The 72,089-nt window shown below is 38.8% G+C and overlaps 2 protein-coding genes across 2 annotated transcripts in view; both read right to left on the reverse strand.

Annotated features, from left to right (window-relative positions):
* Positions 1-230: 230 nt before the first annotated feature.
* On the reverse strand, positions 231-32,494 carry prr12a (proline rich 12a). Its single transcript, XM_056469644.1, is given in 16 exon segments — positions 231-1,495; positions 3,384-3,479; positions 4,331-4,462; positions 7,569-7,666; positions 7,752-7,874; positions 11,352-11,405; positions 11,408-11,856; positions 12,567-12,700; positions 13,462-13,578; positions 16,223-16,707; positions 18,913-19,600; positions 19,689-19,874; positions 20,135-24,630; positions 24,969-25,130; positions 27,225-27,382; positions 31,640-32,494. Coding segments are annotated over 16 exon segments (7,596 nt in total). The 5' UTR covers positions 31,723-32,494; the 3' UTR covers positions 231-1,360.
* Positions 32,495-47,512: 15,018 nt separating this feature from the next.
* Positions 47,513-72,089, reverse strand: part of brsk1a (BR serine/threonine kinase 1a) — a 38,319-nt gene continuing 13,742 nt past the window's right edge. Inside the window, exons 9-19 of the mRNA XM_056470151.1 lie at positions 69,628-69,659; positions 67,400-67,564; positions 66,722-66,819; positions 63,439-63,589; positions 63,295-63,355; positions 61,305-61,584; positions 59,033-59,081; positions 55,524-55,647; positions 51,637-51,844; positions 49,052-49,141; positions 47,513-48,997 (exon numbers count right to left, since the gene is read on the reverse strand). Coding sequence (XP_056326126.1) covers positions 48,795-48,997; positions 49,052-49,141; positions 51,637-51,844; positions 55,524-55,647; positions 59,033-59,081; positions 61,305-61,584; positions 63,295-63,355; positions 63,439-63,589; positions 66,722-66,819; positions 67,400-67,564; positions 69,628-69,659 — 1,461 coding nt within the window. The 3' untranslated portion in view covers positions 47,513-48,794. The remainder of the gene's footprint in view (positions 48,998-49,051; positions 49,142-51,636; positions 51,845-55,523; positions 55,648-59,032; positions 59,082-61,304; positions 61,585-63,294; positions 63,356-63,438; positions 63,590-66,721; positions 66,820-67,399; positions 67,565-69,627; positions 69,660-72,089) is intronic.

Below are 72,089 nucleotides of genomic sequence, written 5' to 3' on the forward strand. Positions count from 1 at the left end.
AAATTTTAAAACTGCTTTTATTCTAGCCAAAATAAAACAAATACGACTTTCTCCAGAAGAAAAAATATTATCAGACATACTGTGAAAATTTCCTTGCTCTGTTAATCATCATTTGGGAAACATTTAAATGAGGGCTAATAATTCTGACTTCAACTGTAAGTGTGCGTAATGGATAATTGAGCTAAATCAATAGGCCTTTGGAGAAAAGCAGCGCTTTATCTGAGACAAAGTAGTTGTTGACGGTTTTATTTGTTTGTCAAATACAGGGATAGTCCATGTACAGAAGAACCGGGAGATTTTTGTTGTCAAGAGCTGTACAATATTTACACAAAGGCTTTACTTTTGAAAGAAGCACAGTATTAGATTGTTCCAAAATAATACTCAGAATACAGACAAAAGACAAACAAATAAAAACAAATTTCCTTTTTAAATAGTACTAATACATAATCCCTCCCTAATGGGAACCAGACGCTTTGCTCTCACTTTCACTTCCACGTAATTTTTTTTTCTCCTGTAGAATGCACTGCAATAATAGTAATACCGCTTGCGTAGCTTGAAATAGTTTGTTCTACTCTGCCTTTCTTTTCTCTTTTCCGTAACAGATAAAAACAGATAATACATTTCTCATCGTGTCTCCAACCACCTCACCTTTAAAGAGCAAAAAGGAAGACAGCTCAGAATGTGGCATCCATTTATAGCATTATTTGAACCGTTACGAAGCATTACTGGGTTTGTATTGTGTGCGAACTCCTGTTAAAAACGTCTTTATAAATAATAAAAATGTATTACTTTAGCTCACACTTGTTTCACGCGTGTAGGCTTAAGCGTTGAATGTCATCACACATGTCTTTGCACGCATCTTCCCACGTCAGCATTTCCGGTCCGCACTCAATTATAAAACAGAACCTTCACTCGCTCTCGCTCTCGATTCAGAAAAAAAGCCAGAATAAAACTGCTTAAAAAATTACTGGTGTAAAATTCAGTAACAGACTTCTCCTCTGCTAGTGTCGACTCCTCCTGTCAGTAATTTCCCACAATGAATCCGTCAGTCCGTTCAGAAGTATAAAGACTCCACACAGTATAATCCTCCATGGCTCTGTGTACCATTTGCTTCGGGCCCATTTCAGGCCATCTCAGTTTTGGTCACGTCCGTGTGCAGGGATGAACAGCCTCGGAGACGTTCGTAAGAAGTTAATAATCTCATCATCGCCGGTGCTGTATGAGAGCCGTTTAAAAGAAAACGTTTCTGTAAATCCCAGGAGGAGGACAGGGGAGCTAGGCCACAATAAATCCAAGCGCTTCGCAGATTGAGGCCGTCTCCGTTCCTCAACGCTCCCGTTCCCTTGTTTTTGGGTCTGTCCTACACTTTGGTGCTGAGGGCCATCAGCTCCAGGAAGGAGTTGAAGAGCGTCTCCAGCCAGTTCTGATTGGCCATGCACTGCTGAACCACTTCCTCCTGTCCTGGATCTTCTGATGCCTGCTCTATAGTGTTCGTCTGAAAGAAAACAGAGGCTTTCGTTAGCTGTTTTCATCCAAAGATGCCAATTAAACGTACGCCAGGGTTTCTGCAGGTTTCACAAAGTCAAATTTAAGACTTTTAAAGACTATTATAAATTAAATTTCAGACTTATACAGGACATTTTTTAAATATCATACACTAACCGGCCACTTTATTAGGTACACTTAAAATTTCTAATCAGCCGATCACATGGCAGCAACTCAATGCATTTAGGCATGGTCAAGATGATCTGCTGCAGTTCAAACCGAGCATCAGAATGGGGAAGAAAGGTGATTTAAGTGACTTTGAATGCGCCATGGTTGTTGGTACCAGACGGGCTGGTCTGAGTATTTCAGAAACTGCTGATCTACTAGGATTTTCACACACAACCATCTATAGGGTTTACAGAAAATAGTCCTAAAAAGAGAAAATACCCAGTGAGCGGCAGTTCTGTGGGCGCAAATGCCTTTTTGCCAGAGGTCAGAAGAGAATGGCCAGACTGGTTCAAGCTGATAGAAAGGCAACAGTAACTCAAATAAGCACTCGTTACAACCGACGTCTGCAGAAGAGCATCTCTGAATGCACAACACATCTAACCTTAAGGCGGATGGACTACAGCAGCAGAAGACCACACCGGGTGCCACTCAAGAGCAAGAAACTGAGGCTACAATTGGCACAGGCTCACCAAAATTGAAAACCGTTGCCTGGTCTGATGAGTCTCGATTTCTGCTGCCACATTCGGATGGTCGAGTCAGAATTTGGCATCAACAACATGAAAGCATGGATCCATCCTGCCTTGTATTAACGGTTCAGGCTGGTGGTGGTGTAATGGTGTGAGGGATATTTTCTTGGCACACTTTGGGCCCATTAGTACCAATTGAGCATCGTGTCAACGCCACAGCCTAACTGAGTATTGTTGCTGACCATGTCCATCCCTTTATGACCACAGTGTACCCATCTTCTGATGGCTACTTCCAGCAGGATAATACACCATATCATAAATTGCGAATCATCTCAAGACTGGTTTCTTGAACATGACAATGAGTTCACTGTACTCAAACGGCCTCCACAGTTACCAGATCTCAATCCAATAGAGCACCTTTGGGATAGATAAGGACCAAAATCTCTGAGGTATATTTTCTTGTTGAATCTTTGCCATGAAGGATTAAGGAAGTTCTGAAGGCAAAAGGGGGTCTAATCCAGTACTAGTAAGGTGTACCTAATAAAGTGGCCGGTGAGTGTATTTTTTTTTTTCAGTATATTTATTATCTGTTTTTTGTCCTGTCTCTGTAATCCTGTTGCACTGTAGAAGCTTTGTCACGAAAACAAATTCCTCGTATGTGTGAACATACATGGCAATAAAGCTCTTTCTGATTCTGATTATGTTATTAACAAAGTGTCAAAACAAGCAACCCTAGTTGTATGCATACACATTTTCAACATAATTTATCTTAATCTATGATAAGCTAAATGTACGCACAACAGTCTGTCCAGGTCAGTGTCCTCATCATATATAAACTATAAATAAACAAAGAACCTTTTAACAAACATTATTGTAAAGACAATAATAAAACCACATTGGTAAATAGAGTTATAAATAGAGTTTTGTTAAAAGTTCTATTGAAATGGATTGCTGGTGACCGGATTAGGTAGCTTTAAATGGATATAGGAAAATTGAGACCTGTTTACAATTATTTAAGACCTACAATACAAAATTTTTGTGAATTTAAGACTTTTAAGGCCTTTAGTTTTCTGAAATGCAAGACATTTTGAGAGAAAACAGATTCTTTAAATTTATGTGCATCATGGTGTTCCCATTAAGCATGCAGGGATCATGCAGGTTGTTGAAGTATGTGTTTGTCTACAGCTGTAGTTCAGTTCTTACCTCTTTCTTACAGTGTAAGAAGGTGTGATATTTATAGTGATGCAGTGAATGGTAGAGACTGTAGATTCGACATGTTTCTGTTGACAGCTTGAGGTCCTGGAGGAGACAGAGGTGGAAAAGTGTTAGCATTTGAAAAAGTCTCAGTGTTGTTCCTATTAAATATTAGAGCTGTCATGGTTATCGATATCATATTCAATGAATTTTCAGTTTGCAGTTTCACATGATTCTTCAAAAATCACTCTAAAGGCTGGTTTATACTTCTGCATTGAGCGATTGCCATGACCCAGTGCATTTATAGTTCTGTGTGCTGTTTGTGTTGCTCTGCGATAACACTTCCGAAATGCTAGCTGGCTGTATGTTTTTTATGTTCCCCTGTGACGAGTTTTTTCGCAGGTGGTTAGTTTTTTTCTGAAAGTAGCTACAACTCGCTCATTCAGAGGCGGGAGCTGGTGGACGTGCAACAACTTTAATCATAAGGTAAACACAAAACAACAGTTTCCATCAGGAGCTCCTTCTCTGGACTTGACACTTGTGGCCCATTTCCACTGAGTGGTACGGTATGGTTCGGTGCGCTTCTATTGCCGTTTCCACTGTCAAAAGGTACCACACCACTTTTTGGGCACCCTTTGTACGACAAATGGGTACCAAAAGGTGGAGCTAGATGCGCAGCTGAACGCTATTGGTTTACAGAGAAGCGTCACTCGCTCCACCAGGCTCATAGCTCTTAGCACCGCCCACTCTCGGCACAGCTTCCAAGCCGACCAATCATAGAGCTTGCTCTAAGCGTTGTTACATTTTCTGAGAGGTATGCGTCAGTGTCAGTGCCTGGACCATAAGCGTGCGCTTGACGCAGAAGCATAAATCAGCCTTAATATGCTGATATTCAAGAAATTAGCAGACAGCTTCAAATAATTTATTAGCAATACAGTGTTAGGTTTCGTGTTGACCTGTGGTTTGGGAACACTCTTTTTAATGCGGTTCAGAGTTTTGCGGTTGTAGCATTCTCCTCCCAGCCTGACCCTCACCATCCCCGAGTCCAGAGGTTCCGCTGCTATCTGAGGGAACGTGTGAAGAGTCTCCTGTGGAGCAGAAGCAGGAGCAGACATTCAGAAACAGAGCTTTCTACAGGCTTCATACAATGTCTTTTAAGTGACAAAATAGTAAATAACACCAGCTGTAAAAGTGTTTTCTCCGCTGTTGTACAGTATACCTTACTGAAATGGCTTAATAAATAAAAAGGCAAGATTTACATACAGTCAAGGTCAGAATTATGAGCCCCCTGTATATTTTCCCCAATTTCTGTAATAGTTTCAAAACTAATTTCTAAATGCTGAATTCTTTTGTCTTTGCCATGATGACAGTAAATAATATTTTACTAGATATTTTTCAAGATACTAGTATTCAGCTTAAAGTGACATTTAAAGGCTTATCTAGGTTAATTACGTCATTGTAAGTCATTGTATAATGGGTTTGTTCTGCAGGCAATCATAAAAAATACTGCTCAAGGAGGCTAATAATATTGACCTTAAAATGGTTTTAAAAAATAAAAATAAAAATTAAATTCTAGCCAAAATAAAACAAATAAGACTTTCTCCAGAAGAAAAAATATTATAGGAAATACTGCGAAAATGTCCTTGCTCTGTTAAACATCATTTGGGAAATATTTGAAAGAGAGAAATATAAATAATTATTCTCTTTATTCTCCATTTCCACCTGGGGATACTCTTCCCGAGGCCCTCAGACTATGCAGAGTCACTGATTCGATCCAAGACCAACGACGAGACGATCCCAAGGTTTCCATATCCTGGACCAGGCCGTATCCTGAGCAGCTACTGTGGTGGTCATGGAAGAGTGGAGAACATGAGACTGATTCCTGTGACGCTCCAGAGACAGACAAGTCTTCGCTGAGGCCAGAGACTGCAGCTCTGCACAAGACCTTTGGCCAGCGGAGAAATTAAAATGGTCGTGCCCAACTGAGTCTGGTTTCTCTCAAGGTTTTTTTCTTCACTTTCGCCAATTAGTGAAGTTTTTTTTCCCTCTCTGCTGTCACCGCTGTCGCCACTGGCTTGCATGGTTTGGGATCTGTAGAGCTGTGCATCGATAGATTTGCTCTTCAGTGTTTGGACTCTCAGTAGTGATTATTAAACCACACTGAACTGAGCTAAACTGAACTGAACTTAAACACTACAAACTGAACTACACTGTTCCTATTTACTGTGACCTTTTATGTGAAGCTGCTTTGACACAATCTACATTGTAAAAGCGCTATACAAATAAAGGTCAATTGAATTGAGTAATTCTGACTTCAACTGTAGGCATAGATAAATGTATAACAAAAATAAAATAAAATTAATAAATAGATGAATAAAAAAAAAGAAGCATGCTTAAGAGGTTTACATTATAAGTGAATTAAAATTCTGTCATCAAAAGTGACCAGACTACAATCAGAAAACATTCTGTCAATCAATTTGGTGGCCGGGGAAAACCACACTTCTACAGAATTTCCGTTTACAGCGTTTACAACCGGTAATTTGTGCTCCGAAAATGGGTTTCAATAGCGTTTTGAGTGGATTGCGGAGTATTTTTGTGGCACACGACTTTCAAAGGTGTCTGTTAAAGCCGTTATAATCTGTCAGATGTTGTTCAAGCGCGAGAGAAAAACGTTCTCATAGTTCACGTGTCTGCCGTCAGGAATGCAGTGTGTGTTCCCGGCCTGTCAGCTGTTAGCTCAGCGGCTCTTCAAAACACACACACACGCAAAACTTCACTGCGATTCCTGGCAGATTGCGATTAACCAGATTACTGGCATGAAATTTAACAGGTATGTAAGTCACGCAATTTACAAAAATGACCAATAAAAGTCTGTGACTGATACTCGGCTGGCTGATTTGCATGTTCATTCTAATCGCGAGCCGTTTATGTTTCATTTAGCGTGTTGTATTTACCACGGTTTGTATTTAACTGTTATTTTATTTTCACTTTGTCACAGTAATTAAATCAGTGTGTTAGTGGGACAGCACAGGCTACGTGTTGTGTCAAACATTGTGGTGAACAACATTTGTTTGGGCTGGTTATATATTTTGAAAGAAAGAGAAAATGTTGACTTAGCGATGACGAAGCTTCATTTAACGTTAAACAGCAGAAGATGCCGTCTGACAACGAGGGGAAATGCCTCACAGCAGTTGTTTTCCATCCTATTAGATCACATTTTTTAAATAATCAGTCCAGGAGGTGGCGCTGATCGACAACAGTCTTAGTTCAAAGATGATAAAAGCAGGTAAAATAGATTAAAACTATCATTTCAACGCTGTCCAAATGTGACTGTTTATACGCAAAAGCTGCCGACCGGAAGTTCTTAGCATTCTCTTCGCGTGTACACGCAAAGCATAATGGGTAATTTTGCATTCTAAAAAAAAGGTCTATATCATGTTGCGGTGGGCCTCAAAATCACTGGGATTTGGGTCCTATTTTAACATCAGGAAATTTTTAAAAAGAGACTTGTTGTGTTTATGACTCCAGAATGACTGTGGTCACACTATACCTACACACAGCTCTGTCCAAACAGCTTACAAAAGATGATTTTCATCATAGGTGCCCTTTATTCATTCATTCATTTTCTTTTCAGCTTAGTCCCTTTATTTATAATATATGTTTTATATATTTATAACATATGTTTTACGCAGCGGATGCCCTTCCAGCTGCGACCCATCTCTGGGAAACATCCATACACACTCACACTCATACACTACGGACAATTTAGTCTACCCAATTCACCTGTACCACATGTCTTTGGACTGTGGGGGAAACCGGAGAACCTGGAGGAAACCCACGCGAACGCAGGGAGAACATGCAAACTCCACACAGAAACGCCAACTGACCCAGCTGAGGCTCGAACCAGCAACCTTCTTGCCGTGAGGCGACAGCACTACCTACTGCGCCACTGCGATATGAAATTCTAGTACTTTCAAGCATGGCAACCCTGTCTGGGTGAGTAAATTAAGGGGAAATGTTTGTTTTCTGGTGAACTATCCCTTTAAGCAACACATTATATGAATTCCTTAAACACTGGTGCTTGTGAACATCCTTGATATTTATAAAGTGGTGATTGTTGCTAAGGCACAAGCAGAGAGTAAAGCAGCAGCTGAAGAAAAGAATCAAGCGGGCACTTATAAAAGTCTGCATTACCTGGTGCTGGGAGTTCATGTTGACTCTTTTCAACAGCTTCCTCTTCTGCTCGCTCAGAAGGCTGTCGATCTTGCGCATTGGAGGAAGATATAACTCATCTGAAACGGGCGATAAAAGAAGGAGAAGGGTGAAGTTTGGCTCATGTTCGATGATGGCAGCAGCAAGCGATGATATTGGCATTACCTTCTGTGTCCTCCAGAGCCTGAATCATGTCCGGGTCGAGTGCCGTACTGACCAACATCTCCACGTAGCTGCGGTACATCTCGCGCATCGCTCGCGTGTTCAGGCCAGCCTTTACTGACACTGCTGGACACACACACACAGGAAAAAACACATTCACATCAGCACTGCACACTGCATGCTTTTATATGTAACAGGGTAGGGGTGTCAAAATGAATTGTTTTTTGGTGCACCGCAATGCAGACACGGACGATTCAGTATCGGTTCAGAAATAGATCATAACTGGTTATTACTTACTGACGTCATGATCTCATATGCGCTGTGTCGTGGTAGCTTACTTTGGCAAGGGAGGTCAATAAAACATTCCAACAACTTCAAAAACAGACAACTTGTGCTTGAATGCTTTAAGGCTGGTTTATACCTGACCCGTTCGCTTGAGTGTGAGCGGCGGCTGTGACGCCATCGCTGTAATTGCGGTGGTTTGCTTTGGGTGCGTGCGACATGATTTCGGCTGGTGGAGCGACATGATTTCTTTTGAGACTCGAGTGAACAGTTCGCCTGGACAGACATCTTTAAAATCCGTCCATTCGTGATCATAGAGAGAACAGATGGCCAATAATTCTTGGCTTGAAATTGAACGTTTTGGTTAAAAAGTTTAGAAAAACATGAAGGATAAGTTTGTTAAAACCAAATGGAGAGGCCATGGCAAAAGTGCAGACCCAGGTGGTTTTAATACTACAAAATATGTTTTTCCACCATTCATATGTTTATCACTGATATATGATATATATTCATTCATTTTCTTTTTCGGCTTAGTCCCTTTATTAATCTGGGGTCACCACAGCGGAATGAACCGCCAACTTATCCAGCATATGTTTTACACAGCGGATGCCCTTCCAGCTGTAACCTCTGGGAAATATATATATATATATATATATATATATATATATATATATATATATATATATATATATATATATATATATATATATATATATATATAACAATTATGAATTTCTAAACTAATTTCGAGAGGATCATGTGCTGATGATTGCTTGCGACTGGTCCCACATTATTAAATTTATGATTCACCAATCAGATGATTCCTAAGCCACTATAAATACCCAGTTATAGTTCCATATAACAGCCATCTTTGTTTTGAAGAATCCCCCTTCCACCACTACTTCTCCTCCTTTCCTAGATGGGTGGCATGGTGGCTCAGTGATTAGAACTGTTGCCTCACAGCAAGAACATCACCAGTTCTAGTTCTAGTTCTCCCCGTGCTCATGTGGGTCTCCAACAGTCCAAAAACATGCAGCTCAAGTTAACTGACTAATCCAAATCAGCACCATAGACGTGCACCTAGTAAGTAGTTATCTTTTAAGTTCAATCACTATCTGTTCATTAGCTACTTCAGCAGGGGAGTTCTCGAGATCTACCTGAGCTCAAACTCCCCTCTCGCCTTGCAAACAGGAGGGAGCCCCGGGCTTGAGGATCTTATGAGCTCAGGGCTCTCTCCCTGGACAGTATGCCAAACACGCTTTATAATCAACCATCAGCTAAGTGTGAACTCTTGAAAACAAAACTAAAATGAAGTAACTTATTTCTTTGGTAACTGGAAAAGAATATTTGAAACCTATCGGTTTACAATATACTGATGCCCTGTTTTTAGGCTTTATTGGTGATAAAAGCATATAAGTAGAGGACACAAATTTGCCAGACAGTAATGTGTGAACTGTGGAGTGGGCTGAATAAAAAAGTCAGTATTTTTTAGTAAGTGTACTTTTTTGCTTTTATTCTTTCCATAATAAAATATATTTGTAGAGTAACCCATGTTCTGTTGTCATTAATATTTAATAAACTTTAATAGGCAGAACTGTCCGAGATATGAACAAAAGCAAGTGATGCATCAAAGTTTGATTTAAAGGGCACCTATGGTAAAAAATCTACTTTTCAAGCTGTTTGGACAGACATGCATGTATGGTGTATAGACCGTCATATTGGGGTGATATAAGCACACTCAGTGCTTTTTTTCAATTTAACAACATAAAAAACGGTGGACCAATTGGAGCTGTTTTCAAATCGACCGCTACCTGATGTAGGAGAGCGGTCCCCCCGCCCACCAATATTGATCGACAGGCGCGTCATCATATCCTCAGTTTGTTAAATCACGTCCACCATTTTCAGCGTGAGTCGAATCGATATCACTTAAGGAACACGCTAGCTCTATTTTTAGATGCAAGGCTCATTGGGCTCAACACAAGATCAATATTCTCCACATTATGGCTCTAATCGAAATTATTGGTTGTATCTTTAGGTAGGTTTGCAAACATGTGTACTTCTCATTGAGTCTACCTTATACTTCAGCCGTTTGCATTTCTCGCGATCCCAGAAGCTCCCTGTGATCTTAACTAGCATGCGTTTTAGAATACTAAACATCGGTTTTTATCAGGGTACACTCAAGTCGACGGCTGGGCGCTGCGGACCGCTGCAGAAACCTATGTTTAGAATTCAAAAATGCGTGGCGGGACGATTCGGGACACTTCATGTCTCTGTCGCGCCACAGAAAGTGTCTGGTGTGCCGTGTCGCGGCTTCAAGCGGCGCATCCGGTGCCTCAGCAAAAGTTAATTCAGTGTGCGTGGTTATTAGTTTCTGTGTACAAGCTCGGCACTTGAAACTAGCACACAGTTGGCTGTAAAACTGTACAAAGACACAAATGATTTTGTACTCTCTGCTTGGTCTGTGTCAGAGTCGTACATGTACGACTGAATGGTGATCCTCTCTCCTCTCCGTCTGCCTGTCAGACTCTGTTGCAAACGCAGAGCGGGTGAGCTCATAGCCCCACCCCCTTGTTACGTTGGGCGGGAAGCCGAAACTAATTTACATGTGAAGCAAGACACCCATAAATCAGCGAACTGTGGACACGCCCCCAACATGACACTTTTTAACACATTATAATAAAAAAATCTGAATTGTGTTTTAAACTGAACCTAAACTGGCACACTCAGAAGAACCATAATATTAATATTAAATCATAAAAAAGAGGTAAAATATGTGCCCTTTAAAAAAATCTTGAATGGTTATAAAAATCTTTAAAATATTATTTATAAATAATAAAAATTATTCGTTTAAAAATATTAAATGATAATAATGATATGACGTAGTTCCAGAAACTTCCTACTGTTTATCTGTCTGACTTTACAATGGGTTTCTTTTGACCGCTCCTTGTCATCATAACGGCGAACGTGTCAAGTGAAAAAGCCTCGTCCATTTCATGAGGTGCATGCGCACTCAGCGGAGGTCCGCGACACAGCGCCAGGCGAAAGTATACATCAGCCTTTAGACTCTCCTGTGCCTGAATGCTTACAGTCACAGGCCTTGAAAACACAGAGATAATAAACTTTCACTCTATTTTGGTTAAACTCTTCAGTGAATCCACAAACCTGATGTGTTCTGAACGGCGGCTCCTGCTCAACTATAATCCCAACATATAAAATCAACATTGCACACCCTGTGATGTGACAATTGCAGACGTGCACATTGTGATATTGATGCAGAAAACAGCCCTACATGCTGCATGCCATGCTGACTCATCTACTCACTTTCATCCTCACTTGCTGAAGAGTCTGACTCTGATGATGAGGGCACTTCCTTAACCACTTCCTGCGCTTCTTGGGCGGAGGTTCTGCCTTCACTTTTGCTGGCTGAGGTTTAGCAGAGCGCTCGCTCTTCTTCTCCTGTGCGCTGCTCTTCTTCTCCTCCTTCAACTTCCCTCGTTCGCTCACCACTGCCCGTTTCTCAGGCTTCTGAGGCGGCGGAGGAAGAGGAGGAGCCAGAGCTTTCTTCTCCTTCTTTTCTTCCTTCTCCTTCTTTTCTTCCTTCTCCTTCTTTTCCTCCTTCTCCTTTTTGTCCTCCTTCTCCTTCTTGTCCTCCTTCTCCCTGGTCCTGAGCACCTTCTCTTTGTCCCGCTGCTCTCTCAGCCGAATGTTGTTCCTCTCTCTGGTTTCCCGCGGCTCTCTAATCTTCTCTCTGTCTTTCTCAGCCTTCTCTAAGGGAATCTGGTTGTTGGGAGGTGGAGTTAATTTCGGGACCGGTTGAGACTGTCTTCTGTAAATCAAAGAACAAACAACAAGACTAAGCTGTCATTCAAGATCTATAAAATAAAGCAATCAAAAAGAAGAGAAATCAGTTTATGGGTTTTTGTTGTTTCTAAGATATGAGCTGTGTCCGAAATCGCATATTTCCATACTATATAGTACGCTAAAAACAGTGTGCGAGCCGAGTAGCATGTTTGAACTCATAGAATTATGAGAAATGGCTGGAAATTAGCCTGGAAGTGGCCAAAACCCCTCAAAAACCAGCCTGGTTGACCAGCTAAAACCAGCCAACCAGCCTAGGCTGGTTTAAGCTGTTTTTTTTCAGTAGGGTGGTCATGCATAAAATATAATACACAAATTAAAAGTAGTAGGCAAGCAAGCAAGCAAGCACACAAGTCATGGTTATGATTAAAAGCAATAAGGCCAAAATAAAAGCGAATATCAGTGCTTTATGCTTTTCTGCAGAGGTCAGATACAAAATAATAATTAAAAGTGAAACAATAGTGTACAGTTTTCATTGCATAAATAATCCAATAAAGTAAATCTTTATCAATTTCTTGTGCTTGAATGCTTTAGACTTTCCTGTGCCTGAATGCTTACAGTCACAGGCCTTGAAAACAGAGCTAGTAAACCTTCACTCTATATGGTTAAACTCTTCAGTGAATCCACTATAGTCATTGATGTGACAGAACAGAAAGGTAGGTAAAGGGGTCTTAGTACCTCAGGTTGAGACTAGGTCTGTGCCAGGGCTTTCGGGAACACACCCTCACATAGTCTTTTTTGTTTATGTTTTCCAGAAACTTCACATAGAGCCGCTGGTAGCGCTTTTTAGCATCTCCAAAGTAACCCAGATACTAGGAGGGAGAAAATTGTAGAAGAAGAGAACAAAGGAGGAAACATAAAGGGACATAAGTTAAATCACAGAATTATCCAACCAATCATCATCCATTCACTCTCCTTCATGTCATTCCAAACCTTTAGGAAATTTGTCTTCAAACCACAATTGAAAGATATTTTTAATAAAAAAATGTGAGATATTTTCGGTGTATATATTTAAAGTCAACTCACAAAAAACAAAACGAGATAAAAGTATTTAATCTGTTTATTGTGTAAAGCAATTTTGTCCTTTAGAGGGCTTGGATTAACCAGCCTAATTTATATTAATATGTTTTTATCCTAAACAAACATCCTAAACAAAGTTCTGGGTAAAGAGACTTTCATTAAAAAGATTTATGTGCATGTCACGAGGATTAACAAATTTCTTATGGGTTCAGAACTTCAGAATTTGAGTAAATTATTTTAATTTTATGGTTAAAAGATCCTTTTATGCACTGATAAACATATAATTCAATATGCATAGTTCACTTTTACATTTTTGAATGATTCTCACTGTTACAATTAATAGTGCTCTGAATATTTGCATGATGATAACACAAACTAACAGTAACCTAAACAGAGTTATTTTAAAACCAAGTACTAATCAATAAAAACACTGATGTTTCCCATTGTAAACTGCATTATTGAATGACCACATAACCACATAGTCAAAATTAGTCAAAATTACTGATACATGGTTTACTGCTTTTGTAAAAATTATAAACGGATCATGACTCACATTGCTAGTTGCACAAAACTGTCTTTGGCCATCCTTAATCTCAGGGGAAAACTTCTGCAGCAGAGCTTTCTGTACACGCCAAATGGGAGGGGGTTCTCGTCCGGTCCGAAGGGCCATCTAGAGAGAAAGGACATGAACTTAACACTTGGTACCCAACCAAGCAATTTTGTGTTTAAGGGTGCTTTCACATCTGTGGTTCATTTCATTTGGTCCGTACCAAGGGCAATAAATGATACTAATTGTAGCATTTCTCTGCCGGTTTTGGGTCTTTTTCACACCACACTGATTGCTTTGGTCCGAACCAGTTGAAAAGAACCAAAATGAGGTCACGTGACAAAATCCACATCACTCCTAGGCCAGATGTTATTAAACATATTTCCTAAACTGCTTTTCGATTGGTCAGAATTCACGTGAAAATGACAATGGAACTCCTGCAAGTAAACAAACCGGCAGACACAAAATGTCACTTTTGACTATGGAGCGACGACTGCATTTACTGATTGTATCCCTGCTCATAGTCTACTATATAGTTTGTGTACATCACTTTAGACAAACTATACATTTCAAGAATGAAGTGTGGCTGCAGCTGGAAAACAATGTTTTAATGCATTGCAAACGGCGAAGGTGCATCGCACGTCACTTCAGGAGGAGGCGTTAATTAATTTAGCTAAACTTCGACATGGTCATCTTCCTCTCTTTTTCCCCTCTCTCTCTCTCTGTTTAAAATTGTTGGTAAAGCGCTGTCAACAAATTATTTTGCTCCACATTCCATAATGCACAGCGCATCAGCCTACGGCAGCTGGATTAGTCAAAAAAGGCGCAGTACTTTTTGCGGTCTGTTTTAGTTCCGATAATATTCTCACCACAAACGAACCGCTCCAGGGTTCAGTTGAAAGCATACCGAGACCACTTCTTCAAGGTCTTTTTTGGTACGCTTTTTTGGTCCGCTTTCTGTTGCGCACTCTAGTACGATTGCTACATTCACACTTGCCCAAACGAACCACAGCAATTGAGCTAAATAAGGCAGGTGTGAAAGAACCCTCATAGACATCTAGGGTGCTTTTACACATGTGGATCTATTCTTTTGCTCCGAAACTGGTATTAAAATTGTTACAATGTTGCTCTTTGTTCTTGGTGCGGTTCGCTTTCACATGGCAAAGTTTCTAAATGGACCAAAATAGCTAAAGCAAGTCACGTGCGAGTAAACTCTCCTCACATTGGTCAGAGTTCCATGGTTCATTTTTCAGAGTCTCGTTCAGCCGTCATGCGTCCATATTTTAATTTATGACGATGAGCAATAAGACATAAGCGAAAAGCTGCACTTTCATTTTGAATGGTGACACCCACAGACATCGTCAGTTCATCACCAAGTATAAATTAGAGGTAAGACTTTCCCATACATAGCCTTGGCTGGAATTCTTCATTAAACGCTTTACATTATAGAGAGAAATAACAGATAAACCAAGACTGCAGTTTGGTCAATTTTCCTAACAGATAAACAACTCCCGTTAATAGTTGGCATGCTTTCACTTTCGTATTTGACATGAAACGCACATTTACCGGTAGGAATGATGACATCCCACCCTGCTCATAATTCTCTCTTCACATAGCCAAATATGCCTATTACATATCCATAATACACTGTGGTGAAGCCTGGTACGTTAGTTCGTTGGATCGTATTGCTTTCTCACTACAATTAATCTGCTCCAGAGTTCGTTTCAATCAAGCCGAGACCACCTCATTCCGGCGATCTCGGACTGATTGTTTAGGCATGGGTCCGAGCACAATTGCTGGTTTCACATATGCCAAATTAACTGTCTCTGTTTCTCTGATGCAGTGGTGTTGCTTTATTAAATACATGGTCATATTTGGTGATGCTGATATTTGGTCAAAAGGTGATGCTAATAGTTAAACATGGCAGTTCGTTCATGCTTTAGGTTGCTAAAAGAATCATTTGCTCATTTGTTTTTCTGGCTTAACCTTTGTTTTATTTCGCGTTTTACTCTAGCGTATGTCTGTTTCTGAAAGTATCGTCAGAAGCACTTCAATACTCATGCGCACGTTATAATCATCAGCTCAAGCAATTCATTATTTCCAAAATAGACGCGCGGCGAGCTATCTGGAGAAAGTGAAACAGCTCACGCTTTTAGACGGGCTCGTAAAACAGGACACAGCAAATTTTGTTCTTCTTGGCTTTGTGGCTGTACATCAAGACGACGACAAAGTTTGTTTGAGCTCGGGTTGACCATGGCTTGTTAGTATGGATATATTATTAAGGTGTAATGTCTCGGCTGTGTTTTTAAAAATAGCGGATCCTTTGTTTTCATTCTTCTGCTTGTGTATGCATTGGTGACATATCTCTGTAAACCAATAGCATTCAGTTGCGCATCTAGCTCCGCCTTTTGATACACTTTTGTCTTGCTAGGTACCTTTTCAAAAGGGTACCTAAAAAGTGGTACGGTACGGTTCGCTTTTTGGTACCCTTTGACAGTGGAAACGGCCATAAAAGCAAACCGAACCGTACCACTCAGTGGAAATGGGGCATTAATTGTATTAATATCAGAGTATTGGTGTCCATGTAAATGTACTCACTGCCATCCCAAACTTAGCCTTGTTTTAAACCAAGTTGTTTGTTCAGACATCTATTAGACGTCTTTTAAACACAAACAAACGCTCGCAAGGACTACACCATATAATGTATCACCACATATGAACTTTACACTTACTAACAAATATCTAATAAAAAGTTGAACTGATGTACCTTCAAACCCTTTATGTCCTCAATCCGTACCACAAACTCGTCCCTCTCTCTGAAAATGCCTTCGCCTCCACTCTCGCTCTCATCCTCAGTCTCTGCAACAATAGCAGCACCACTTTGTTTCTGTGCCAAGTGCAATGGTAGAATTTGCGGTGCAGGGCGCTCTTCCGGGGATTCAGGTTCTGGAACTGACTCCTGAACCGGAGGTGGACTAGGTGAAGGTGGGTTGGAAGAAAGGTGGGGTTCTGCGGGAGGAGGAGGTAGAGGAGAGGGGACAGGCACAGATGGAGCCACAGGACTAGGTGGAGGTGAAGACTGTTGTGGTGGTGATTTCTGAAAAGGAGAAGGATTGTCCTCCTGTGGCGGGACGGGAGATGGAAGGGGGAGTGGAGGAAGCGGTGATGCCGAAGAGGCGGAAGAGGGAGCAGGAGATGAAGCTGGCGGGAGTGAAGATGGAGCTTGGGCTTCAATGGCTTCTTTAGGGGAGTCTGCAAGAGAGGAGAGTACTTTTACATTTTCAGGGTTCATATACATTTTTACCTCAAAAATTCCAGGACTTTTCCAGGACTTTCAAGTCAATTTTTATGACCTAATGTTTCATGTAATGTCTACATATATGTGGTAAATCATAAGAAATGTTTACATTTATAACAGCATATCACAAAACACGCAATAGTTTCAGTTTATTTTTATATCTATGTAAAATAGATGCTTATACAGCACTAATATTGTGAGAGCATGTTTTTGGCCAAGAAAAGAAAAGAAGTAAAAACAACTAACCTCCATTCCAATATACAGATATTTGTCAAACTAATTTTAGATAATCTTAATAGTTTGTTAAAGTAGTAATAGTAAGTAAAACTACTTCTATTATAAAGGCGCGATCACATTGCACTTTTCGCACCATAGACTTCCATTCATGGGCATGCGAATGCGGCATCCCAGAAACATAAACACGTGCAACAAGTTTCGCATTTCAATGCATTCGAAAGGTCAAGCTTGGTGAATTCTTACCTGCAATATCACATCAGGTGATTGCGTGAGACCAATAGAAGACAATTTAAAATAAGAAATTTAAAATATGGAGCAATCGCTCACTTTTATTAACGTCTAATCGTATTGTTTAACCCCGCCCCTTTTCGCAGCACCGTACAACTGAATTTTGCAAGCACAAGCTCTAGTGTGACCACAGCTTAAGTAACTTTGGACCAAAACGACTAAAAGACTAAATGTAAATGTAATTTCCATGACTTCCAAAACCTTGTGGGTTTTTCTGTTTTTTCCAAACTTTTCCAGGCCTGGACAATGCCATGTCAAAATTCCATGACTTTTCCAGGTTTTCCATGACTGTATGAACCCGCAATTTTAAACCCAATAAAAAGCAAAATATGAAATGTAAATTGCATTAAATTTTCAACAAATCAACAGCAGTGTCAATGTCTGATTAGGCATGTGATGATAACCAGCTTCAAGGTTTACCATGGTTTGGAAAAGTCAAGGTTTTAAAACTACAATTTTCTGTTATACAGTGCCTAGGGTATATTTAGCCTTTTTATGCGTTTTTTAAGATTATTTTATTTAGTTTTTTTAGGGCCACATGAGAAAAGAACCTTCCACATCATAAGCTACTAGTCAGCCACCGATTCAGCAAACATTTGAAAAACAAATCACTTATAAACCAACATCCAAGCAAGCTATAGTACTGACCAGTGGTGTTACTTGTTACCCAAAGAAAAGAAAGGTATCCAAAAATTACTTTTCAAGTTGTAAAGAAATCTGTGTTTTTTAACTAATGAAGATTGCAATAGTCGATCATTTATTTGAATTATTTAGCTTGACAGGTTTCAAAATATTTTAAATGTATCTTAAATTGAAATATATTGTGTTCAATTTTCCCAGACATAAAAAACACATTTTAGAGCAGTAATCAGAATACAGTGATACTGTGATATTTTTATACTTTTCTTACCATCAAAATCACAGACACATGCCTATGCTTGATTTTGACAAAGTAGGGATGTAACAATTCACAGTGAGCCGGATAAAAATATATTAAAATATGTGACAATTCAAATAAGTTTGGATGTTGAATGATATGCGTTTTGAACTGCAGGGACCATTGTGTTTCCTGCATACATGTGCAATATCGCTGATCAAACTAATAGTCGCAAGCGATTGCGAGTGTGGGTGTTGATATAAAGGAAGCTCCTTCCTCATTCAAATCAGAAGAGTGCCAGTCCACGGAAGCCAAATGTCTGACCGTTTTATCAAACAGGAATGTACTTTGTTTAATGTCATCCGCATAATATGATTTATTTTACTTGCAAGTTGACAACAAGCAATTCTGAACAATTAGAAAAAAAATGTTTTTTCTCTTTTTCCCTCTCCACCTCTTAAATTAGTTTAGGACTTATGCATAGAACTATAAACAAAGAATGCCTTTCTTTCAGAAAATGTGAATATGCTGAATTTTCTTTAAAAATCCAAGCTAAGAAAAGCACAGTTCTAGTTTAAATTAAAGCTACTTACATTTCTGTATTTTTTTTTTATTGATTCGATTCTTTTAAATTGCAACTTACTATTTGTCTTACTATTTGACACGAATTGAGTAAATCGTTGCATCCCTATGACAAAGCATAAGTGTGTGATGGTGTTTCTGAAGTCATCCTAGTTTCAAAACAAGTGACCCTTACCTCCAACTTTGGAGACACTCAGAAGCTCCATATCTGGCACTTTCTCCTCCTTGTCTTCATTCTCTACCTCATCAACATCATCCTTTTCTTTGTCTTCCATTTCTTCTTCCTCCTCTTCCCTTTGTATTCTTGCAGGCTCAATAGAGTGGCTATGAGAATGTAAGGGCTGGTGTTGATGCATTGGTGGTTGAGGGCTGAGGGCTGATGGCTGCTGTGTTGGTGTCATTGGTTCAGGAGCAGGTGGAGGAGGGGGTGGTGGAAGTGATGTAGGCTGCATTGTGGAGGTAATTTGAGGAGTATCATAAAGGGCAGAGATTGCTGAGGAGATGCTCTTTTGCAGGTCCTGGTTTTTCCCAACAGAGTCCTCTTCGTCGGATGAGAATGAGGGCAAAGTCTCAAGGTTTCTTTTGAGCTCTTCGTCCAATCGCTTGCATGGGCTAGGACAGCCACCCAAAGACAGTCCTCCATCACTTTCTCCATCTCCGTATCCAGATACAACTGCCGCAGCAGGTGGGGGTGGTGGTTGAGGAGATAATGGGCGAATGCCTCCACTTTTCCCAGGAGATGTATCTTCATTTCCAGCACTGTCCGCTGAGCCCGTTGACATTCCTGATGGCCTCTTTCCAGACTTAAGAAAATCTAGAAACGAAGCAACAAAGCCAGTCTTCTCTGACTCTTTCTCTTCCATCTAAATATAAAGAAACAAAGTTTAAAATCAGATAGAAATGTACAAATATGCTCACAAACCCCCATGTATATTCTGCAAGGCATCATACCTCTTGGGATTTTGACTTCTTATCTTGAGATCTGTTCATGTCAGGCATTCCAGGTGTCCCAGGGCTCAATCCCAAAGATGGTGCAGAACCAAGGGAACCATCTGAGAGAGCCGGGTCAGTGCCTGACAAGGAGTCTGTCCGTAACAAGGCATCAGATGATGACAAGGTACCCACAGGAAGTTTAATCTGACAGAGAGAGAGAGAGACAATATATTTTTAGAAAAATCCCCTGTAAAGTGATTCAAATAGATGCAATTTCATGTCATTGTACAAAGGGTTAAATAATTATTGAGTTAAATTCAAATGGAATTATTTAAACTTTTTTATTGTAATAATGAGTGATAACATGGCACCAATATGCTGCATATCTCTAATGCATGTCAAAAGTAAGAAATTACAAAACTACATACATAAATAACAGTATACTAAATGATTTAACAATTTACCTTGATGGGTTTGATTGGCTCCTGGTGCTGTGGCTGCTGCTGTGATTGGTGATGCATTTGCTGCTGCATGTGCTGCTGATACATCTGATTTGGATCTTTATTGGCTATCTCCATATCCATCATAGATTCATCCCGTCTACCTCTGCCTCTGCCTCTTCCTCTGCCTCTACCTCTTTCAGGAACATATCCTGTTCCATAATCTCCCATCATAGCCCTAGGTTCTGGCAATGGGCGTATACGTGGTCGTCCACGTGGCCTTGGAGGTCCTTCTCGTTTAGGCTTTGTGGGCTTCCTGCCTCGTTTCTTCGGTCCATCCTGTGGCAACAGCTGAGGAGGGGGACCAAGGGATGGGTATCCAAAATCTAGATCACCCATTAAAGGGCTTAAAGTTCCCCCTCCCACTCCACTTGATTTGCGACAACTGGACACAAGATCTGGTATCAGATCAGGAAGTCGGCTTCGGCTGTTGAGGCGAATATCAGCCGGGACATCAGCCTTATCCTCATCATCCTCAAATTCATACTCCTGTGCATAGCTTTTCTTGGGCAAGGAGTTAGGATCAGGCCTTTCCTTCAGCAGATGAAAGGAACTAGACTTCAGGAGCTTCTTTGGGCGAGAGGAACAAAAGATTGGAGAGGTAAGACCCCCGGATCCAGACCCAGATCCCCCAGTACCTCCTATTTTGGCACCAGATCCTTCCCCAACAGTGCCAGTTGTACCCATTGCAAGACTGGCTGGTTGAGATTGGATCAATCCAAGCTGCTCTGTGTTGACTGTAGATGGGAGCTCATGAGTCTTCAAGGAGTCAAGATCCAAATGCATTGTTCCATTGTCAGGTTCTGAAAGATCATGGCAATACTGCCCATAGCCCTGGTCAGTATGATGACCAAGCATATCATAACTTGGACCTGTATTGTCTCCTCCTCCGGGCGTTGTTTTAATTCCTTCCATACCCTCCTGCACTGTTTGACCAGGTGCAACTCCATCTTGACCCTGCCCTGGACCTCCTGAGCAAGTGGATTTGTAGTCCTCTGGGCAAAACATATCCTCCATTCCAGGAAAGAATGAACGGTCCTCATCTGGGAGAAGAGAATCGGGAAAGCAGATGGATGTTAAAGGAACAAACCTCTGGCTCTGTTGGCTTTGATTTTGGTTCGATTTCACTGCTGAATTTCTGGTGTCAAAGTGGGGCTCTCCTTGATGCTGGTCAAGTGGAGCTTGAGAAATCTGGGAGTCATGAGAGGGATGAGATTGCTCTTGTTGCTGAGAAGCTGCAGAGGAGGCTTGTGGAGGAAGATGATGATGACTCTGCTGATTAGGGTGTGAGGGGAGAGGATGTTGATGGTGGGAGTTAGGATGTTGAGGACCTTGTGAAGTTTGCTGCTGTTGGTGGTGATGGTGTGATAGGTGGTGTCCATGAGAAGTTGTTGATAAACTCATGTCTGGCTCAGGAAGATACGGGTGTAACTCCGAGGCATGGTGCTGTGATTGGTGGTGAGATGAAAGTCTTTGTTGTTCCTGTGACTGGCGCCTTTCTACACTTCCTGCTGCTGCTGCTCCAGAATTCCCCCGGTTTCCTTCACCTCCTGTCCTCTCATCAACCATTGCTCCTTCTTGGCTTGATGTTCGAGAGAGAGAATGCTCCAGCATGTCAAGTGAAGACACTGTGTTAGACTTAGGGCGGCTCTGGTCTTGCTGCTGGGAACTATGACCATAGTGACCAGCTGCTTCCAAAGCTTGGGACTGAAGCTGAAGTTGGAGTTGTGATGTCTGGGGCTGGGAATGGGTCTCTGCAGACACAACTCCCCCAGTAGCTTCCATAAGAGACTGTTGGCTTACAGAATGCTGCTGTTGCTGAGGGTCTATTTTGCTCCGAGTATGGGACAGCACAGACTGCAGCAAATGGGAAGATTGGCGAGACTGGTCAGTGGGAGAGTCCATAAGTGACTGCGACTGAGAGTGGTGCTGTTGTTGCTGCGGTTGTTGGGGATGAGTCTGATGATGCTGAGTTTGCTGTTGATGTGTTTGTTGATGCTGATGGTGATGTTGCTGCACATCAGGTGTCTTACGCATGTAAGCCATATCTCCTGAATCTTGAGTCTTTTTCTGAAGATCCATGTGTGGGTGAGAGTGTAGATGTGAGTGTGTGGGTGTATGTGGAGTGTGTTGATGGTGGGAGGTGGAGTGTTGAGGAATGGAGTGTTGGGAATATGGGTCATTACGCCCATAATGCACTACTGATCCCAGAGAATCGTGATGATGATGAGGATGGGAATGTGTTTGCTCTGAACTTCCTCGTCCTCCATCACCTACAGTTCTGTTGCTCTTCTGCTGTGATTGTTGTTGATGTTGCTGTTTATGCTGCTGCTGTTGCTGCTGCTGATGTTGCTGCTGCTGTTGTTGTTGGTGTTGCTGCTGCTGTTTTTTTAGGGACATCTCCAATTGACTGTCCAGTCCAGCTCCACTCCCTGTGCCAGAGACGGCAGCATTAGAAGTTGCACTATGTGTTCGAATCACACTCTGAAGGTGGTATCTCTCTTCTGAGCTTTTGCTCATCTCATAAGCAAGCCCCTTATTTCCATCCTGAGCTGGTAGGCCTGGAGGCTGCTGGGTGGGCTGGGAAGAATGATGGGTTTGAGTAGGATGGTGATGGGATACTTGAGGAGCAGGACTCTGGGCTTGAAGAAGGTGTTGAATGAGGAAATCATCATCAACATCATCATCCTGTTGTGGCCTAGACTCTGTTACACCAAGTATGCTGTTATCAGACTTTGTTTTTGGAGGAGCAGAGGAGTGGTAAGGTTGTGATCTAGGTCCTCTTGTGTCTGGGTACCCTTGTGGAGAAGGCAGAAATGAAGGTGAGAGAACAGAGGACAGATATTTGTTGGATCCTGTTCCAACAGGTGACTGAGCAGGTCGTGAAGGTGCTGGAGAATGTAGACCGGGGCGGATGATTCCTGAATTGCCAGATGGAGAAGGACTGGAATCAGGCATGTGGTAAGATCCACCACCTCCCACACTACTGTTGCCTCCAGTTCCTGTACTGCCTCCGCTACTACTACCACCAGTTGTTCCACCACTTGCACCTGACCTAAGAAGGGCAGGAGAGTGTCCTGATGCACCATAACCCATTGATGGACTTCCAGCACCTCCTAAGGATGGTGGCAGAGACCCATAACCTGAATCTGATCCATATACGGAATCTGTTGAAAATGACTGACTTCCCAAATTCCCATACCCTTTAGCAACTCCAGAGGTCCTAGCTGAAGGCAGGTCATGAGCCTGTGGAGAACTGAATCCCCCATATGACTGGGAAAGGTGTGATGGAGGCTGACTTGGAGAGAAAGATTGCGGTTGTGGTTGAGGAGGCGTCTGGCCTGTTAGAGCACCTGATGACTTGACTGGAGCCACTGGGGATCCATAACCAGAGAGGCATGACTTGGGAAGGGTTTGCTGAGAGGAATTAGAGGAGCTTTGTGGGGGCTGGGAATGTGACTGTGGTGGTGGGGGTACAGACTGTGTTGGTGGCTGTTGGCGAGAAGATGCAGAGGCAGAAGTGGAGGTTGGAATGGAATTAGACTGACGAGCACTTGCAGACGCAGAGGAGGATGAAGAAGATGAAGATGATGATGAAGCAGAGGAGGCAGAGGGTGGTGTGTGAGGGGTTCTGGAGGAGGATGCAGATCCAGAGGAAGAGTAACCACTACTGGAACTGCTCTTTGTCCCCTTTCCTGCCCCAGCAGTGGATGAGGATGAGGAGGACCCATAGGATGGCTGTGTTATCGGTCTGTACTGCTCAGTCCTAGGTGAGGGTTTATGGTCTGAGGAGGGACTGTGTTCACCTAGTGGACTGCAAGAGAGACCAGCATGGCGAGTGTGAGTGGGTTGCTGATATCCCGACACCCCACAGCTAAGGTAGTGCTGGAGAGGGTGAGGTGTGGATGAGGGGGCTTGTGCTGGAGAGGGACGCTGGTAGTGTTTTATTACACTGTCCTGTCTTGGTACTGTCCGCTCTTGGGATGTTGGCTGAGGTGGTGCAGGGGTGGAGGAAAATACAGAGGCACTGTACAGCTGGGATGACTGATCTTGAAGCTGGGAGGACAACAAATTAAACTGATGAGATGGTATATGGCGGGCAGAAACTGATGCTGCAGACGAAGCTTGAGCAGATGTGACTCCACCCCCAGTTGGATCATGACTTCCACGGTAAGCCGCAGCTGCACCTTGTGATGACAACAGGCGATCAAAACCCAGGCTTGACTGAGAAGGCGTCTTGATGTGGAGTAAGGGATCATGGGGTGACAGGAGGCCATTGGAGGTGGGGCTGAAAGTGGGTGTGTCCTGTAAGGACAATGAGGAGGTCACACCAGGAAAAGACCTCCCTGAGAACGATGCTGGGTGCTGATAGGCAGACAAAGCAGAAGAGGATGGAAAGGATCCAGATCCAGGAAGGGCACCAGAGATGAACAGCTCTGCAGGGGCAGGTGTGTGCATGGCTGAATGTAGAGAAAGACACAAAGATAAAAGCTTAGGCCGAGAAAATACAATAAATACAAAAGTAATACTTAAAAATCCATAAGTACAAAGACAAGGCTGGCTCTTAACAGCTGTGCCCAATGAGTTATTAAAGAGCCAATTAATATATTTTGCTAAGTGGCTTGCAAGTTGTTACTATGGCAACAGTGCTGATGGTGCTAGTTGTCTGCACTTTCAGTTTACCAGCATTTATACCATGAACCAAACGGTGACTGCATTATGCATCACATTTATCAAATGTTTTTTTGTCATTTATTATTCAAATACAACAGGCTTAATCAAAGCTCATACAACTTACCTGTCTGCCATGATGGAGTGCGAAACTGAGATAGGAGTGATGAGGCAGAAGGAGGTGGCTGTGGACCCCGAGATTCTAGGGCAGATATAAGGTTCATGACCGATGGATCTGGGCCTGACGGACTTGCGTGGTGCAGCCCAGCATCAAAAAGTCCAGACAGACCTGAGAAACACACATTGAATAACACATAAATGATAAGCTCATTTCAGTAAACTCTGCCTTAATTCCACACAAAAGACACTTTGGCAAGCACCAAGTCAATATTACCTATATTTATATATATATATATATATATATATATATATATATATATATATATATATATATATATATATATATATATATATATATATATATATATATATATATATATATATATATATATATTAATAAAAATGAAAATGTAATTCAAGTCACTCTACAATATTAGTATGATGCAGAGTACAAACTAAATTTGCTACCTGTGTGTATTGATAAATGGTTACTTTCAAATGCTCATGTTTCTTGTGTGCATGCTCTAATTCAATTGCAAACAATATTAGTCAAATGCATGTCTTGGTCAAAATACCTGTCTTGGCAGGTATTGATGTAGACAGTCAATTAGGTTTACGAATAGATAAACAGACCAACTTATCAGTCAAACAGAATTTATTACCTATTTATGTATTAGGCATGGGCCAGTATAAGATTCTGATGGTACGATAACCTTGGATAAAAATATCAGGATTTCATGGTATTGTAATTACTGCTCTAAAATATGTTTTTTTTAATGTCTGGCTAAAAAACAACTAATATTTTTCCCCTTTAAACACAATATATTTTATTTTGAGACATTTGTTTAATAATTTGGATCAGTAAACATGTCAGACTTCTGCTGTCTTCATTAGTTTCAAAAACACAGATATTTTTCAACTTGCAAAGGTGTGTTTGGAGATCTTTTCTGCTGGAGATACTGTTGTCCTAAAAAAACTTACAACAAAACGAAAAAAAAAAGTAATATATACCTTAGGAACGGGATAGAAGAAAATTTTGGCGGTTTTAAAACCTTTAAACCCCCCCGCCCCCCCCCCCCCCCCCCCCCCCCCCCCCCCCCCCCCCCCCCCCCCCCCCCTCTGTTTATTTATTTTTTACCCAATTTCTGTTTAACGGAGAGCAGATTTATTCAGCTCATTTCTAAACATAATAGTTTTAATAACTCATTTCTAATTGATTTATTTTATCTTTGCCATGATGACAGTAAATAATATTTGACTAGATATTTTTCAAGACACTTTTATACAGCTTAAAGTGACATTTAAAGCCTTAACTGGGTTAATTAGGCAGGTTAGGGTAATTAGGCAAGTTATTGTATATCGATGGTTTGTTCTGTAGACTATCGAAAAAAATATATAGCTTAAAGGGGCTAATAATATTGACCTTAAAATGTTTTTAAAAAAATTAAAAGCTGCTTTCATTCTAGCCGAAATAAAACAAATAAGACTTTCTCCAGAAGAAAAAATATTATCAGACATACTGTGAAAATTTCCTTGCTCTGTTAAACTTTATTTGGGGTATATTTAAAAAAGAAACAAAAATTCAAAGGGGGGCTAATTATTCTGACTTCATCTGTATGTACTTTTAATAATAACAACAACACAGACTGCCAAATATTAAGTAGTTTTCTGATAATAATCATCTGATAATTCCAATTGTAGACCACTTAACGGAAAAACTCATATTCATATTCAATACTTATCAACTCTATTCTTTGTAATGTTTCATTTTAAATACTGTCTTTCACATGATTTAATTAACCTCTTAAATACATTAATATTAATTTTCTAAATTATTCCCTGGAATATTTGGTTTGTATTGGCTACTAAACTGATATTGTGTATTACAAGCCTGGTCTTGTCGTTTTACGTCCTGAGCTGCAAATCAATCACGGTAGTCAAGGAAGAGATCATGTGATAAGCTCTATAATAAAGGCTACTATTGGGAACACTGAGCTTCAAAACCTCAGGAATGCAGTGCACCCATTTAAGCAAGAGTGTACACATCACAATCTTGGAAAATTAACTACAAAACAAACACACACGCAAAATGTCCCTCTGGTCAATATTTCTAACTATACATCAACCACTATTTCAGTAAAGGATCAGTATATATCATAAATAAAAATGAGAAATTCCACAAGTGCTTTGATGCTATACATCAACATGATACAATTAACCCAAACCAGATGTTTGAATGTAAAGTCAAAGTGGTGTCACTCACCCAAGCTCCTTCCAGCTGCACCCCAAGCCCCACCCTGGCCAGATCCTCCAGGATGGTGATTGGTAGCATAACCCTGCAGGGGATGGGGAGTGGCATAGGCTTGGCGATGAAGAAGTTCAGACTCCGGATGTGATGATCTAGAGCTGCCGTACACCAAGCTGACAAGAACAGATATCACCATTGACTTTAGCATTAATAATCAATGACGCTTGAAGCAAGTGTAAAAAGACAATCATTAAACAGCAACAGTTTGCCTAAGGCAATCTCTCTGTACTGTATGTGAAAAGGTTTTGTATTGAGCAATATTATCCTTTTTCCTGGGCACGTAGTCACTATGAATCAAAGCAGACCATTCTTATAAAGTTTTGCATAATGATTGTTTGTCATGTGTTCTTGCAGTGATATTTATTTCTGTAATGTGTTGTGAAGGGAGTGGGACAACCTGTCACTCACATGACATCCACCAATAGCAAATCACAATCAAGAAATCAATTCCCTAAGGACAGAAGCTCTACATTTCTAATGTTTAAGATTTACTTAGACACATGCCAAAATCAGGAACGAAACTATCATAAGTTTTCATAAAGTTTAATGATGGCTTTAAGTTTCATAGCTCCTCGTTAGCAATGACTAAGCAATTATTAAAATTGTTTAAACTAATATTATTGAATAACTAATAAGGGTTAATGCATGAAAAAATGATAAATGTAACATTAAAAAACTGACTGTCCGTGTCAAAAGCAATTCAACTAAATATATTATGCCATTAGGTATAAGTGAACTGCTAAAAAATGACATTTATTAAGATTTATTTGTTGTTTCGAGTTAAAATGTTCAGATTTAAAAAACAATTATTTAGCTTTCAATGCAATGTTAAGAATATACGTGTGGAAATTTGTTTATAAGTAGCTTTTAAAGTAGATACTAATATATTATGTAGGGATTAAGTACAGTTTTGACCCAAAGAACGACCAGTCTGTGAGATGAAGAAGAGCCGGAGTCAGAGATTCAAATAAATAAATAAAGTTTACTGAAGATAGTTTGCAGTTTCATCCGCAGAAGCCAACATTCTTATATTAAGCTATGTGTTAACTTTATTTATTATTCAATGATCATCTTTAATAAAAATAATGAGAAACAGGATGATGAGAAAAGGATAAACGTTGATCCATGTTGAGACGGATTGGAAGGTAGAAATCCGAATCCTTCAATTAATATATAGCTTTAATATTTAATATTAAAGGAACGACATAATTGATCCTTATCGATCAAAAGTGACAATTCGCTAATAAATGTATACCCTTTAACTTCTCAGATATTATTCTGTAGACACACTTTTCTAAATATTAAATTTTAAATATTACAAATTAATGCTGAACATTTACCTCTAGTGGTAATACTGTATGATGTATTTATAGAGGTAAATTTGGTTTTATATTCGGATATTCAGACTTTCTCCTTAATAACATGATTTCAGGAAAGTATTCTTTGCAAATTCTAATAGGGAAATCATTTAAGCAACCAATGAATACCAAAGTACAACATTGTTTACAGTCAATTAGATAGTGTTAATGTTGTTTTGAAGTCATACTTGCATGCTTGTTCTGATCGAATATTCAGAGTAGCATGGTAAACAATATAGAGACTTCTAAATGAAAGATTGTGCGAATATAAAACCAACTTTACTTCTATTCACTCACATGACATCCACCAATAGAAAATCCCAATCATGAAATCAATTCCCAAAGGACACAAGTTTTTTTTTTTATGTTTAACAATGATTTACTAAGATACATGCCACAATCAGGAACGAAACTATCGTAAGTTTTCATAAAGTTTAATGATGGCTTTAAGTTTCATAGCTTCTCATTAGCAATTACTAAGCAATTATTAAAACTGTTTAAACTAATATTATTGAATAACTAATAGGGGTTAATGCATAAAAAAAACTGATTGTCTGTGTCAAAAGCAATTCAACTAAATATATTATGCCATTACATATAAGTGAACCGCTAAAAATGACCTTTTGAGATTTGAAAAACAACAGTTATTTAACTTTTAATGTAATTTTAAGAACTGACGTCTAAATTCAGTGGAGAAATGTTTTTATAAGTAGCTTTTAAAATAGTAGTAAATTAATATATAGCTTTAGTATTTAATATTAAAGGAACAACATAACTGATCCTTATCAATCAAAAGTGACAATTCGCTAACAAATGTATTCCCTTTATCTTCTCAGATAATAACACAGATTTCTTTAAACACACTTGGAAAGCATATTAAATTTATACTTTAAAACAGTAATGCTCAAACTAGGGCCGGCAGGCCAAAGTTGGCCCAGGGTAACCTTTGATTTGCCCCCATCCCACCTGAGAAGTGAGGGAGAACGATGGGGATGATTGTAGATTGTCATTTCAAATTTAATGTTTTATTGTTAAGCTACTAAAAATCTAACTGAAATTAAAAGTTTCAATGTAAATGGTGTAAATTAATCAGATTTAAAATGTGCATACTGTCACCCAATAGATGGAAGTCGATGCAGAGAATTTCGAGAGCAAATCAAAGCAAAGGCAGATTCTGCTTGACTAGTTTATAAAGCATTTAAATGCCACTTGTGTGATAAATGTGATTATGTTTTTATTGCAATGAGTTACAATTAGGCCAATTACAATTACAATTAGGAATCTGTGCGCACAGAATTCAGCAGATTTTCAGCCCATCATTGATTGTTTATTTACTTGTGTAAATGTGTGTAAATTTATATTTATTCAGTTTTTAAATTAATTACAGTAATATTATTGACTAATGGTTTATTTACAATCCAGTTTGTAAGGTAATATTTTCTGTCTTTTAGTAGATCTATATGACAGACTTGCTTTGTTTACCAAAAAAAGTGGATCTAATTGGATTTGCATTGTATACATTAAATAAAAGTTACAAAGGTATTACTTTTTATTTCATATATTAAGGTTTTAGTTATGATACTCCCAAAATAATTGAGCATAAATCTGCAGCTTTTTAACACAGTTCTGCACAGAAATAGCAAAAAATGTCTGCAGATTCCGTCTGGCCCTAGTTATAATTTAAAAAGTTACTAATTAATATGATTCAAAGTAATGTTTTCCATTTATTTATAACTATTAGGAAATTAACCATGTCAACTTTAATGTAAAATAGTTTGGTATATTTGGTATAATAATATTGGTATATGGCTTTTGGCCATTCATACTACAAAGTTTGGGTACCTCTGCTTTAAATTAGTTAAGTAATAATTTTATAATAACTAATTAATGCTATATAATTAAATTGTTGTTTTTATTTATATTGACTTATTATTAATATTAATTATTAATACTACTATTAGTATTGTTATTCATCTTATTATTAATATTTCTTGCTGTTTGTGTTGATTGACTTGACTGTTTTATTGAAAACAATCATACAAATCAAGTACTCTAAAACGTAAAATATTCGCATACAATTAAGCGAAAAATAAATTGTGCATTTATTAATGAAAAACTATTATTCTTATAAGTTTACAATGAGCGGTTAACTGAAATCCACGTCCTAATCTGTATCAGTAAGCATAGCATTGTAGGCTAACTCGTTAGCAAAGCAGCGCAGGTCGCTCCCATCTTCAGAAGAACATGCGCGAGAGCTAGCTTAGGCAAATCTTCAACTGAAACGATTAAAATTGATTTATTTTCTCTAGCCTAGAGTAACAAAAACATACACTTTACATCATTTCCAGCTGAAACAAGTAGCAGGCCCACATGCGACAATAGCATGATGGGGTTAGCTAACGTCAGCTGAATGGGAGGTTTAACTGTAGCCCCTCATCATCAGAGGCCGCGTAGCATTGTTTGCACGATTTATAGAAGAACTGGGCTTTATTCAACGCTATTTTATAGCAGTATATACGAACTTACACGTGCATTTCTAATGGAAGTGTTACTTTTAATTCTGATACGACGATATATGCGTAATTAATGTAAAATGTTGCGATTAAAAGTAAGCTGTAGCATCTTCTTATTAGCGATCTCGATTTCTCTGCGTTTTCTCAACAGGCTTGACCAGAGCCCCTCATTCATTGGGGATGCTAAATGGATCTACGTGGGGATCTGTAATAAAATCGTGCGAGCAGACTTCACCCCGCCCCCCACCTTTTTCTTCCCTCTCCTCCCCAAACCGCACATTAGTCCATCAATCACACTTGAATTTCCAAAGCTGCAATCCCTCGCTTATTTGAATAACAATAGCTACACTAATACCTTATGACATCCTACGCAAATGCATCGTCAGAGTCAGATGCAAATGCGCGAGTTTTTCACACGAGTCTGTTTTGTCCCGAGCAGCGGACACCACCATCATCATCATCACCATTCTGTGTGTTTTCAGCATGGCTGCATGCTTACCTTGCTTTGGCTGATCTCTCGTAGCTCCATCCGGCTCCTGCGCCCAAATCACCGAAGCCAGCTCCCGGGTAATTTCTATCCATCGCTTCGCAGTACGCGCGGCTGGGACGCGAGCAAACGGTTTCGGTGCAAAACTATTCTTTTGCACAGCAAGATCGCGGTCCTGTTGTCAGTTTTTAATCATGGTGAGAGACGACTAAGTCCATAAGAGTGAAAAAATAGCATATTGAAAAGGGAGAGGGAAATGGAGGGGAGGAGATGAGTGCGTGATAGAGGGGGTGTTCACCGACCACCTCCAAAGAAATAACTCACCTCCTTTTCAGCCTTTTCTCATTTAAAATCTCATCAAGTAATGCCATGCTCCTGCGAATAATTCGGTTTGACCTGGTTACCGTCAAATTTTCTGATGGACGCGTATGACCGTATACGTCCTTTCCCTTGTTTCTCCTCCCCTTTCTCCACTTACTTTACTTGTATGAAATATGCATCGACCGAGCAAGGGCCGTCGGCCGTTAAACAACTTCTACATTACGCATGCACTGATATCGCGAACGAATATCAAACGCAATGTTGAAAATCCACCCACAATCAATGTTGTGGCGAGCTAGCAGCGCTAGCCCTGTCGACGCATCAAAATAAGATGGTGTTTCTGCTGTATTTTCAGTCGATCTCGTTTGTTTCCTCTCACGCGGTTAAGCTCTCGTAAGACCGAACGATTTCCAAAACGTACGCTATATGCAAACACCGCTTGAGCGTCGAGCTCGAGGCCTGCTTTTTCATAATATTAGTCATTTTCCCTCGAAGACGCCATTTTTGAAGGCGGCTGTTTCTCTCCCTTCTCCCTCCCCTCTGTCTCTCTCATATTGGAGGAGCTCACGCGTAGTCTAGTCCACCTCACCTCCGCCTCCCCCGGCCTGCACGGCAGCCACTAGCAGAAGCTATTCCAGGAACACACACACACGCACACTGCTCCTCTTATTCAACCAAAATGGTCAGAGCCCAGAAAAGGGGGAGACACTGGCCTTCAGCGTTCAGGATTCGTTGTGTTTCTGTGGTAAACGCGACCCCACGCACCTATGACAATGACCGTGAACTGTGATAAAACAGTTAGCATGTTTACATATCTGCCCGCTTCTAGACGTGGAATAAACAGATTGCTCTGTAATAATACAGTTATACCAACAGCATGAGCAGTGCTAAATCTGCCAATTAACTGTTTGAGGATTTTATTTGCCACTGCAGTTATGTTTAGTCATAGTAACAGTTCATGTTAAGTGGGTGTAGCTATATATTAAATGGAAAGTTCACCCAAAACTGAATATCATCCAGCTTCTCTCATTTAACTTGTTACTGTTTGACTTTATTCTGTTGAACACTAAAGAAGATGTTTTAAAAATGAAACCTGTAACCATTGAATCAGTGGTGACAGGTTTTCAGATTTCTTTAAACATTTAGCATGTTAACATCTGCCTGCCACTATATGTGGAATAAACACATTGCATTGTAATAATACAGTTATACCAACACCATGAGCAGCAAACAGTGCTCAATCTGCAAATTAACTGTTTGAGGTTTCTTTAACCCTGTGCAGTTATGTTTGTACAAGACACATTGTACACATTGTTCTCTTATGTTAAGTGGGTGCATGGGTGGATTTTTAGTGATTTGGGGGCCCTAAGCAATTCCAGGTAGGGGGCCCTAGCACTGAAACTCAAAACATTCTCTTTCTCTATAGATATTTTTTCTCTGTAGATTAGTTTTTTTAATAAACTGCAATATATATATATATATATATATATATATATATATATATATATATATATATATATATATATATATATGTATATATATGTATATATATATATATATATATATATATATATATATATATATATATATATATATATGTAAGGTATATTTTAATATTTAAAGGAACCTTTTTCTTCTTAATGTAAAAGTGAATGCAATATATTCACACAAAAAAAAATCTATACACATTTAATTAGCTATTTTTTGTAATTAGATTTTAATATTAATAAACAAAATGTAAACAAATTTAATTCACAATCAATTAAACTAATCTGGTCACCATTTTTCATATAAATTGAATAATTGCTGTTTGTGAATTGGTGGCCGTTACTTTTCTTTGGGATATGTTATTTTATTTGAACAGATCCTCTCTTAACAAGCTCACAGCACTCATCATCTGACAGGTGTTTCGGCCAGAAAGCAGGATCACGGATTAAACTGCGTTTCATTGTTTGTCTTATTTCTACTTTCCCCCCAAATGTTCTCATAGTCACTCTCAGATCACTTGCAGGCTGGCAGTGTCTTTAAACCTATCAAATCTCGCCTATGTGCAGTACGTTCCACTATTCATGGGGGCCCCCGGTTTTGAAAAGAAGTCATAACTTTAAAATATTAACAGTTATTGACAAATTTTTACAACATATGATAGAAAATTAACAAGAGAGCTATCTCCAAGCTATATTAGCATAATTCCCCGGGCCCTAAAAGCGGCTGCTTACTTTGCTTATTGGTTAAGTCCACCCCTGAGTGGGTGTAGCTATATATTTAAGGGACTGTTCACCCAAAACCGAATATTATGTCATTCAGCTACTCTTATTTCCAAACCTTGACTTTCTTCTGTTGAACACTAAAGAAGATATTTTGAAAAATGTTGAAAACTTGTAACCATTCAATCAGTGGTTACAGGCTTTCAGATTTCTTCAAAACATTTATCATGTTTACATATCTGCCCGCCACTAGATGTGGAATAAACGCCGGCCTTGTAATAATACAGTTATTCCAACACTATAAGTGGTGAACCGTCATAAATCTGCTAATAGCTGTTTGGAGCTTTAATAACCTAATGCAGTTATCTTTAGTCAGTCTCTGAAGTGTGTTTTGGTAATAAGATGAAAGTATTTTACATTTAAATTTATGATTGTATATATTCTGGTGTGATTTTAACTTTCAGATGAAACAAATAAGGATGGTACATTTTGTTTTGAGAACTGTTGATTTATAGAAATCATTATATTATGAATTTACTCATTATTTATGGAAAATTCTTCATTCATGAGTGTAAATGGGATGTAAAAACAAACATTTTTACTCATTTTAAGGTACATTTCCACACAACATGATTTTACAGCCTTAAACTTATTTGTTTAATAATGTGTTATAATGTGCACAAAAAAGGGGGGACATGGTGGCTCAGTGGTTAGAACTGTTACCTCACAGCAAAAAGGTTGCTGGTTCCAGTCCCGGCTGGGTCAGTTGGCATTTCTGTTCGGAGTTTGCATGTTCTCCCTGTGTTGGCGTGGGTTTCCTCCGGGTGCTCCGGTTTTCCCCACAGTCCAAACGCATGCGCTATAGGTGAATTGAATAAGCTAAATTGGCCGTAGTGTATGAGTGTGTGTGAATGAGTGTGTATAGATGTTTCCCAATACTGGGTTACGGCTGGAAGGGCATCCACTGTGTAAAACATATGCTGGATAAGTTGGCGGTTCATTCCACTGTGGTGACCCCTGATGAATAAAGGGAATAATTACTTTTACTATTTTTTCTTTCATTGAATTATTGTATTTTCTGTTATTACCCTTGTTAAGTACACTGTTAAAAAAATATCGTAAAAAAAGGTCAAATGACTGGCAGCTATGGCTGCCAAACAAAAACCATAAAATTACAGTAAAATTTCTTTGTTGAAATAAAGTGCATAAAATAATAAATTTATTTATTTTACAGACTTTTCCTAGATTATTTCCAGCCGTAGCTGCCAGTCATTTGACCTTTTTTTTTAATTTTTAATTTTTTTACAGAGCAAGTAATTACAATTTATAACTTTCATTTTACGTAATTTTAAATGTACTTCAAAAAAACTGGAAAAAAACCCTGTGTAAATAATACGACAATTGTATTGTATAAAACAGGAAAATTGCTGTAATTTGTCATTAATTATATAGTACATAAAATAACAGTCAAGCTGTTAATTTACAAATATTGTTTGTAATTTTTATGAACTTTTGAATATAATTTAAAATAACAGAAAAAATACTGTATAAATAATACTGTAATTTCCCTGTATAAAAAACAAAAATGTCAGTAATTTGTTTTTAATGATAAAGTACCTAAAATGAAAGTCAAACTGTTAATTTAGAAAGAATGTTTGTCATTTTACTAAGTTTTAAATTTAATTTGAAATGACCAAAAATACTGTAAAAAATTTAGAGATATTTTCTGTAAAATTAGGGGTTTTTTTTCAGTGTATGTTTTGTATTTAAGTCTCTATTAAGTGATAATATTACACTAAAGCAGAGCTTTGCGTAACAGGAATAAAGGATATTTTAATAAATATAAATGAACCGACCTTTCTATCTTAATTTACAATTATTTTTGTGATCATACTGTATGAAATTGTACATGCAACTGGATCAACTCGAGCTGACGTTTCAGGTGGCTTAAAATCTTGGAAACTGAAATTTTTGGGCATCATGCACTTTCCCTGTCAGCATCATTATTGGGCATCATGAGGCCTAAAATAGGCATAGCACACGCCTACGATTAGCAGCACGGCTGTCTAGGTAGGCAGCTCATTAGGTTTTGACATTCATAGTGCTTGAATTACAGCATTTATGCTATTATTTCATAAAATATTTCCTGTTTTTCTGGATTTAATATATAGTAAGAATAGTTATAACAAGTTATGGTTGTGTTTGTGTAAATAATACATTTACATTAAAACTTTTAGCAGATGTCTTTATACCAGGGGTGCCCAAAATTTTTCGTATGAAGGGCCAAAAACCAAATATCATTGATATCCGGGGGCCAAAGATAAATACCAAACTATTTTATGTTAAAACTGCCATGGTTAATTTCTGAATTCATTTCAACATATATAAAGTAAAATAAATAGAAAACATTACTTTGAATTGTATTAACTAGTGCTGTATAACTTTTTAAATTAGAACTTATCGCAATAAAAACATAATCACATTTATATCATAGTGGAGTTCAATGCTAATTACACTAGTCAAGCAGAAGCTGCCTTTGCCTTGATTCGCTCACCAAAGCCTCTGTATTGTGCTCTATCCATCGTATGTACATGTTAAACTAAATCTGATTAAATTACACCATTTACATTGAAACATTTAATCTCAGATATAGCATTGTTGTGGCTTAACAATAAAATAAACAAATATAAGGTTACATTAAATTTGAAATGACAATCTAAACCATTCTGATGGCATGGTGAGCCAAATCAAAGGTTACCATGGGCCAACCCGTGGGCCCTAGTTTGGGCATCTCAGCTTTATACAGAGCGATGTTAAAAAGTTTAAAGAAAAACTCATTAGAAGGGCTATAAATATACAATATTTTAGACACTGTTAGACAAATACAAGCCATAAGATTATAGTAAATGTGTTATACAACATGCTAAAACGTGATGAAACATGATTTCTAATTAATTAAATGGACATTATTTTAAGCCCTAAATGAACCCCTAGTTCTTAAATTGTAGAATGAATATTAGCCTATGTGTTATGCTGCTTATAACAACACAGAATCATGCTAGCATGTTAATAAGTTATAAATGTGTTACAGCATGTTAAACATATTGGCCACCTGCTAAATCATGCTAGTAATGCTTTACCATTTCATGTTTGCTAAGTCTTAAACATGCTAGCAATATGTTAAAAAATTTGCCGCAGCTAAAATAGTTTAGAATTGTGTTATCAAAGTTTAAATCCTCTCAGGAAATGTTTTAAGATATGCTAAATCTCTGACAAACAATTTGTTACAATGTTAAACATGCTAGCAATATGTTAAAATATTAGCCATCAGGTAAAACATGTCACAGGAACATGTAGGGAAAATATCTGGAATCCACTTTCAAAACACTTGAGTGCTTGGACTGTAGCCGAGTCAGAATTATGAAATTGTGTCCTGAGCTGCCCAACAGACTTCTGTTTTTTTCTGAAACCAAAACACACACATTACACAAATTTAGCTGCTAGTGGTTTATCCAGGATGCAAGTCTCACCATGGCCGCTGGAAGGCGCTCTTGTGATTTCTGAATCCTTCAAACCGCTTCACTGCCATCCAGCGGTACAGCAGCGTCTGACTGCTGAAAGGAGGATCAATGAAAGCCCTCTAATCCTCTCCTAGGCTTTTAAGTTTATCTAGTTAAGATGCATATGAACACATACACAAGTAAATCTCCCATGGGTGAAATCTCCATTAAGGCTTGAATTAATTAAAACAGCTGATTTGCTTTTCTTGGATATAGCACGGTAAAATGTCTGCATGAAATGCCTAATCAGAACCAGCAAAGATAGGCTAATAGTCTAAATGCTTAATTATTACTCTTTGTTAGTTTAAACAAAGTTTATTTTTTATTTATTTATGTTTTCAAATAATTAAACAGCACTAAATCTTGTTTAGACATTATAAAATAAATCTGTCATCATTTATTCTATTTGGTCCAAACCTGTACACTCTCAGAAAAAAATGGTCCAATGTTGTACCATAGAAGGTAAAAACCTTTGTCACTGGGGCAGTATCTTTTTGTGAAAAGGAACAAATTTGTACCCTTGCAGTTTGTATACCTTTAAGGGCATGATTTGTACCATGGGAAACCAAAATGTACCTTTGGTTTATAAAACCTGCAGATACACTGTACCCTCATCAAAGGTACAAATCTGTTCCATGAAGGTACCACTACAGTGACAAGACACTTTGTACCTTAACAGTGTCAAATGTGTTCCTTCATATTTAAAGGCATTTTTCTATATCCAAATCAATTTTATTTTCAGTAAATGAAAAACATCAAAATACATTTATTAAACAATGTTTTTAAAAAGTTTCTGTTTGTGTAAATGCACCTTTTCCATTTACAATAAAAAATACTTTCAGATAAATCAAAAGATCTATTTTTTGCTAAATATTTCCCAACATTTTTCACAAATATGTTACAGAAACACATTCTCCCATCTACAATATAAAATTCACACAATACCTTTGTAATCACTTAAAAGTTCATTTAATTTACTTAAATTTAAAATAGAAATAGAATTATGTAAAAGCATTGTAAGGAGATATGAACAAGGTTTGATTAGTTTTACAATAGTAAAATGTCTGCATGGACACTTTGCATATGCAGGACTTTTGCCACCTCACATTTGTAGTGGAAAACAAATGGCAAAAGGTGCAGATATCAATAATGAAAATGTATTTATCAGGAAATGCTTACCAAATGTTTATTTAAAATGCCTTAAATGTTTAGTTTACAATACCCATCGTTTTATGTTTTACCAGTTGTTTTGTTTTATAGAACTTAATAATGAATGTTTATGAGTTTCTTTAAACATATGCTTTTAATGATAATTCATGTTTTAATATGGAAATTATTCATAAAATCACTTTGCCTTTCCAGTCATATTTATTTTCATAGATATTGTAATAAAGGAGGAATTGTCCACTTATGTACCTTTTTATGAGAACAATTGTGTACCTTCATTTCAATTGTACCATAAAAGATACAGACCAGTATCATAAGAGGTCTTTACTGTACCATATAAGGTACAACTTTTACCTTTTTACCGTTCCTTAAGGAACATTATTTGTCCCACCGTGTACCTTTTTTTCTGAGAGCAATGTTATGGACTAATAAGTAGCTTAATATATCTAAAATAATAAGTCTAAATTGGGTTAGGTTAAGATCTCCTTACTGAAAAAAACATCTTAAACCAGCCTAGGCTGGTTGGCTGGTTTTAGCTGGTTGACCAGCCTGGTTTTAGAGGGGTTTTGGCCATTTCCAGGCTGGCTTCCAGCCATTTCCAGCCTGGTCTTAGCTGGTCAGGCTGGAAAATGACCAGCTAAAACCAGCTTGACCAGCCTAGCCAGGCTGGGAGCCCAGCCAAAACCAGATATGTCCAGCTTAAACCAGGCTGGTCAAGCTGGTTTTAGCTGGATTTAGCTGGTCATCTTCTATCCTGACCAGCTAAGAGCAGACTGGAAACCAGTCTGGAAATGGCCAAAACCCCTCTAAAACCAGAATGGTCAACCAAGCCTAGGCTGGTTTAAGCTGGATTTTCCAGCAGGGCTAGTTTCTAAATAACATCTGAAATGTTTTAATTATACCATATGGTAAAATTATTATTTATAAAATGTAAATAAAAAAAACTGAAGTATCTGTTATTTTTTATTTAAAGCCCAAAAAGAACCCACAGTTCTCAAATCATAAAATGAATGTAAATTAATTGCGTTGCTTATACCAATATAGAATCGTGCTAGCATGTTATTAAGTTATAAACGAGTAACAACATATTAAAACATGTTTGCCATCTGCTTAATTATGCTAGACATTTGTAAGCAACATACCATTTCATGTTTGCAAAAACATGCGAGCAATATGTTAAAGGGGTGGTCCAATACTATATTATATTTAAAACTTTAGTTGATGTGGAATGTTGAAAAGTTGTTTGTGATGAGCATTGGTTCATTATGTAACTTTCTCATCTCCATCTGCATACTGCTGTGCTAACGTGTCTAACTATGTAACAAAAGATGTGTAGATGTTGGTAATTCAAAATACAGACATATTACATCTATAAATTAATGAAAAACAGTAGTTTACTGTAAAAATTAGAAATTACTTGTACGGTTTGTACTGTATTTTTAACGGTAAAATACTGGCAATCACAGCTGCCGTTTTTTTTACGGATTTATTTTTCACATTGCATGGGTAGGTCACACTTTATTTTGATGGTCCATTTGTTGAATGAATTTAAGTTACATTGCATCTACATGCCAACTAATTCTCATTAGATTATACGTAGACTATTTGGTTGGGGTTAGGGTTAGTTTAAGTTGACATGTACTTGCAAAATTTCTTATAGTTAGTTAAATTTCTGTTGAATGTCTGTATCAACACTTAAATGGACCATCAAATGGACCAATACTCAAATAGACCATCAAAAATAAAGTGTTACCCATGGGTATTCTGATATTATATTTTACCTTTCCATATAATTTTATAATTAAAGAGACTAACCCGTGCGGTTGTACGTGACTAAAATGAGTAACAACACAAAGGTGTGGCTTTGCAAACCTTGTTGGTTATTTATTTTCATTAACGCCTATCAAACTGATTACACAAACCATCCTCAATCCGTTTTTGATTCCTTCTCTCTCTCCCACACACATACACACACGCAAACACACCCATATACAGTATGCACAATAGCATAATGTGCTCCAATAGCACATCCATACACACACACACACACACACACACACACTGGTGTTTACTTTCAAAGCAGATATCGAAATAACAGTATGGTTTGACATGCGGATCACTCACCCAGATAACCAGAAGACTCTGTGCATTATGAAGAAGCCCACAGACTTCCAGATGCAGGACCAAAGTTCATTCACTCCTGGTAACGGCATATATCAACATATATTCACCGATATATTTAAAGTTCTGTTGAGGGTCGGATGGATACATAACCACAGAGAGTGATGAGAACCAAACCTGCCCAGAATTAATGTGATAAAAAAATTATTGCTGTTCCAATGTGTGTTTTTGTTGCTGTCCTGTTGTTGTTCATACAGTTGAAGTCGGAATTATTAACCCCCTGTTTATACTTTTCCCCAAGTGAGGTTTATTAATAAACTAATTTCGAGAGGATCACGTGCTTATGATTTATCACAGCCGGTCTCGTATTAAGCTAATCAGTATCGTCCAATCATATGAGCCATAAGCTACTATAAATAACCACAGTTTTCAGTCCACCTTATCTTCGTTTGGAAGAAAACCCCCCTTCCTCCCCATTCTCCTCCTTAACCTTAGATCGGGCGGCACGGAGGCCCAGTGGTTAGCACTGTTAGCCCCACAGCAAGAACACTGCCAACCCTGGTCCTGCCAGGTCGGTAGGTGTTTCTGTGAGGAGTTTGTATGTTCTCCCCGTGTCCGTGTGGGTTTTCCCCGGGTTCTCCGGTTTCCTCCCATCCAAAAAATATACATCATGCATAACAATGAAACATTTGTCTAGCCCCTTCTTTTTTCCTCACGTGTTCCCTTAGCTACTGCAGACGGGGAGTTCTGAGATCCACCGAGCTCAGGCTCCCCTCTCGCTCTGCAAACGGGAGGAAGCCCCGGGCTCGAGGATCCCTTGAGCTCGGGGCTCTCTCCCGGGACAGCATGCCAAACAAGCTATTGATGAATCATCAGCTAAGTGTGAACTCTTGAATTTCTGTTTAATGGAGAGATCTTTTCAACACATTTCTAAACATAATAGTTTTAATAACTCATCTCTATTTATTTTATCTTTGTCATGATGACAGTAAGTAATATTTGACTAGATATTTTTCAAGACACTTCTATACAGCTTAAAGAGACATTTAAAGGCTTAACTAGGTTAACTAGGCAGGTTAGGGTAATTAGGCAAGTTATTGTATAATGATGGTTTGTTCTGTAGACTATCGGAAAAAATATAGCTTAAAGGGGCTAATAATTTTGACCTTAAAATGGTTTTTAAAAAATTTTAAACTGCTTTTATTCTAGCCTAAATAAAACAAATAAGACTTTCTCCAGAAGAAAAAAATATTATCAGACATACTGTGAAAATTTCCTTGCTCTGTTAAACATCATTAGGGAAATATTTAAAAGAGAAAAAAAATTCAAAGGGGGGCTAATTATTCTGACTTCAACTGTATTTAGGACAGACATATACTGCATATATACTGATTTTAACCAATTTGTAGCCAGCTAAACCAATGTAAGATATGTCCAAATTGTTGTTTGCATCCATATTTGTGACCTGGACCACAAAAACAGTATATTTGCACTGGTATATTTGTGGGAATAGTCAACAATATATTTTGTGAGTAGATAGATAGATAGATAGATAGATAGATAGATAGATAGATAGATAGATAGATAGATAGATAGATAGATAGATAGACAGATAGATAGATAGATAGATAGATAGATAGATAGATAGATAGATAGATAGATAGATAGATAGATAGATAGATAGATAGATAGATAGATAGATAGATAGATAGATAGATAGATAGATAGATAGATGGAAGGAAGGATAGAAAGAAATAAGGAAAGATGCACGGATGGAAGGAAGGTAGGAAGGAAGGAAAGAAAGAAAGAAAAAGAATGATGGATGGATGGTTGGATGGATGGATGGACTGATGGATGGATGGAAGGATAGATAGATAGATAGATAGATAGATAGATAGATAGATAGATAGATAGATAGATAGATAGATAGATAGATAGATAGATAGATAGATGGATGGATGGATGGATGGATGGATGGATGGATGGATGGATAGATAGATAGATAGATAGATAGATAGATAGATAGATAGATAGATAGATAGATAGATAGATAGATAGATAGATAGATAGACAGACGGATAGACGGATGGATGGAAGGAAGGAAGGAAGGAAGGAAGGAAGGAAGGATGGATGGATGGATGGATGGATGGATGGATGGAAGGATGGATGGATGGATGGATGGATAGATATATATAGATATATATAAATATATAGATAGATAGATAGATAGATAGATAGATAGATAGATAGATAGATAGATAGATAGATAGATAGATAGATAGATAGATAGATAGATAGATAGATATGAATTTTTGTGTTCAAGAGAAGAAAAACTCACAAAGGTTTGAGTAAATGATGACAGAATTTTCATTTTTGGGTGAACCCTTGATATACCAGTACTTTAGTTAAAAGTTGAGTCAACTCAAAAAAGCAAGTTGCCTTACAATATTTTTTAGTGTAGTTGTATATCTCAGCCTTATATTGTCCTGTAACAAATATCATTGGAAAGCTTATTCATACACCTTTCAAATAACATATACATCTTAATTTCCAAAAATCAACACTTAGTAAAGTTTATTCATACTCTAATTTCAAGAGGATCACATGCTTATGATTGACCACGGCTGGTCCAACATTAGCCAGTTCATGATTCACCAATCAGACAATTCCTAAATCACTAAAAAAAAAACAAAGTTCCATACCACAGTCATCTTCGTTTTGAAGAATCCCCCCTTCCACCCCTACTCCTCCTCCTTTTTTAGATTGTGTGGCATGGTGGCCCAGTGGTTAGCACTGTTGCCTCACAGCAAGAACGTCACTGGTTCTAGTCTTTACCAAGCCAGCCGACGTTTCTGTGCGGAGTTTACATGTTCTCCCAGTGCTCGCGTGTGTTTCTCCCGGCCCCGCCGGTTTCCTCCCACCATCCAAAAACATGCAACTTAAGTTAATTGACTAATCCAAATTGGCACCATAAATGCGCTCCTAGTCAGTAGTTATCTCTTCATAGCAATCCCTAATTGGTCATTAGCTACAAACAGCAGGGGAGTTCTCGAGATCTACCTGAGCTCAAAATCCCCTTTCGCCTCACAAACGGGGAGGGAGCCCGGGCTCAAGGATCTTATGAGCTCAGGGCTCTCTCCCAGGTTAGCATGCCAAACATGCTTTATAATCAATCATCAGCTAAGTGTGAACTCTTGAAACTGGTGGTGTTGTGATCCAGGTCACATGATGCATTACTTCTGCAGCATAAATGGACAGTAGTTTCTTTAGATTTGGACTATTCAATCTTTAATGGTCATGGATTGCTTTACTTGCTTCGACTATATGTATATTCTAGATCTGATAAGATATGATGGTACATCTGCCACGTGATATAATGAGCCTTTTAGTCCCAACGGACATCCATACAATGAACAAAAAAACAAAACAAATATGGAAAATATTAGTGAATCGAACACAACTTGAAATTCACAGAGACACATAAATCTGCAGGATTCATTTACAGGATTCATGACAATTGTTGAGCGGAAAAGCCATTTATACAGAGAGGGTGTTGTCGATGTCCCTCTGTCTGATATATATATATATATATATATATATATATATATATATATATTCTGCTGGATCAGTTGCATAACCGCTGCACGGAAGCCCAGTGACAAGCAGTGCTGTACAAAGAGATCAAATTCATATTTTATACTGTATCATAATCATTAATTAGAGACAAATCGCTGTGAATATACTTTGTGAGATGGTGCGAGGAAGGTCCGTGGCCTAGACAATGGCTTCATTTGTTTCCGAATATCATTCATTATACAATTTCCTCTTTAGGAGCAGAAGGTACAGCATATCTTCCATATCAGATAAAGTCCAGAGGAAGTCTTTCGGTAATACTGTGTGTGCACGCACAAGCAAAGGGAAACTCAAACTTCTTTTCCGTCAAATCTTTAAAGGGGAGATTTAAAATATTCTCTTTATCATAGGGAGATTTACACAAAAAATAAACATCGGGTCAACCAATGATGTTAGCTTGAAGCATAGCTTTCTGTGACAGCTGAGAGGAAGTTTCAGGAAATCTGTTTTAAAATGTTATCATTTACACAGTTCTGTTCAGAGACGCTAGTGTCAGAAACTACACATTTGTGACCCTAGATCACAAAGCCAATCATAAGTGTTAACTGGAATTTGGAAATATAGATAATATTATAAATAAGCTTTACATTGATGTATGGTTTGTTAGGATAGGACAACATTTGGCTGAGAAACAACTATTTGGAAATCTGGAATCTGAGAAAGCAAAAAAAATCTAAATATTGATAAACTACTGATAGAAAAATAGGATATTAATTCTTACACTCAAAAAAAAAACTCATTGGATGAACTCAATTTAATTGAGGGCAGGATTTCCATCAATAAATTTGTTTAGCACCAACTAAAAAAACTATTTACACAATTAAATACAATAGAGTTGGTCCAACATTCATTCATCTATTCATTTTCTTTTCGGCTTAGTCCCTTTATTAGTCTGGGGTCACCACAGCAGAATGAACCGGCAACTTATCCAGCACATGTTTCACGCAGCGGATGCCCTTCCAGCTGCAACCCATTTCTGAGAAACATCCATACGCACTCATACACTACAGACAATTTAGCCTACACAATTCACCTGTACCACATGTCTTCGGACTGTGGGGGAAATCGGAGCACCCGGAGGAAACCCACACGAATGCAGGGAGAACATGCTAACTCCACAGCCGAGGCTCAAACCAGCGACCTTCTTGCTGTGAGGTGACAGCACTACCTACTGCGCCACTGCGTCGCCCTTGGCCCAACATGATTTTATCAAATAAAAGTTTAAATAGATTTGTATTTTTATTAAACTTAAACTCACAGGTCTATTAATATCATGTATGTCTATTATGTATCCTTCATTAATTTGAAGTTATTCTAAGTGATTTAAAAGGGCCATTTTTAAGCATGTTTCATGAGTTACATATACAGTTGATTGAGACTGATCTCAGGACTGATTTTAAGACTGTTATTGCTCACTAAGCAAATCAACAAACTGCAGTTTTGCCAATTAAGCTGCCAACAACCAAAGCATTGGGTGCTTCTGCATAGTGGTTATCTCAAAACTCAAAGCATTACATCAGAATCTTTTAAATCTTCAAACTAAAGTGAAGATGAAACTCTAACAAGTCTTTCTATTAACTTTAAACACCTAAGGATTACTTTTAGTCAACATTTCTTTCTCTTAATTCAATCCCACGCAAAGCATGCTGGGAATTACAAACCCCCTAACCAGGTAGTTGGACCAACCAACACGGCAATTCAACCAACACGGCCCATCTCACGGCAATTCGTAACTTTTTGCTTTAGTGGCTAAGTCGTATGAATTTGTACGATCTAATTCGTACGATTTAGTACGATTTGCTCATCCCCCAATGACGGTTGGGTTTAGGGGTGGGGTTAGGTGCCACGCCTCCTTTTTAAAATCTTACAATTTCGTACGAATTAGCCACTAAACTGACAAAATGTAAAATACTTACGTTTTCTCGTTAGATCAGGCTGGACCAACACAATTCCTTCATGTTGTCCCAACACAAAACGCTTAAGTTAACTTAATGGTTTACAAATTTAAGTGGATTGAACATAAAACAAAGAAATTGGCCAAAGAACTCACAAGAATTGGTAGTTTGAACAAGCAGCAGTTATCTTTTTTTTTGAGTGTAGCGATGTATATTACTAATCAGGTTTTGATATATTGATTGAAGGAAATGTCTTCTTGGAAGATTAGCTTTACATTCTTTTGGCTTGAAATAAAAGCCGATAATTTTGACTCATACAATGCAATTTTGACGTCGCAGTGGGTAGCACAATCGCCTCACAGCAAGAAGGTTACTGGTTCGAGCCTCTGCTGGGTCAGTTGGCATTTCTGTGTGGAGTTTGCATGTTCTCCCCGTGTTGGTGTGGGTTTCCTCCGGGTGCTCCGGTTTCCCCCTCAAGTCCAAACACAGGTACAGGTGAATTGAGTAAGCTAAATTGTCCGTAGTGTATGTGTGGATGTGGTTTCCCAGCGATGGGTTGCAGCTGGAAGGGCATCCGCTGCATAAAACATATGCTAGATAAGTTGGTGGTTCATTCCGCTGTGGCGACCCCAGATTGATGAAGGGACTAAGATGAAAAGAAAAAAGGAAATAAATGAATGAATGCTAACTTGGCTTCTCTTACAAATATATACTATAGGATTAGTTTTGCGCTCCAGGGTCACATTACTATTGTAGTGTATTGTTAATTTTAGAAACCAATATTTGATGGTCCAAATCTAAATCCAAGATATGTTAAGGAGTCAACAGTACATTTGCTTATTTTTGTCTTTGCAAACAGAATAAAAGAGAAGTGATCTTTGCCACAGACGCTTAAAAATAAAGGTTCATTACTGAGCTGTTCCTCAAAAGATTTTTAATTTTAAAAAAAGATTAGGTTCTTATCAAAATAATACGGTTCTATTTAAAAAAATAATTCACTTAAAAGGTGAAACTAAAACTGATATGGCATAGCTGTGACAACCTCCTTTCAGAACCTTTATTTTTAAGTGTAATTATTGTATGCCCCAAAATATGTATTTTAACATTACAAACATTTCATTCGCTCTCAAACACAGATATGTACACTTACGGCCACTCTTACACACACTCAGTCCCCAATAAACAAATAATTAACCTTCAACAAATCAAAATCCACAAATAAATTAGTCAACGACATTCACATGGTTGGCTTCAACCAAAGGTCTTGCAGCAACAGAGAATTGGGTTGAGCATCCTTTTCGCATTCTGGAGAGATTCCCATTTCCTTTGACATCTAAAAGGGAATCTTTATATTTGAACTCAGTCATGGGAATCCTCAGTGAGACGTTTGAGCTGCCAAAAGGGTAAATCGAGGGCAGATTTAGATGAGTAAACGAACACGCAGAAATGTTTTACAATCGCAATCAGTCATTAGGGGCTGAAGCTTGACGTTATTTAGCATGCAGCATTACTATGGAGAGTGACAATGAAGTTGTCTATAGATATCAACACTGGGCTGGTGAGCAACGGTGCTTATTTAGGTTCATAAAATCATCATGAGTCTGTCCGCTCAAGGAGGTAATCATGTTTTAAAAGATTCAGCATGTGCAGCTTTGTTAAGCTGAATCTTTTTAGCTTATTGATTTTTATTGCATATGACTGAGCAGACTCTTGGTGCTGAGAGCTTTTGGATCTAAATAGTTTCTTTAAAACATGATTGGGAGGATAAAAACTCAGGCTAAGTTGGACTAAGATCTCTGTTGCTATAATTACTGGATTGCGGAAACAGATAGCAGGCCTGTAGGGAGCAGATGGTGAGCTTCCACCAAATGCGACCTTTCACGAATGTCATTATAAACTCTAAAGACTCAAGTTTTGCACATTACATCCAAATCACATGAGAGAAAATACAGCATAAATCAACGCATTGTTCGTGTCGACAAATTAAATGATTTCAGAAGACAGTTTAGAGGTGTTCCTCGGATCCCAGGAGGTGGTGTTATTGTTCGTTGGAGATTATTCTTGCTTCGAAGCATCCCATGTTCCTGCACGATGTGTATCAGTATTTGGTTTCGTTAGACTTTTAAAAAGCTCCTTTAAAAACACATTGTTACCATCATGCTGTTCTGAGGTGAGAGGGGAAAGGGACTATAGTTTGAGTAGTTTTGTCTCGTCTCATGGCTCATATCTTGATGAATTGCTGATTATTCACAATAATCCTCACTCAGGGCTGTGATTGTGTTCCACTGGAGGAAAGTAGGCGGGTTCGTTCTTTGCCCGAGCCTCTGCGCTGCAGTAAAACCCCGCCCTCTCCACGCTCCACCCACTCGCAGCGGTCGGCTCCGCCCTCTGAGCGCCGGGAGTTTTGTCTGGTTGGAGTTCTCGGAGGCCGACTGTTCTTCTCATCTGGCGAAGGGCACAAACAGGCTATGGGAGAGTGGAAGAAGCCTGAAATAATTCATGAAATTCCTTTGCTCTTACCTGAAAGAGTCTGCACCATGCTCTGATCATGAGCGCTGAGCAGCTGGGCTTGAATGGTTTCCACAACTCTTCGAAATCTGCGACTTGGACCTAAGAAAGCAAATTCACAACAAGCATTAACACATTTAACTTCAATCAATGGCATGTACTAGACCTCTAAAATGCAGTTCTTATAGTCTGCATAAAACAATAAGTTTATCTTTTATCATGACATACATCTGATTGAAACGGTTTCTGAAATGAGGAACAAAAAATATAGGGCGGTGCTTGATTTTGTCTTTTAAGAAGTGACTGGGTCCATGAAAAATTAGCTTTGCTAAGAAAATAGAGGAAGATTTGAATCCCTGTTTGCACTCAGTTGTGGAGGATTACTATCCACCGGAACAACTGTCGGTACTCAGATGCCCGATAATGATAAGATGGAGGAGCTAAATTTTATAGATAAAATCATATCTTATTTGAAATGAGACACGCACTGATATCCCTGCCCCAAATAACTGACAGCTCCCTCCTAAAAGACTGATATCACCGCCCTAAAGGACTGATATCCCCACTGATATCCCCAATGATAGCCCCCAATGATAACTGATATTCCTGCCCTGTAGGACTAGTAGCCTGCCCTAAAGGACTAATAGCACCACCCTAAAGAACTGATAGCCCTGCCCTAAAGGATTGATAGCACCACCCTAAAGAACTGATAGCCCCACCCTAAAGGACTGATAGCACCACCCTAAAGAACTGATAGCCCTGGACTGATAGCACCACCCTAAAGAACTGATAGCCCCACCCTAAAGAACTGATAGCACCACTCTAATGAACTGATAGCCCCGCCCTAAAGGACTGATAGCACCACCCTAAAGAACTGATAGCCCCGCCCTAAAGGACTGATAGCCCTGCCCAAAAGGACAGATATGCCTCACCCGAAAGGACTGATATGCCTGGCCTAAAGGACTGATAGCCCTGCCCTAAAGGACTGATAGCCCTGCTCTAAAGGATTGATAGCCCCGCCCTAAAGGATGGATAGCCCCACCCTAAACGACAGATAGCCCTGCCCTAAAGAACTGATATGCCTGTCATAAAGGACTGAAAGCCCCACTCTACAGGACTGATATCCCTGCCCTATAGGAATGATAGCCCTGCCCTAAAGAACTTATATCCCTGCCCTATAGGAATGATAGCCCTGCCCTAAAGAACTTATATCCCTGCCCTATAGGACTGATAGCCCTGCCCTAAAGAACTGTTAGCCCCGCCCTAAAGGACTGATAGCACCGCTCTAAAGAACTGATAGCCCCGCCCTAAAGGACTGATAGCCCAGCCCTAAAGGACTGATAGCCCTGGCCTAAAGGACCGATAACCCTGCCCTAAAAGACTGATAACCCCACCCTAAAAGACTGATAGCCCTGCCCTATAGGACTGATATCCCTGCCCTAAAGGACCGATAACCCCGCCCTAAATGACTGATAGCCCCGCCCTAAAGAACTGATAGCCCCGCCCTATAGGACTGATATCTCTGCCCTAAAAGACTGATAACCCCACCCTAAAAGACTGATAGCCCTGCCCTATAGGACTGATAACCCCGCCCTAAATGACTGATAGCCCCGCCCTAAAGAACTGATAGCCCCGCCCTATAGGACTGATATCTCTGCCCTAAAGGACTGATAGCCCCGACCTAAAGAACTGATATCTGTGCCCTAAAGGACTGATAGCCCCACCCTATCAGAATACTATGTGTCATTATATTGCCATTTATAATACTATGAGTCTGTCGAATGCTTCATTCTGATTGGCTGATGAACATTCTAAGGTGTGCCATTATTTTCAGATAATAGCAGTAGTTCCAGTCACGTTTTAGCTGTATTACAGTTCCATATCACTACACTGAATGATCTCAGTTATTTCAGCAGTAACAGCCATTTATTTGTCTAATAATTCAATAGCCCGTCATCAATTTTTCCATAAATGTTTAATGTTGCTTGCTGATCAGATGTGGCATACAAGTAGTGGAGATACTATTCTAAATATAGTATCACCAGTAATACTAAAGAACAACCTGCTATTTTCTACATTTTATGGTCACTGCTTAGTGCTATTTTATGTTATCCTACCAAACACATGCATACTCCTCTCTTGCAGACTCAAAAGTATGTGCATTTGCTGCACAATTAAGTTCATACATTTAGCACACAGTATATGTGAGTATATACGAATGCCATGCACAATTGACTTTTTTCTATTGAAGTCAATGAGTGCCAGACAACCAACATTCTTGAAAATATCTTCCTTTTGGGTTCAACAGAAGAAAAAACTCATAAAGGTTTAAAACCTCAGGTTTCATTTTTGGGAGAACTATTCCTTTACAAGTTGGCATGACTTTAAAAAAGAGGTACTAAACCTGATTCAAATTCGCAACTGTTATGTTGACTTAATTTTTATAATCATGCACATAATACATTGACTTAATAATTTGAATGCAATGGGGTTACTTTTATTTTTAGAAGTAAAGTGAACTAATCACTTCTACAGTGTAAAACTTGCAGAATTTGAGGGACATTTGTATTCACTTTGAGTCATTTTATTCTTCTCACCTGATATGAGGCTAAAGGTTACGCTGTAGATCCCGAAATCCTTCTGTCCGTCTCTCTCGCGCTCCCGCTCTCTCTCTCGCTCCCCCTCGGAGAAGGAGATGTCCACCTGGAATTTGACGGGTTTCTGGAAGACAGACGGACCTCCAGAAGTCTTATACTCTGCTCGGAAACTGGTCTGGGAGATTACACTGTGACTGAGGGATGGAATCTGAAGGTAAAACATAAGAGAAAGATTAAAAAAAAACCAATTGCTGTTGTGTCTGTCCTCATTGCTTATTACTGGCCATACATTGTTGACTTATTACCATAGACTGTAAAATATATGGACGGAGTATCCATGACGTCACCCATAGGTTTCTGAACACTGCAAAAGAAGCTACAAGTAGGCGCGGCCAACCGCCGCCATTTTGTTGAACTCCAGGCATAACACTGCATGATAACTCTTCAGATGACTGTTCTAGAGCCTAAAGCTAATCAATCTGTCACATTCTGAAGTGCTTTACGGGTCTAAAGAAAAATATAAATGATAAATGATCTTAAATAAAACAAATACATTTATAGAGATGGTATACAAGTATATATCTTTACTCACATGGGAAACGAGGCCACATTAATGGTTTGTGAGCACAATTAAATGCACACAGCATCCCATATCATCTGATAATTGTAAGAAATAAGTCCAAAAGGCAGCTGACTGTGTAAAGCCACATAAAACAAAACAAAAATACGATGAATATGCCGAGATCAGTGGCTAATCTGCTGGATTCAGCTGAGGTGAAGTGACGGCGACCAACCAGACCTAGCTGTCACTCAAGTGGCCACGCCCTTAATTATGCAAACTTAATATAACCTAATATAAAGGAAATGGATGTGTTATAAAAAAAAGTTCACCCCCTCACAGTTGTCATGGAGGGTAATAATAGCTATATGAACCAAAATCGTTCTTTGTACCAGGCTGTAAACACCTTTTTTCTGCTGTAAAGTTGGCCATTCTAACAGTGGGCTCAATTGCAACTTGCTCTATTATGGAGCCAGGACTAGCGGAATTTTGATGAATTGCAGTTTCAGTTACTTCCGTATTGGCTTCCCGAGGGAGAGCGGGAGGTTGCCGCTTACTTATTACTAGTGATTTTGAGCAGTTTTGGAAGATTATTTGGAGAACACAACTCTTTTGCTGATATTGTTTTGTTTAGTGTAAAATATATTTGTAAATAAACAGTTTTCTGTATTTTGGGATTCATGTTTTTTCATATTTATATATCTGCAGTGTTGAATTTTCAACATTGAAAGTTGAAAGAGCGGAGCTGTAACTCCCATTATGCAATTGACAACTGAAAATAATCAGAAAACACAATGTGAATATGTAGCCTGGTAATTAACATATATTTTTAAGTGTATATAACACAATAAAGTGATAAAGGGGCAAAAATAATACAATATTGTATACAGTTTAAATCAGAATTATTAAACTTGAATTGTTTTTGAAATTAATTCCTTTGAATTTTTTTTTCTAATTTAAATATTTGCTAAATGATGTTTAACAGAGCAAGGAAATGTTCACAGTATGTCTGATAATATTTTTTCTTCTGGAGAAAGTCTTATTTGTTTTATTTCGGCTAGAATAAAAGCAGTTTTTAATTTTTTAAAAACCATTTTAAGGTCAATATTATTCGCCCCTTTAAGCTATATATTTTTTCGACTGTCTACAGAACAAACCATCATTATACAATGACTTGCCTAATTACCCTAACCTGCCTAGTTAACCTAATTAACCCAGTTAAGCCTTTAAATGTCACTTTAAGCTGTATAGAAGTGTCTTGAAAAATATCTAGTCAAATATTATTTACTGTCATCATGGCAAAGATAAAATAAATCAGTTATTAGAGATGAGTTATTAAAACTATTATGATTAGAAATTCTGACTTGAACTGTATATAGATATTGATGTTATCAACTTGATAAAAGGGTTTTAAAGCCTTCGCTCAAAGCTTTTTTGTTTGTCAAAAACTTAATGTCCTATAATATTTTCATGCAAAATTTTCCACACTAACTGTTAAAGGCTTTAGAGCCTGTAAGAATTTTTAATGCTAGAAAGGGGTAGCTTGTGAGAGTGTATGGGTGTTTCCCAGTACTGGGTTGCGGAAGGAAGGGCATCCGCTTCATAAAACATATGCTGGAATAGTTGGCGCTCATTTCGTTGTGGCGACCCTCTGATAAATAAGGACGAAGCCGAAGGAAAATGAATGCATGAATTTAGAAGGATGCATTACAATGATCAAAATATATCAGTAATAGAATTTATAATGCTACAAATTAAATCTATTATCAAATTATTATCTATTATATTTCAAATTAAATCACCGGATCGCCTACATTGGTGTAATGTTCGAAGCGGCTGTCTGAATCCTGGTGGATAGTACAGACCAGGGACCCCAAACACCCCTGCCCCCCCAGTCTTCAGTTCATCCACCCCATCCCCCTCACTTTTCGTGTCTTTTTTCACTGGTGTCTGCACGGCACCTACACATCCCCACCACTCTGCGCCCACCCCCTTCCGCCTCTGCCTCAGCCAATAACCCCCCAATAACCGGATTTTTAGAGGCAAATGTTGGCAGGTATGTGTGTAAAACATATGCTGGATAAGTTGGTGGTTCATTCTGCTGTGGTGAATTTATTTGTTTTTTCTCAATATGCTACAGAACGAACCACTGTGGGGGTGTCACAGTGGTTAGTGCTGTCGCCTCACAGCAAGAAGGTCGCTGGTTCGAGCCTCAGCTGGCTCAGTTGACGTGAGATTCCTCTGGGTCCTCCGGTCTCCCCAAGTCCAAAGACATGTGGTATAGGTGAAATGGGTAAGCTAAATTGTCCATAGTGTATGTGTGTGAATGAGTGTATGGGTGTTTCCCAGTGATGGGTTGCAGCTGGAAGGGCATCCACTGCGTAAAACCAGCCTGATCTCACGAGAAAACATAAGTATTTTAAGTTTTGTCAGTTTAGTGGCTAATTCGTACGAGTTAAAAAGGAGGCGTGGCACCTAACCCCACCCCTAAACCCAACCCTCATTGGGGGATGAGCAAATCATAATAAATTGTACGAATTAGATTGTACGAATTCATACGAATTAGCCACTAAATCAAAAAGTTACGAATTGCTGTGAGATTGTGTTGGTAAAACATATGTTGGATAAGTTGGCGGTTCATTCCGCTGTGGCGACCCCAGATTAATAAAGGGACTGAGCCGAAAAGAAAATGAATAAATGAATGAACAAACCACTGTTATCCGATGACTTGCCTAGTTAACTTAAATAATCTAGTTAAACTTTAATTGTCACCTCAAGCTGAAAACTAGTATCTTGTAAAATAGCTAGTAAAATTTTATTTACCATTATCATGGCAAAAACAAAAGAATTTAGTCATTAGAAATGAGTTATTAAAACTGTTATGTTGAAATAAACCTTCTCTCTGCTAAAAAGCACTTAAAAAAATAATTTAGGTTTCACTGAAGTGCTAATAATGTTGTCTTCAACTGTATTTCAACAGAAAACAGTGATTAAATAAATGTAGACTTGGTGAGCAGAAGAGTCCAGACCTTTGAACAGTATAGTGTGTTTGTGGATCATGTAATAAATGTATATAATGTTTAGTTCAGGGATGGGCAAACTCGATCCTGGAGGGCCGGTGTCCCTGCATAGTTTTGCACCAACCCTAATTAAACACACCTGCTTGTAGCTTTCTAGTGATCTTGAAGACACTAATTAGGGTGTTCAGGTGTGTTTGATTAGTGTTTGAGCAAAACTCTGCAGGGACACCGGCCCTCGAGGATCGAGTTTGCCCATGCCTGGTTTAGTTGATCAACAGAGAGCTGCGCAAATCATGTGTTGGACTCACCGAGAGGAAGGCATGGACGATATCGGCTTTAATGGAGCTGAGGGGTTTGTCTCTGATGACCACGAAAATCTGCTCTTCTTTCTCCAGACTGATGAAATTTCCAAACCAAGACCTTTTAGCCAGCCTGCCAGGACCACACACACACACACACACACATGGTAAGATTCATCACAATGTTGTAAACAATCAAATATTGTTAATATTTTCCTCAATAGAGCATTTATTATTGGCCATGACGTCTGGTAAGTAAATGAGTGTACGTTGTCATCTGAATAATTTCATTTTTAAGAGTCTGCAGGATTTCACTAATACACTACCTGACAATAGTCTTGTCACCTATCCAAGTTTTAGGAACAACAAATAATAACTTGACTTCTAGTTGATCATTTGGTATCAGAAGTGGCTTATATGAAAGACAAAGGCCTCTAGATCACGCTTATTTGACCAAAGTAAAATATGATCATGTCTTGATTATTAATTATTTAATTAGGACAGTAAGGTCTGACTTTGCTTAGACAAAAGTCTTGTCTCTGAACAGAAATAATGTCCAGTATAGAATATAAAGTCATGGTGCAGTGGAAAAGGAATGAATATTATGACTCCCATGAGCTTGGAGGACTGCATCCATACATCTCTGCAATGACTCAAATCACTGATTAATAAAGTCATCTGAAATGGCAAAGAAAGCGTTCTTGCAGGACTCCCAGAGTTCATCAAGATACTTTGGATTCATCTTCAATGCCTCCAACTTCATCTTACTCTAGACATGCTCAATAATGTTTACATCTGGTGACTGAGCTGGCCAATCCTGGAGCACCTTGACCTTCTTGCTTTCAGGGCCTTTGATGTGGAGGCTGAAGTATGAGGAGCGCTATCCTGCTGAAGAATTTGCCCTCTCCTGTGGTTTGTTATGTCATAGGCAGCACAAATGTCCTGATAACTCAGGGCCCGGATTTTCAAAAGTAATCCACTGGGATTTTGGATAACGGATTGGATCAAATCTTGAAAATGGGTTTTTCAAAAGAAAAAACGGATCACATAATTGGATTAGATCACATAATCCAATCTTGGTTTTGATCCGGACCAAACCTTTAGTTTGGGTTTTTCAGACCTTTTTTGTAGGATTTGGATCACTTTGATCCAAAAAATCTGGATTAAACTGATGCCATCTGAAGGGTGGATTCAGCGTCGATTTCATGCACCAAATTTTATGAAAACTTTAAAAATGTATCAAATAATATTATATTTGGATCATGCAGTATCTTACAAGATATCCTTTCTTAATCATAAGGTTTTAATTGTATTTGTTCATCAATCAGGCTACAGTGATTAGGTAGGCTTTAACGTATTCAGCATTTCAGTGTAGGCCTACAGTAATGTAGAAAGAGTTTGGCCTTATAAAATAATCCCCCAAACAGCTGTCAAAATTACCCAAAAACAATACATTTAATTCGGTCACTAATTGATATATATTCATCACAATTGAAAATATTTTAGTTTTTTAGAATATTTATTAGTGATGCACGCAGTGATTACAGAATAACCAAAAAAATGCAAAGAATGGCAATCACTGATTTTTCAAATCACTTTCAAAAATTGCAAAAAGAGACTGAAAGGGAAGAAGCACAGCTTCGTCTAGCAGAGGAACAACGGACTCTGACCAAACTGCAGCAAACCAAGGCAAGACTTGAGATCCGCCTCCTAAAGGCTGCGCTCAGACAAGCTGGTCTCTCCACATCAGATGAGGAAGTCTGAAATTATTGTGGAGGTTTTGACATTAAGTCTTTTTTCAAATTTAATACTACTATATTTGAAACTTGTTATGAATATCCTCAATTCAATTAAATTCAACTCAATTCACCTTTATTTGTATAGCGCTTATACAATGTAGATTGTGTCAAAGCAGCTTCACATAAAAGGTCATAGTAAATAGGAACAGTGTAGTTCAGTTTGTAGTGTTTAAGTTCAGTTCAGTTTAGCTCAGTTCAGTGTGGTTTAATAATCACTACTGAGAGTCCAAACACTGAAGAGCAACTCTACAGATCCCGAACCATGCAAGCCAGTGGCGACAGCGGAGAGGGAAAAAAAACTTCACTAATTGGCGGAAGTGAAGAAAAAAAACCTTGAGAGAAACCAGACTCAGTTGGGCACGACCATTTTAATTTCAATGTACAGTGTTTGTGTTGTAGGTCTCAGATGAGCGGACTGCTGGAGGAGGATGGGGTGGGGTTTTTCTTGTTTTTAGTTTTTTTAAATGTGTGTGTTTTCATTTCACATAAAAATAAAGTATATGGACCCCACACTGGCTATTCTACTTGTTCCTCTTTACATATCTAGAGTTCTACATTGTGATTTTCTATCCTGTTTGAGCACAGGTTATCCAGATTTAGTGATCCTGAAAAGTTCCTATCCGGATCAGATGGATCCAATCCGATGCTGCTTTGAAAAACTGGCTCAAAAAGTAAGGATCACAGAAAAAGGATTTCTAAATCCGGATCAATTTTATCCGGATTAAACCTTTTGAAAAAACAGGCCCAGGCTGTTGATGTTGCCATCCACTCTGCAGATCTTTCTCACTGCCCCATACTGAATGTAACCCCAAACCATGATTTTCATCAGGTCATCTGGTGACCTTCACCAAACTTGACTGATTTCTGTGAGAATCTTGGATCCATGTGGGTTCCAATAGGTCTTCTGCATTATTTGTGATGATTGGGATGCAGTTTAACAGATGATTCATCAGATAAATCTACCTTCTGCCACTTTTCCAAATGATCAACTAGAAGTCAAGTTATTATTTGCTGCTCTTACAACTGGGATCAACGACAAGACTTTTGTCAGGTAGTGTACATTTCATGTTGGATGTTAGATTGTTACACATTATTACTGCACATTAAAAAAGGTGGAATTAAAATAAAGTGTTTTAGATGTTATTATTAGTATGTTAGTCTAAATGATATCTATAATCTAGTCTAGACCTAATTCGCATTTTGAAGATATAAACGTCAAAGCTTGCAGTTTGTCACTTCCGCCTGAATGGATCAACGTTTTCTTTGACATCACCTCATATTCAAATCTTCTGACCAATCAAATGCTGTGTAGAATCAGACAAGCCCCGCCCCTTTCAAGACACTTCTCACTTTGCTTTTGATTTTGATGTGTTTGAGCTCAACCACTCTCACCGGCAGAGCTGTGGTAAAAACTAAACACTATTGGATGTTTTTTTTTAAAGGGGAGGAGCTACAATGTGTCCCGCCCTGTCTTCGTGTCTCAGTTGAGATTACATCAAACAACAAATAAAAAAATGCCCATTTCAAAGCGCTTTACAGGACCTTTAAACATTATTTAGAATACCTAAATAATAAAAACACAACTAAATGTGCAGAGAGAGTCTGAAAATCCTCAGGGAATAAATTAATGTGACATGAAAATATTTATTTATTGATATATTGATTCTGTGACAACTTGGCAGCTTGTATGTTCTTATTAGGATGGTAAATGTTTCTTACTCTGGGCTTGATTCTGGTGTTAGACTGGACATGTCTTCTGAGGTTGGCACTGTAAGAATGAAACAGACCAAATATAACCCAGATTAAATTCAATGATTAGATTTTTTATTATTTCGGAGGTCTCAAACGTGGAATCCACAGATTGCTGCAGGCAGTGATTTTAGTATCAATTATATGCTATTGTTGTCAGGATCCAGCCCTTACAGCCCTGTCACTCCTGTCTGTGTTTAATGTCTCTTTTTTGTTTTGTGTATTAGCACAAGGTTGTCTCTTTTGTTGTGCTGGCCATGTGCTCTCCTTGTCCTGCCTCCTTGTTTTCCTATGCCTCGCCCCCTTGTTTAGTCCTTGTTTGTCTAATTATGTTCACCTGTTCCTCGGGCTCTCTACTCCCTTTATATTGAGTTCATTTTGCTCTTGCTGGTTTGTCATACTATCTTTTGTGTGTTTGTCGCTAATCTTGTTTAGTGCTTGATAGAGGTTATAGTCTATAATTTTGTTTCTTTAGCCTTAGTCTAGTACTAGTCTTTTTGGTTTTTATCTTGAATTCATTTATCCTTTTGATTCTGTTTATTTATTTTTTCGTCTTTCAACAATGTTCATGTCATTGTCAGTTTTATTTCTGTTTGTAGTTCAAGACTAATTTCAAGTTTTAATTTTGCCATTTTTGTAATCCTCATTCCCAGTCTATTTCCCACCCCTGTCCCAAATTGGAGGTTTAGCTAGCTACTTATTGACTGCTTTGCCTGAAGTTTGGAATTTCCCCTCTCCCGACCAGCCTGTTTCACCCCCATAAGACACTCCCCTCTGTATGGTGCTGAGTGTCCTCCCCTCGCCAGCCTGTTCTCCTGCCATCACCCTGCACTATTGTGTAAACTGTCCTTTTGCGGTGCCTTGTTTACCTCCTGTAAACGAACCTTGTGTTCTCCTGTCTATTCTGAGTTTGGGTTCTCCTTAATTGGAATTCTTTAATATTCGTCATTTTCTTTCAAATTTTATTCAGTAAATTTTATAAGTTACACTTAATATTTTCAGTTATATTTAATTAATTTCAGAGTCATTCTGTTGTGTTTTTGCATTTGTTTGTATAGTATTTTTATTGCTTAGTTTAAGTTTGTTTCAGCTGTTTAGATGTCAACTTTATTTATTATTATTTTTTTTTTTTTACTTTATTTCAGTAGTAAATTAGTTTTTTACAGTTTTAGATTAACCCATTTAAGCAAAGGGATCTACTGAATGTTCTGAGAAAATTACATTTCTAAATATATGGGTATATATTAATACATTAAAACTTCTAAAAGATAAAGTTAATCACATAATAATTAATAATACATTTTTTTTCTTAACATACCTTGTTTTTCTTCACATATATCTAACTGTACTCTAATATGTGGAAAAAAAAACATATCTTATGAAAAAACGGTATCTTACTGGGACCAGCCAAGACCACCTAAACATTTTCAATGTTCTACTCATTTAAATATCAGTAGGGGAGTAAAAATTAACAGCAAATGTTCATTTTTGGTCAACTATCCCTTTTAAGTACGCATGAAATCAAAACTAACCATATTAATTTTGCTAGCTCACATTGCTAGTTTTGTTTTGAACAATTGCACTGTGCTTGTCATTAAGAAATAAGAACAGTTTGCCCTTGTAATCTCAAATTGAAATCAGAAAATGCACTTCCTGTTTGTTTTTAGTTAAATTCCCAGATTACGTTTGAGTATGTTAACCACGCTCCTCCAACTGTCAGTTTTGTCAGAGCTTTGAGAACAAACAGAAATAGTGAGGAGGAGATGTCTGTTAACTCTTCTAAAACCCTTTCCCGATCTTTCTGAATTTATCCAATCAGCTCGCAGTAGAAAAAACAAGCCACACCCTCATTCTATTCCATTTCTCTAGGAACTTTAAAGTCCACAAGAACAGGAAGTTGAGACCATTAATTTTCTGTATTGTGATGCAGTTCCTAGAGAAACGAAATATTAAATGAGACAACAGTGGGCGTGGCATGTTTTTTTCTACTGTGAGCTGATTGGATGTAGTAAAATAGGCATTTCATTCAGAAAGATCGGCCAAAGGGCTTTGGGAGAGTTTTACATTTCTGTCTCTTGTCAAAACTGACAGTTAGAGGGGCGTGGCTAAGTATGTTAGCCCTGCCCTAACCTAAGGTAAACACATTCTATACAATATTGAATCACATCAAAATTAAGCTCTCAGGGTTCCATGCCATTTGAAAACCTCCTGAACACTACAAAGTACAGATGTGAACACTCACCCTGCAGCTTGCGCCTGTGGAAGCGCGGCGACCCCAGCAGGTTGTTCTTCAGCGAGTTGAGGCGTGTCCTCCAGTGGGCGGAGCTACTGGCCGCCATGCCACCACCTCCCCCTGGACTAGAGGGCGGGGTCAAGGAGAGTGAGCCGACGCCCACTCCCCCTCCCTCGGCTCGGGAGGAAGAAGAGGAGGAGGAGGAGGAGGGAGGGGTAGCAGTGGGGGGGTGGGGGTGATGCACTGGGGTACCCAGAGGGGTGGGCAGGGGGGAGCCCTGAGGGGTGACCTGAGACATGGGATACAAGCTTTTAGTCACCGACTTCAGCACCGCAGATGGAGAAGGAAAGAAGAGGAAGCGGGGAATGGGGGACAGCAGGGGGGACGGGGAGGGGGAGCGCGAGCTGGAGCTGGGGAGTGGGAGCGATTTCATAGACTGGAGCTGGGGGCGTTCAAGTGCATTTTTGGAGGGAAGCGTCTGCGTTTTGGGTTCATGCGATCTGTTGGGACGAGCGATGGTGCTACCGCTTGCCGCTTTGGTGGCGGCAACTACCTCAGGCTCGCTGAAGGTAAAGACGGGGCTCTGATGGCAGAGGAGGAGGAGGAGCGGGGGGAGGAGTGAAGGTGGTGGCAGATGGAGAGAGAAATAGGAGTGAAAATGAGCAATGGCAGGTGAGCTCGATACGGTGCACAGTGATTTGTGTTTGTGTCTACAACTGACCGATGTGCATGTTTACATTGACACAGTCTGGAGAAAGTGAATGGCAGAGTGGCTAAATATGAAGTCTGAGTAACAATAAAAATGAGCAACAACTCAAGGCTTGAAAGGTACATCTCAAAATGTTCATTTTGGTAACACTTTACCACAAAGTCTCAGTGTGTTAAATAACATTACCTGACAATGAGCAATGTGTTTGTTACTGTATTTATTCAGCATTGGCCACAGAGTTCAGTTTGTATCAAAGCTTCCGTGAAATTAAAATAAAGTTTTTTAGATGCTAGTATCAGTATGTTAGTCTTAAGGATATCTATCAGCTAGTGCGCACCAAAACAGCAACAGAATCACTTTCAGAAGATATATACCTGATATAAACATCCAAAGCTTAAAATAAGTAATTTTTATCGTTTGTATATGCTTTGGTAGTCGCGAGTTCTTGACGATCTTACATTAGGGGTCGCTGGCTTAAAAGTCCGAGAACCACTGCTGTACCCTACTGACAGCACCTTAACTTTTTCTGATTTTGATTGTAATGTAACAACGTCCTCTTTTGGTGAAGCTGCTTTGGAAAAATAATCACTGTGAAATGCGCTAAACATATAAACTTGAATTGAATTGCTGTTTTCCAAATGCAAGCTAAACTCAAAGCACGTGCAGAGATTCAGTGATCGACAACACTATCTAATGATTCGCTTGCGTGTAAATGAACAAAGTGACAAATAACACACAGAGAAACAGACTGATATACTAAATCACTAATTAAAATGCACAGCAGTGTGTGTCAATTAGGTGTCAGACAAAAGAGAGAGTGAGAAAGCAGGTATCAGTGTGTTCAAACAGTTCTAAATGGATATGTGTTTACATTTTAGACATCACTGCATCATTACTAAAGAGATAGATCACCCAAAAATGAAAATTGAGTCATCATTTATTCATCCTTCAATTGTTCAAAACAGGTTTTAGCTTGTGTTGAACACAAAAGAAGATATTTTGAAGAATGCTGGTTGCTGGCTCCTATTAACTTCCATAGTGTTTTTTGCCTATTATGGAATTTGATAGGTCGCAGCATACTTCAAACCATCCTCTTTTGTGTTCAACAGAATAAAGAAACTCATTAAGGATTAAAACCACATGAGGAAGAGTAAATGATGCGGTAATAATCATTTTGGGGGTTGAACTTTAATGCAACTAAAATGTCCGTACTTCTTTTCCACAACACTAGAACAGGTAAACTGCACAATTGCCATTTTAGATAAAGAAGGTGTCCAAACAGGCACTTACCCTGGGACTGCTTAGAGGGCTAGAAGAAAGGCCAGTCGATGCTCCACTGACAGATCGGGATCTGTGGGGACGTGTGGTGGTCAAGACTCAGTGATTATGAATCAATATAGGTAAAGCTTCATATTTGTGCAGTCAGATGTGTACCTCTGGCTGTGTGTGGAGGTGTCCAGCGCTCTGCGTGGAGGTGTGGGAGAGCCCTGCTCCGTCACACTCAGCACCTCCAGACTCTTCCTCTCGGGCCGGCAGCGGCCGTGACGGGTCAGCATGGGGGAGTCTACACGCTTACGAGGAGGGTCTGCAGAGAGTGAGTAATGATAGCCTATAACTGTGTCTGTAGAGCAAACATCAGAGTAAGGTGTGCGCAATGATAATATGATGTGTGATTCTGCTTCATATATATATGTATATATATATATATATATATATATATATATATATATATATATATATATATATATATATATATATATATATATATATATATATATATATATATATATATATATATATGTGTGTGTGTGTGTGTGTGTGTGTGTGTGTGTGTGTTGTTCTTCAAATGTAACCTTGGAGCACAAAACCTTACAAAAGTCTTGTTGTACGGATATACTTTACATGAAAAGGTTACCTATTATGCCTCAATTTACAAGATGTAAAATAATATGGGGTTCCATTTGTGCCAAAATTTTCTGTTGATGTCGTCTTAATCTGTCGTCCTGTCTGTTTTTCTCTGTTTTGTACTGGCATATTCTATGGAGTATTCTGTCCTCTGATCTGTTGTCCTTATTGTTGTCTTTTCATCTTTACTGTCATCCTTACCGTTATAAATGCTGTCGTCCTTATGGTCGTCTGTTCTGTCATCATAACCGCCATCTTTGCTGACATTTGTTCTGTCGTCTATGCTGTCGTTTATACTGTCATTCTTACTGTCGTCTATGCTGTCATTACCATCATCTATGCTGCCATCCATGCTGCAGTTTATTCTGTCATCCTTGTGGTCGTTTACTGTCATCCTTACTGTCGTCGATATATTTTTGAGGCATTACAGGTTTCAATGGAGCATTTTGCACGGAGCACGGATATGGTATTCATGGTATTAAGTTCTTGACTAATTTTCACAATTGAACAGACTATTGTGCATGTGATGACTTATACAATGAAATGACGCTGACATATTTTGGAGGGGTCAACCCAGGGGCGTCGCTAGACTCAATTCACTGGGGCACGTGCCCCAGTAACAATCTCCAGTGCCCCAGTAAATGCATTGAGATATGATTTACTTCATATGCAAGTGTATTTATTAAGTGGTAATTCCGAAATAAAGACGTTATTCTATATGTGCAACCGAACTAACGCTGGTGAAAGCAGTGTAGTTTAATCAAAAAGCAAACTGACGCATCTCTGCGTCTGCGCAGAGAACCCGCGTGCCTCTCGCACGCGCTGCTCTTCTGGCTGTGAGAGTCCCGGTAGTTAACATGTGCGCCAAAAAAGCAGGCTACTTGCTTGTCATGCGCCGCTCATGCGCTGTAAACTCGGAACAGCCTTTTTTTGTTTAGCTAGTCGACAAAACTAAAGTTTAAACAATATGATGGTGATCTTACCAAGCGTGCCTCCTGATAGATTTTTTTATATGAAGCAAAAAGGAGGGATGAGGAGATGAAGAGGGATGACGAGTCAGGGAGGTAAAGACTTAATAAACCTACCATTAATTCTCTGCCATGTGTCAAGTCTAAGACAACAGATAATTTCATAAAACATAATTTTTTTTTTGTATTTTATTGAAGTGTCTATAGAATTTCACTCTTAATATTTAATACTTAATATTTATGCAAAAGATTTCTTAAATGATCTTAGCATATCATTCCAGTTGTGTCTAAACATTGTTTTTCAGTTACATTTAAGATTATTTAGAATAATAATGGTATAATAACAACAATACTTTTATTTATAATAAATATTTATTTAATCATTTATATATGCAGCGGCGGCAGTGCCCCAGTAGAGCTTTATGTCTAGCATAGCCCCTGGGTCAACCATTTAACTGAGAATCAACAATCAGTCAACTAGATCAATTCACTTGGAAATTGTGCTAAATGTCGGCTACATGTACTTAATCATTTGCAATTTGATGAAATGAATGAGAAAATCAAGTCTGTTGTGAACAATTGCCAAGTGGTTTGAAGGTTTGTCCATGTTGTTTTGAGAATGTAATTTCTGTTTCAAGAAATGAGCCAAACCAATGGAGAAAAACTGTAAGTGGGGAACGTGTTAGATGAGAATATTTAGTACATATCTGTAAATATAGACATTTTTATTAGTGATATTCATTGTTAAGAACTTGATTTGTTCAACTTTAAAGGCGACTTCCTCAATATTTGGATTCATCTGAACCCTCAGATTCCAGCTTTTCAAATGATTGAATCTCAGCCGAATATAGTCCATGCACAAACTAAACATTGATGGAAAGATTATGTATTCAGCTTACACATGATGTAAAAATCTCAAATACTTTACACTTATTGACCATAATTGTGGTCCAGTAATAATTTCTCACTCATTATCATGGCTCACAAGATGGTACAGGCCATAACATTATGTACTTTTGTACAGTACATACTACAATATAATCCATTAGTATTATTCTGATTGGCTGTCAATGTTTTTGTAATTCAATACCAAAAAAACAAAGCAATTCTAATGGTCTCATTCATCTGTGCTGGTACCATTATAGCAGGGGTCACCAAAGTTATTCCTGGAGGGCCGATGTCCTGCAGATTTTAGCTCCAACCCTAATCAAACACACCTGAATAAGCTAATCAAGGTCTTACTAGGTGTACTTGAAACGTCCAGGCAGGTGTCTTGAGGCAAGTTGGAGCTAAACCCTGGAGGGACACCGGCCCTGCAGGACCGAGATTGGTGACCCCTGCATTATAGCTTTGGTGTGCTATTGTTTTAATTTAATACAACCTTTAGAAATACACATAGTCGTGAACAGGCAAAGAACAGTTCAGTTCACCCTTTGATGATTTACTCGTCCTTCACTTGTTGTAAACCTGTTTGAGTTTCTTTCTTCTGTTGAACACAAGATGAAGATGAACTGAAGAATGTTTAATAGCAGCAGCCATTGACTTCCATTGTATATTTCTGTTCCTATGTTGGGTGTCTTTGGCTGCTTTTTTTCAACATCTTCCAAAAATCTTGCTTTGTGTTCAACAGAAGAAAGAAATTCATAAAAGTTTGGAAGCACTTTAATTTGAGCATATGATGAGGACGTTTTCATTTTGGGGTGAGCTGTCCTTTTGACAATACTCTTCCTCTGCCTGTCGGTAGACCAAAAAGCAGACGCTGACCACTAGTTCTGTCAAAAACAAGACTGTACAAGCTGTCCACTATTTGCTAATGAATGCTCCAGGGAAGCACAGATACTAACCAACGTCATTTCTGGGAGGAAGATCCTCATCCTCATAACTGGGATAGCGCTCCTTACGGTCTAACAGGAGATAATAGATCATCTTCTCTTGGTTATCCCTGAGGTGAAGATTGAGAGAAAGAAGACGGAATAACAATCTCAAAGATGGACCCTTTTCACGTTTCTGAGTTTATCAGTAGCAGACATCCCAACCTCCAAAAACTCATTTCAGGGAGACGTCATAATTTTTTAATTAACTAATTCGAAAGAATTTCACATGAACACATGAATTATGCATGAATAGTACACAATTATTTACATGTTTATTGGATGTAGCTGAAACAAAAGCCTGATTCCATGTCTTTTCTTTTCACATCTTCACATAAATAAAAATGCAACAAAAGAGGATAGATAGATAGATAGATAGATAGATAGATAGATAGATAGATAGATAGATAGATAGATAGATAGATAGATAGATAGATAGATAGATAGATAGATAGATAGATAGATAGATAGATAGATAGATAGATAGATAGATATGATGATATAGATAGATAGATAGATAGATAGATAGATAGATAGATAGATAGATAGATAGATAGATAGATAGATAGTCTTGTCTAGACAGTCTTTTGAAAACCTTAAGATTAAAGATTGATGAAGAAGCATGTGGTGCTTGCAAATTGTTCCACTCACTCTTCACACTGCAGGTCTTGGGCTAGTTTGACACGGTCCCTGAAACAGCCCAGGGAATACATGCTGTCCAGCACATCTGGGTCCAGCTCAGTCAGAGACATGATCCGGCCCATGCTCACCCGTCGGGGGGGAGGCTGCTCCGGACACGGCTCATTGCGTCCGGCTCTTGATCACACACAAACAAACGTAGATGAATGTGAGCAGCTTGCTCAAAAAATATCTCATTTAGCCCATTGAGAAAAGGCCAGATTGTTTTATATCACAGCAGAATACAAAAAAATATATGGAAATACACTCCATGGCCACTTTATTAGGTACACCTGTCCAACTGCATGACAATGACAGCAGTTTTTGCTGACCAAAGTGATTCCCAACAAACCAACAGAAAGCAGACAAACAACCACATACAGACTAAAAATAATGATCAGACAACCCAATGCCTTTGAGAACAAATAAGTGCTAGGTCTAGACTTAAAGCAGGAGATGGAAGGTTCTTGTCTTATTGATGGTGATAAGGTAAGCCAAAGCCTGTGGACCGCATTGCAGAAAACGCGATCCCTCCTAAATTTAAGTCTTGATTTTGGGATGCACAGCAGATGCTGATTGGAGGACCGAAGGGATCTGGTAGGCTGATACTGTATCAGTAGCTCACTGAGGTAAATGGGAGTTGTACCATTTAGAGATTTAAAAACAAAAAGTACCATTTTAAACTCAACGCTAACAGGCAGCCAGTGCAAAGACTGGCGTAAGACTGGAGTAATAGGCGCTCTCTTTTTAATCCTGTCATGTTCAGGCAAGCATTTAATCCTCAAATCAAATAACAGCAACTTAGTCTTTTAAGTAAGTAGACCGGACAAGATTGTCTGCTAAACATAGTATCAAAATAAGTAAGAAAGGTGAAAAATGATGCCCCACCAATAAATTTGATATTTAAATGATGTCTAATAGACAACCAAACTTAGATGTATTGGCTAAAACAAGGCTAAATTTGGGCTGTCAGTGAAAATATGTGTCTAACATTAGTCCAAATGTTTTGGTACTATTGTTAGATGTCTGTTTGAGCCAAGACATCAATGTTTGGATGTCTATTAGATGTCATTCATTAATTTTTCTTCAGCTTAGACTCTATTTCAGAGGTCGTCACAGCGGAATGAACCACCAACTGTTCTGATTTTTGTTTTATGTAGCAGATGCCCTTCCAGCCACAAACCAATACTGGTAAGCACCCATACACACTCGCATTTCCACACACATACACTACGGCCAATATTGTTTACCCAATTCACCAATAGCACGTCTTTGGACTGTGGGGGAAACCGGAGCACTTTGAGGACACCCACGCCAACATGGGGAGAACATGCAAACTCAACTCTGAAATGCCAACTGGCCCAGCTGGGACTCAAATTAGCGACCTTCTTGCTGTAGGGCGACAATGCTAACCACTGAGCCACCGTGCCGCCCCTATTAGACATCATTTAAACATGAATTTGCTTGGTGTGTTGGTTAGTTCTTGGTGTCAAACAGGGTCGTCTATGTCAAAAATTGCTGATCTGCTTAGATTTTAATGCAGAAAGTCTACTGGGTTTATGGCTACAGCAGCAGAAGACCACACCAATTCCTCTCCTGTCAGCTGCGTATGATAAACGTAGGCTACAATTCACACAGGCTTTACCAAAATTGGGCAATCAAAGACTGTAAAAAACAGCCTGGTCTGGATGAGTCTGAATTTCTGCTGTGACATCCGTATGGTGGACTCAGAATTTGGCATACACAATAAGAACACGTTGATCCACCCTACCTAGTATCAACTTCTATCGAATACCCCAGCCTACCTGAGTATTGTTGCTGAACATTGCTTTATGACCACAGTGTGCATTTCTATTGATGGACATCAGAATAACAAACCATGGCAGATGTCAGTAAACTTGAATGGCCCCAACGGTAACCAGATCTCAATCCAGTAAAGCACATATAGGATGTGGAGGAATTATGTATGTGCAGCCAACAAATCTCAAATGTCAATATGGACTACGATTTTGAATGTTTCAAGCACCTCGTTGAATCAATGCCAAAAAGAATTAAGATGGACAAAAAAAAGTCCACCGCAGGTATTAGCAAGGTATGCTTAATAAAGTGGCCGGTGAGCATAAACACACACATAAACTCTGGCTTGACTGTAATGATGATGAGAATATAAGTCATTAATAATAGAAATCAGCAATACTTACTGATACCAGGCATGTTTCTGGATGGCCTCTAACTGCAGGGGAAGGACAACAGATGGTGTGATTAAGAGAGTCTGTTCACAGGCAGATGGCGCTACATCTCAAGATTAGTGATGGGAGAAATTAAGCTTTTCCAAATTCTGGCTGTGTCCCATTCTAAAGGTCTCATCCCAATGCGCTAATCCCTTCGAGAGGTTTACCCTCTAGAGTGTAAACTTTGAAGAGATGAGTGAAGTAGGAGGCCAAAAAAAGCTGTTCCTTGGATCCCACTTCTGCGTCACTTTGCTTCATCTGCGTCACTAATTAAACATGCACAAAGAATCATGGGAGCTGATCGTGTCCATCAATTTTACCCCTTGAAATCCCTCATTCAGGAAGCCTCTTTGAAGTGTACTTTGGATTGGGATCAATGACCCTTCAGGATGGCAGTCATGACTGGCCCTGTCCCAAATGGCACCTAAACCCTCATCCTCTTCCACACTTTCACCATGTTAACTTTTGTATATAAGTTTGCTTCACAGCCCATCTCAGTGACCGCTTTAAAGGAAGTTCTTGTGAACACCACTTATTTAACAGATAAAATAATGAATGAGATTTTGTAGACTTAAAGCGCCTCCATTTTGGATTATAAAAGGTCATATTTTGGTTTTAAGGGTGCTTTCAGAGCTGTGGTTCGGTTCATTTGGTCCGGACCAAGGGCAATAAATGATACATTGTAGCATTTCTCTGCCGTTTTGGGTCCCTTTCACACCACACTGATCGCTTTGGTCCGAACCAGTTGAAAAGAACCAAAATGCAGTCATGTGACAAAATCCACATCACTCATTGGCCAGATGTTATTGAACATATTTCCTAAACTGCTTATCGATTGGTCAGAAATAACATGCGAGAAAATGCCAATGGAACTCCTGCAAGTAAACAAACCGGCAGATACAAAATGTCGCAGCGCTGGCTGATTGTATCCCTGATCATAGTATACTATATAGTTTGTAAACATCACTTTAGACACACTATACATTTCGAGAATGAAGCGCAGCTGTTTTAATCAATGTTTTAACCCATTGCAAATGGCGAAGGCGTTAGGAGAAGGCATGACTTAATTTAGCTAAACCGCGACATGGTCATCTTCCGGAAATATTACCAACGATCCATCAGGTAATGTTTTCCCTCTCTCTCTCTGTTTAAAACTGTTAGTAAAACGCTGTCAACGGGTATTTTTCCTCCAAACCCCATAAGATGGGACAGTGCATTGGACTACAGCAGCTGGATTAGTCCAAAAGGCGCAGTATTTTTTGCGGTTAGGTCTGTTTTAGTTCGGATCATGTTCTCACCACAAACGAAGCGCTCCAAGCGTATCTAGACCTTTTTGAAGAGGTGGTCTTGGTACGCTTTTAAACGACCCCTTACGCTTTTTTGGTCCGCTTTTTGCTACATTCACACCTGCCCAAACGAACCGCACCAAGAGGGAAAGAGGTTTGAAAGTACCCTAAGATTCAGGCTGATATGCAAGGTGAAAAACCCATTCACTAGCTATGTTTTCATCCACCTATTTTGATGCACACTTTGAAATATTGTACATTTATTGTAATATTGTAAAAATGGAAACGCCAAGATGCTAATAATTTTTGAGTACGAGTAGTTTTCAACTGAGTAGTAATCTTTTTACCCAATAAGACAAAAATGCACATAAACTTGAAAGATTCTAGTGATGTTTTGTAAACAAATTTCGGGAGGAGCACGCGCAGAAGTTTCAGTATCAAATACGTCATTGACAATTATTCTATTATCCAATCAGTTCTTGACCAAACCCCTATATATACCAAAGCTGTCTTACCTGCAGCATCTTACAACTTTAGCATCCCTCCACCACCCCGTCACCTCACCTCTTAAACATTACAATCCCGGGGGGAGCGTTCTGGGGCCGGGCTAGATACTTCGCTCGAATCCCTATTCCTCTCTGTTTCCTGATAAGAGGAATAACTCGAGTTTGGGTGTCTTCCCCGAGCTCAGAGTCCTCTTCCCGGACAGCACGCCAAATACGCTTTATTCTGAAACTATTGTAAGTGTGAACTCGTGAAAAGCCATTGAAATGAATGGGTTTCATAGTGCACTGCTTTCTGTGTCTGATGTGAAAGCTGCTTAAGCGGGTTAAATAGAGACCCAGAAGCTGTGCAAAGTAAACACAATCTACACAACTCAATGCATATTTTTCATGCAACAGTAGTTTGAACCATTTCAATTACACTTACAAGTTGTGATTTGGAGGAAGAAGAAGCTGGTCCAAATAAAATATGCACTGACAAAATGCCCTGTCAACGTCTGACAAAGCCCTGACTATGTATAGCCTTTGGTTCTGATCCTCCTTTAATAATAATCAGCCAGCAATTCCTGCGATGCAGGTAGCTGCAGCAGTCATCAGTAAAATGACAGTAGCACAGCACAAGGCTGAGTCTATACTGTGGTAC

This window comes from Danio aesculapii, chromosome 12 (assembly GCF_903798145.1).
Source record: "Danio aesculapii chromosome 12, fDanAes4.1, whole genome shotgun sequence".
Lineage (NCBI taxonomy): Eukaryota > Metazoa > Chordata > Actinopteri > Cypriniformes > Danionidae > Danio > Danio aesculapii.